The 72089-nt window shown below is 41.6% G+C and overlaps 3 protein-coding genes across 6 annotated transcripts; 2 read left to right on the forward strand and 1 right to left on the reverse strand.

Annotated features, from left to right (window-relative positions):
* Positions 1–3733: 3733 nt before the first annotated feature.
* Positions 3734–6192, forward strand: LOC124485069 (zinc finger protein 862-like). Its single transcript, XM_047046373.1, has 3 exons — positions 3734–4262; positions 4434–4695; positions 4847–6192. The coding sequence occupies exons 1-3, from the start codon at positions 3925–3927 to the stop codon at positions 6041–6043; spliced, it is 1797 nt and encodes a 598-aa protein (XP_046902329.1). The 5' UTR covers positions 3734–3924; the 3' UTR covers positions 6044–6192.
* A 273-nt stretch (positions 6193–6465) lies between these two features.
* On the reverse strand, positions 6466–9846 carry LOC124485075. Of its 3 annotated transcripts, none has more exons than XM_047046384.1 (10): positions 9825–9846; positions 9311–9406; positions 8862–8999; positions 8465–8529; positions 8249–8383; positions 8016–8109; positions 7550–7879; positions 7316–7475; positions 7090–7212; positions 6466–6743 (listed from the first exon to the last, which is right to left on the reverse strand). In XM_047046384.1, the coding sequence occupies exons 5-9, from the start codon at positions 8263–8265 to the stop codon at positions 7121–7123; spliced, it is 693 nt and encodes a 230-aa protein (XP_046902340.1). In that variant the 5' UTR covers positions 8266–8383; positions 8465–8529; positions 8862–8999; positions 9311–9406; positions 9825–9846; the 3' UTR covers positions 6466–6743; positions 7090–7120. The 3 variants fall into 3 exon arrangements, with proteins under 3 accessions (XP_046902340.1, XP_046902338.1, XP_046902341.1); XM_047046382.1 differs by having other exon boundaries at positions 8465–8623; XM_047046385.1 differs by lacking the exons at positions 8465–8529; positions 8862–8999; positions 9311–9406; positions 9825–9846 and having other exon boundaries at positions 8016–8122; positions 8249–8259.
* Positions 9847–17585: 7739 nt separating this feature from the next.
* Positions 17586–52563, forward strand: LOC124485071 (mitochondrial chaperone BCS1). 2 transcript variants are annotated; one of them, XM_047046379.1, is made up of 8 exons: positions 17586–17603; positions 18727–19093; positions 41299–41438; positions 41686–41880; positions 49309–49372; positions 49466–49638; positions 50048–50165; positions 50425–52563. In XM_047046379.1, exons 2-8 carry the CDS (start codon positions 18774–18776, stop codon positions 50675–50677), a joined length of 1263 nt encoding a protein of 420 aa, XP_046902335.1. In that variant the 5' UTR covers positions 17586–17603; positions 18727–18773; the 3' UTR covers positions 50678–52563. The 2 variants fall into 2 exon arrangements, with proteins under 2 accessions (XP_046902335.1, XP_046902334.1); XM_047046378.1 differs by lacking the exon at positions 17586–17603 and adding an exon at positions 18423–18535.
* Positions 52564–72089: the final 19526 nt, after the last annotated feature.

Raw genomic sequence — 72089 nt, forward strand, 5'->3', positions numbered from 1 at the left:
CAAGACGCACTTGTTCCGGGAGTACAACGGCACTTAGGAATGCTTGGCTAGACCTGTTGTTAGTTTCCTCCAGGATCACAATGACTCTTATTGAGTGACTTGTTGCTCTTGTAGGTTTGTTGTAACGAAGTTAAGTCTTGTACTCGCTTTAAATATTTACTATTGATTGTTCTTCCACAGGTACAGTCCTGCACTTTTTGTGGTTCATGTTGTTTTAATTTGTAAACTTGTATAACTGCATGCTCTTATGGGTCTTCCCTTTTGGCACTTGTTTAGTTTTTTCACAATGTATGCTTCATGTTTTGGCTGCTTGCAATGTTTGGGACTACTTCGTTGTTATGATCAGTGACCTATGCTCTTTTGTAAAGCTCTCTCTTGGAAGTCGCTTTGGATAAAAGCGTCTGTTAAATGTATAAATGTAAATGTAATGTAATACATTTTACATTCACAATTTCAGACTTTACAATTCTACGCATATCAGACAAAACTGCAGTAGGGCACAATATATGTTGTCTCATCGTTGTCAGGTGAAAACTGCCTGTCATAAGGTCTATAATATAACAGATCATTCACAAAAATGACAGTGAACACATCATCCACCTCCTCAATGCTGAATTCATTCAGGTGATCATTGAAATACATTGTCATAACTTTGGTGGTCAAAAGAAATGCCTCATCATCCTTTATAATGATATTGATAATCCTATTAAAAATAGGCATTTCATCTTCAACACTAGTGCAGACAAACATTCCAATCTGATTCTCTGTTCCATAATAATTCACCCAGGAAGTAGTGGAGACACTAGAAACATTCAAAGTTTGACAAGACCTCAAGACCTCGCTGCCCTCTATATTGCTAGTTAAGACATGTTTAACAGGACCAAACTGAAATTGTTTAAAATAAAAATTATCCCAATGAAAACCCAACTGATGTTGATGTTTCTTGACCAGTGTTTTGGTTATGTTTTTGATTTTTTTTACAGACTTCTTGAAGAAGTTGTGTTTCCCTTTGAACCTCATACACCACATATGTATTAGTGGACCTATTTTCGTAATACATCTGGGATAGTGAATCATCAGATGATGCTTTGGGTTCAGTCTCTTATCTGTAAACATCAACTTAAAAAGTTTGTGATGGTCAGAAATTAAATGCTTCAAATAATAAGTCATACCATCTGTTATGATTGGTGAGAATACAATGTTGACGATCTGAATCAAAAGTAAAATCAAGTTCCAATAACTGTTGTTCTGGTCAACTAAATCTCCAAAAATCAAGGGAGTATTGCACAGAAGGCACCATGACTAAAATTCAAATGTTGAAAAAAATTTGAACAACTTCTGTGCTGTTCCTTGCAAATATAACAGGTGAACATTTTCACACCTCTATGTTATCAACTCTCGCTCTGATTTCCTTGACCCTTGGACTTTCCTTGGCAGTGCCCACGTCAATGCCATACACCGTTGTTCGGATAAATGTGTAGAAGTTGACCAAGGCCTCATCATAGGATACAGCAAACACAAAGTGCGCCTTAAACAGTTCATCGAAGGCAGCTACAGTTGTCTGCGCCATGCAGGGAATGGCCTTCTGGTCAAGGATGACGTAAAACGTCTGGATCAGCGTCGGAAATACACGAGGGCAAAGGGCAAAAATGCCCCTAAGAAATATCATTTTGCCCCTGATATCACTAGGAGAGGGGCAAAAATTGCCCCCAAAACAAACGTTTTGATTTTTTTTTAATCGATCCAGTATTTGCTTCAAAACCAACTTAAATGCGATTTTGCTCCGGAGGCAGAAGCGCTCATTGCCACAGGCAGCAGCACTCGCTGCTAGCTTTGTGACGCATTTGACGTCAAATGCGTCACAAAGCAAGGGACTCAGCAGAGGAGAGCACAGGCAGATAAGCCGAGTGCACCAGCTGGGCATAAAAAAGTTGGTTTTAACTCCTACGTCGGTCTTAGCTACGTCCGAATTAGTGATTTGAATTTACATCAAGTGCACCAAGCTTGACAGACCACGGTCGTAGCTACGCCTGGTTTTAAGATGCACGTCCTTGTTGAAAATGCGAAAGCGTCGATCGTTGCCAAGCAACCCATTTAAGAGCCTATCCAAAGCGCACTGCCTATCTCCCTTCAAAACAAGCCATGGATTAAAAAAAAGAAAATAAATTTCAGATTGAGAAATTAGAACACTTCTAGAGTTGTTTACTCAAAATAGAAGCGTGCTCACGGGGAAAGTTGTAGAAAGACCTTAAAATAGGGTTTATCATCAAAAAACATTAAGACGCTCTGGATAAGAGCATCTGCTAAAAATGACTAAATGTAAAATATTGTCGTTATGTATGCGTTATTATGCTATGATTACTGCTCTGGCCCACTTGAGATCAAAGTGCGCCATATGTGGCCCCTTACCTAAAATGAGTTTGACACCCCTGCCATAGAATGTTTTGGATTCGCGCCTTGATCTATGTTGCATGCGCGTATATTATCGAACATTCTAAAAAAAGAAAGAAAAAATGGAGCGCTTCTTGATCAGACCTGCGAGTGTGAGGACACCTGAGGTTAATCAAACACAGTCTCCGTTACCATCTCTGGTTCTAAGGACTAAATTAACTCACCCAGCGACCATAGAAAAATGGAAGCTAGATTGGCTTGGGGTGGAGGTAAATGACGAGAAAAAGACACACATTTTTTGTAAAGCCTGTCGATCTTGTGCTCAACGAGTTGCTGCCAAAGTCGTCAATCCAGCACAGGCAAATTCTTCTGCTGATTTCATCAAGGGGAGTGAAAATATCAAGAAATACGTGGCCTTTCGTCACCAGGCGACCAAACAACACGCAATCGCCTTCGGTGAGTGATAACTTCATTCATTTCATCATTGATTTGTCGGGCCCTGTCATAGCCTAGGGCTGTCAGGCCCTGTCACACAGGACTGTGACCAGCCGTGACAGGGCCTGAGGTGACAGGGCCTGACAGTCGGCCAGTTTAACCATAGATATATGAATTTAACTGCCATTAGGCCGTGTTTCACACTTAATTTTTATTTTTAAGCGCTGCCTTCAGAGCCTTTAGAGCGCTTTCACCTCAGTCTACAACTTTCATGTTGGTCTATTTTGGGGGTACCGGTAACTACGGTAGAAGGGGACTACCTTACTACCTCGTCCTGATTGGTCAGCTGTCAGAAAGGCGCTTGACGTCACCCAGCGATTTTCTAAAAAGTTGAGAAAATTGTACTCAAAAAGGCGTCCTTTCCCCATAGGGTTGCATGTAAAAAAAGGCGCTGGCACTTGAAAAAATAAGTCAAGTGTGAACACGGCCTCAGCATGCTAGCTTCCTTGCGTCAAAACTGATAGCTTGTAAGCAAGGCATTTCAGTAACAATTTTGGTTTTCCAAAACTTTTTTTCTTTTCTAGGATATTTAAGTGTGACAGCAACTGACCCTGTAGCTTGTCCTCTTCAAAAAAACATGCAAAAACAAGCTTTAAATTATAAGTAATTAAGTAATCTTTATCAGTGACAGCATCAACTCAGTCAAATGATGTCACATCCGCTGATTCATAACCTTAAAGGCATATTGCACTCTTTGTATGTCGTTTTTATGTAACGTGACAGGGCTGACCGAAAACATGGGGACAGTTGTAAAATGCGATTTATTTGTAGAATTTATTTAGCATTTATTGATTTTAATGAATTAATGTGAATGATAACAACTTAAACTTTTATTAATAGTGAGGTTTGTTAAATAACAATTTTCAGAATAACATCCTCTATTTGGGTAAAGTTGAGACTGCAGTTGACTGAGGATTTTCAAGGTTTAAATGTATAGATGAAGTCTCTTATCATATATAGCATACTATTTTTGTTTTTACAGAAGCATGGAGTAATCAGCTCAATGACAGAGAGCCAATTGTGGAAGCTGTGAATCTGATGCAGAAGACAGCGTTCTGCAAAATGATCAAGTTGTTTGACATTGCTTACCATATTGCTAAACACGAGAAACCATTTGCTTACTATCCATCTCTTGTCAAACTGGAGAAGCGGCATGGAGTTGATTTGGAAGATGCCTACATTAACCCCAAACAAGCAAGGGTTTTTACCCAGTACCTCGCAGAACAAATACATCTTGAGGTTAGCAAGCAAGTACTGTCTTCCAGATATATCAGTGTCCTTGTTGATGGGAGCACAGACAGGTCAACAACTGAGAAGGAGGTCCTTTATGTGAAATACCTGCATAAAGATGGTGTCCCTCGCATGGCATTTGTGGGGTAATTATCTATGATCAATGATCTCTTTTCAATTATCTATTGCTCAAGTTGATTGTTTATCAATTAATCTAAAGATTATTTACACACATATAGTACAATGATTTCTCTGAAGTGGCTAACTTCTGTTTGGTGTGTAAAAAATTACATTGTGTGTTTTTATCATCCTAATAGAACTGAGGACATTGAGAGTGCCACAGCTGACGGCATCCTGCATTGCATCCGGTCACTGTTAATCTCCAAGGGCATCCCTAACTGGACCGATCATCTTGTTGGTTTCGGAGCAGATGGAGCCAGCGTTAATTTTGGATGCAGGCAGGGCATCTACACAAAGCTAAAAATGGACATGCCATGGCTAATAGGCATTCATTGTTTAGCTCATCGTTTGGAGCTAGCCTGTAAGAATGCCTTCCAGGGAACATATTTCAATCAAGAGGTTTGTGTGATATTTTAACTTTTGATATAAAAAAACATATTATAAAAACCATAGTATTTATTAACATTGCTGGACCCTAAATCCAACAGCATAAACTTTGTGGGCCTTTTATTCTCAACGCCTTGTTTGTGTTTTTCTTTTCCTTTTTCAGATTGATGGGTTCCCATCTTTCTATACATCCTTCTATCGAGGGTCAGGGAAAAGAAGACGGGAGCTGGACCGGCTGGCTGAACTGCTCGACGAGTCTGTCCTGACACCCACTAGGGTAGATGGGACCAGATGGGTTGATCACCGCAGAAGAGCCCTTAAAGCACTCGAGACGAACATCCCTGCAGTCATCGCTTATCTAAGTGAGGTGGGAAGTGATCAGCGGCAAGATATAAAAAAAGCAGATGCTGCAAGAGTGAGAGGATGGCTCAAGAAGGTTAAGTCCAATGAATTCCTCCTCCATATAGGTCTTTACATGGATGTTTTGGGTGAGTTGTCCCATCTATCTCTCCAGTTCCAGAAAGACAGCATCTCTCTCCCCACAGCTGTGGAGGCTATTGAGACTTCCAAAGAAGTGCTGAAAGACATGGCGAAAGGTGATGGCCCAAAGCTTAGAGCAGTGAAGGTGGAGTGTAGGTGTGGTAGTTACAGAGGTGTAGCGCTTTCTGACACTTATGCAGATGCTGAAGAAAGATTGAAGAGTTCCAGAGAGCCGCTCATCCATGACATTGTGGCCTGCCTGGATGAAAGGTATCAAACAGACACAATTCTCATGGCCATGTGTAAACTGGACCCTAAGCACTGGCCTGAAGATCTGACTGAGTATGGTAATGAGGAGGTCTTGCTGCTCCTAGAGCATTTCAAGGAAATACTAAAGAAAAACGGGTGTGATGTAGAAAACGTAATGGCAGAGTGGACCCGTCTTAAGAAGGTCATCAACAGGAGTTACAGAGGTCTAAAGTGGGAGGAACTATGGTCACAGATTCTAAGGGTGTGGTCTGAGGAGTTCCCCAACATACTCCACATCATTGAAAACATTCAAGTCATGCCGATGTCCACCTCCAAGGTAGAGAGGGCGTTTTCTCTTCTGAATCGAGTCAAAACTGACTGGCGGATCAATCTCAACACAGCCACAGTGAAAGACCTAATGATGATCTCACTGGAGGGACCAGAAGAAGAAGATGCAGCTGCTGGATGTGTTGAATCTGCTGTGAAAAAATGGTTCCGCAGTGGGAAGAAAGCAAGGTGGCCCCATATAAAACCCTATGGGAAAAGGCAGCAGGTCAGACCAGCAACTTCTCCAATGGCTGACAGTGACACAGATGACGACAATGATGAACTGGTGCTATTTGACAAATAAGCCACTCTTATGTATACGTACATATTTATAATTTTTCTCCACTGTACATATAACCTAATATGTACTTTTTAATTATCTGAAATGACATTTTCCTCTCAGCACTGCTGAGCGTTTTGTTTGTAGATTCAATTTAATTAATCCACGTATAGCCCTTTTATTGTGTTTTGTTGTTGTTCTTTGTTTAGTGTGTCCTATCTGTATTTCCTGTACTAAGTAGGAACAACATGATTAAAGGTAACAAAATAAAAAGTATATAATATAATAAAATAAATATAATAAGTTATAATTATAAAAAATAATTATAACTTAATAGTTGTTAAAAAAATAAGAACAAAACAAATATGATTGTCTGATTTTTTTCTTTGAAAAAATTATCTAAGAAAACACTTTGAATCTGTAGACTACTGCTTAATAGGCTTATTTTTGCCATTTGGTGACAATTGCTCATATACTGTTAGCCTAAATAAGCATATTCATTATCTTGAACAAAGGTTAAATGTTATTTCACAATTTTCAAAAAGTGCCCCCAATTTTTTTTAAATGCCCCTGGATTTCAGTCAGTGGGGGCAAAAATTGCGCCCCCAAAAATGTGTACATTTCCTACCCTGGTCTGGATACTATTCTTCTTTTCTCCAACGCAGAGAAGGAAGGGCTGTGCTGATCCAACCTTTTCAAGGAAGGTCACCATGCTCGTCCCCACCTAAGAGAAAGGGAGGGGAAATTAGAAACTGTGCTTTGTTCACACCGAAGAGAAAAATATTTTCCACCTTCCTTTAGCTGGTCAGGTGTTAAACACCTCTAACTGAGATACACATTGCATGTTGAAGACCACATTACAACCGTAAAACACATTTAGAAAATGCAATGATGAATAAAATAAGATGAAACATCCGATTTTCGACCCATCCCTCACTAAGAGGCGTTTTCTTTCAATAGCTTTGAGGGGGTGAGATACACACAGCTGACCAAAAAAATGACAAATCATAGGTCTATCAAGTGATGTAAGAGGCGAAGCAACATTAATCATCTATGTCTAGAATATATACCTTCATGAACTTGACCACATGGTCAACAGCTTCAGGCACTGATTTTCCCATGTCTTTTTCCTTTTGCAGTTGGAGGCAGGATGTGAACGAGCATGAGGATAGCTGCCAAGTCACTGTCCCATCCTAGTGAATTAGAATGACAAACGCCGACATCCTATGAGTATACACAGTCATAGTTTATAGGCGCATTGAATACTGGTGAACACAAACATTTGTGTACACTTACCATAATCATTTGATTCCTCAGACAGAAGGTCATCCACAGGAGTACCAGTGTGAAGGCCTTTGCAGACAGTGAGAATCCTCGGTTTGTAGAAGGTTGGCCACTTTGCGATAAACTTGCCTGAGATGTCTTCTCCAAAGAGCATTGTGAAGTCTTGGTCAATCTAACACACAAAAAAAAACATGTCAAAACATGATCTAATAATAAGTATAACAATGTAGTCTCTATTTTTCTTACCAAGCCTGGTGTATCCAAGAATCGGGGGAAGTCATCAAGGATGAGTGAAGACTGGTCTGGATCATGTAGCATTTTCTGACGGTGCTTGAATGTCGCCTTCATTTTCTCCTTGACAACTGGGCGGTCCGCTGAATGCTTTATTACGGACATCGCTTCTCTGCATTCATCACCTGACGACTGCTCAGATGTTGATGTCTCGCGCAAGGTCTTAGGGCCATCTTGATAAACAGTCTTGGAGCTCCTTTTGCAGACACTTGAACTTTTGCGCTGAACCGTCTTCAATCTGTAGGCCACGTAACCCTGGCCACTGTGAGGATCATAGTAATGTTCCTGTCAGAAAAGAAGGAGACAAGACACATTGTGAATATTAATATCCATCAAAGCTGTAGCAGGACCTTCAAATAAGTATTGTCTCTATACATGAATACATAGAGTAAATGAGGGGTTCCTGCTATATAATACTCACATAACCAGTTGGTGAAGCCTTATCCTTCAAATAGGGGAAAAGGGTGACTATTCCCAGGGCATAGGTAATGCGGACATTGACTGTTGGGACCCTCCTACATGACAAAGCTTAGATAAGTGAAATGTACTTAAAATACGTTTAACATGGTCAGTGTAAAAGGTTAAGAACAGAGGATGGATATTTTAACAAGTATTTCAGTTACTGAAGTAGACTACAATTTATTGGTCACTTACCCATGACTCTTGATCATATCCGCCACCAAGATGTTAACAAGTTTCTTTCGTGTTTGATCAGAAAGGCCTTTGGTTTTTGTTGTACTCTTTAAATATGTCTTCACCCCCTGGTTTTTGATGAAGCGCTACATCCATCTGCAATAGAGGTCAGATGTAAACCTACAATGCATTTTGAAATCGGTTTGACATTCTACCAACAACCTGAGAACAACTCACATCTTTTGCCACCTTACTGTCAGGTGGTCCTTCTACCAGTTGCCTTCTCCGTGCTTTGGTGCACTCTGTAATTACAGTGGATCCTGAACTCACAGACTCAATAGATGAGAATAACCCCTCATCTGAGCAAAAGGAGGCTTCAAGACACCTCCATCTCAGCTAAGGGGACAAGAGGGGGAGGGGGAGAGATTCAATTGCATAATATTTAACTTCAGTAAAGCCACATCACCAAAGTGGCCGATCTGGCAGATTTGTTCTCAACTTATGCAGTATACCAATAGTGATATATTGTTGTTTCTCTTCCTACTGACAAACTAATTGTAAGTAACTTTGGATAAAAGCTTTGGTTAAATGCCCTACATGTAAATGCAATGAGAGGGGTGTTTCTGTGTCTTACCAGAGCCCCCAGTTAACACCTTGAAAGACACTGCAGCAGATCTCACTAGCTCATCAAAAATGTCATCAGCAACATCAACTCCTGAGGAGTCCTTCAGGTCCACATCAGTTCCATTTGGCAAGATAAACTTAGCTGAAACTGAGAGCCAAAACCTTTACTGTAATTTCCTGACTATTAGCCACAGTTAATAAAGTGATTTAGTAAAAAGTCTGCGGCCCGGTGCAGCCTGTATATGGAAATGCATGTGTAGGTCACTGGACTATTAGGCACCTGGTAGTTAGTAATGTGCTACTTATAGGACTCTGCAATATGACGATATAAACCGGATGATAACATGAAAAACTGACATGAGGTTTATACAATTTGCGGTTTATAGTCGGTAAAATACTCAGATTAGCATGCAATAATAGGTGTGAGGTGAGAAATCAGTGGGCTGCCCCTTTGCTTACCTTCTTGGATGAATTGGAGGTAATCATAGCTGTCATCCTTCATGGGTAAGCATACCCATTTCAGGATTCCCTTGCACTCCACTTGAACCAGCATGTCTGTGTAAAAAAAAAATTTTAAACGCACAAATTTCAGGTCTGGACTACACAGATGTATTATTTTTTTCTAAACGGATATTAACAACATCAGTTAAGAAATAAAACTACTGACAGACACGGAGTAATTGTCAAATTATGTCGCGCCAATCTAGCATACATGTTTTTACTAGCTATCTCAGTAGGGAGGACAATAGAACGCGTCATTTTTGGCCTAGGCTAACCAACTGTCAAATACTGTGGAACGCCGGTAGCAAACGCATTAAATCGAATGCGAAGTTAGCCTGAATGTAGCTAAGAACGCCACTGAGAAAATCTGGCACCGGAATTTTAAGGTCCACGTCCTTTTCTTAGCTCTATAACTAGCGACTACTATCGAGATATTAAAAACAAACATGCCAGTTAACATGTAGACACTTACCTCTTAATGCTATCAAATGTTGGTTGCAATACATATTGAGAAAGTGTATGAAAATAATGTTTATAGTTTTTGCTGCTTTGGCTACCTTTCATAGAAGGTCGGCACCACCGGGAGACATATCTTAAATGAAAGAGTAGGTTGTTTTCTTCAAAATAAGGTATATTTAGTCAATTTTAAAACATATACATTTTGAGAAAAATCAAGTTGAAGACATGTTGCTGAAAATCCCATAGGAATGCATTGAAATCTAAACGTTCTATTGAGAAAAAGGTTGGTTTTTCCCTTGTAACTTTTTCCCGCATGTCGGCACCACCCTGATACTTCCTGGAAAGCAAGGTTACGTATAAAGACGTCATCAGTCAAATTTTAAAGAAAATCGAAAGACATACATTTTGGGTTTTGGCTCCCTGAATGAGAATGTGAGCAACCTGTGACGTCAGACATAGTGTGCCTCTGCAACTCCCGCGCTCAGTGCATGTCAGGCTGCTTCCAATGCTCTCACCGATTGATTGTCATTATCTATTTACTTGCTAGTCGTTATATATATACCCGTATGTGGATGCAAGTATCAATCATGGTTACTGGTTTTAAAATATATATATTTTAGACACTTTACATGTATCTTTTCAGTGTGCAGAACAAAAAACAAACATTGATGATATAAAACCCACTCTCTTGGTGACTTAAAAAAAAAATTATATCGAAATGATTCATGGTAGTGATATGCAAATGTTGTTGTCACGTAGCACCAATAGGAACCAATCATTACCTTTTTTGTCTGTCAGGAAGTGCAAATCTATTTTTTTTTAAAGCGCAAATATTCTTTTTTTCTTTGCAGCAATCCATTTTGCAAGAAAAGAAATTCTATGGCAGATAAAAAGACAAGAACTACTGAAATTGCATTCACAGGTGAGGGGGAGCAACACATGGCCACTTGCAAAAGTTTAGGTATCATTTTAGATCCAAATAGTCTTAGGGTTTGTGGTAAATTACCATTAAAAACATTAACAAATGGGATCATGATCGAGATTATTACGCGTAGTAACAAATTAGCATTTAAAATGCCGGCGCACCTTGTAACGTTTAATATAGTTAATAATAACTTTAAACTCCACGACTGTGACTTCGATGATAACATATGGAAGAGAGTACATACTGTTGTAAATAAGCTGATAAAACGATTTAATAATTTAGTCAGAGTTAGTGATAAAGACTCATGTCTAGGTGAGGTGTTTGAGCTGCCGCCTCCATATGGGCGTGAAGTAGAAACTCCATCCTGCGCGTCTCATGATGCCGGTGAGACAACTCAAAATGACATTTTTGATGTTAGAGAAGCTAATGATTTAGTGATTTACCCTGACTTGTTGGAATTTACACGGTTATCTCAAAATGAGAACAGGTTAGTTCAGGCTGTCCATGCTGACCTTAATATTAGTCAGTTTATAGCAGGTTGTAGGGCATTAGGGCTCATCTCCAAACAGGTTACAGAACCATTCTGGAGAGTTCTTTCCAAGAAAGAACATGTATTAGCAATGAATGATAGGTATAGAACGCTTGTTATAAAGCTTAGAGAGTGGCAGGCAAACAGCAGGCAGTTTATGAAGGGTGAGGTCACTCTGTTTGAGGATGTAGACATCCACAGAGGACCCATCTTAGATAAGTTGTTGGAGTCAACGTCAGAAGAGTTTGATGCTATGACTCAACAAGTTCTAGAACTTGTATTTGCTAGTTTAGTGAAAGTTTGCTGTAGGTTGGTAGCGGACCACTTGGAACATGGACGGTATGATGATGTGTCTGAAGATCAGTATCATGTCCTCAGATCAGTGCCCAAAACAAATGTTTCGTGCGAGAGGGATTTTGGGATATTTGATTATTTGATTAGATCAAAGTTCAGGGCAAGTAAAATAGCATTAGAGGGTATGGTCATGTTTAAGCAGAATAGGTCTTGGGAATGGTTGTCAGGGTTAGATCCAGATAGAAGAGCTGAAGTTCTCGCCTCAGCTCGGAAATCTGTGAAAGGGCAGAGGGCACTGTTCTGTGAAAGAATGCATAGAATTAGAGAGGATAGATTGCATGTGCTTAGAAACCAACAGGATAGGCAGGTAGTTAGAGAGGTTCAAGCAGTGCGCAGGAAACAACAGCTCACTCTTGAACTTGGTAAGTATGGTGGACTATGGACAAGCGAGGTAGAGGTTAATGAACAGGTAAGTAATTTAGGGAGAGATTCAATACTAGCAGTAGTTGCACAGTTAAAGTTCCGTCGTTTTGTGTTGGGGCAGAAAAATGATAGTGGGATTTTAAATATATCAAAATATGGCAAGAGGCTCCCTGTAGAACAGCTCATCAGTAATCTGAAGAGTGTTGTTGTTAATGCCATCGAGCCTGTAGACACTAGTTTAGATGAAGGGTGTGGAGCTGCACCGGCTGATCTTGTTGCTGATAGGAAGGTAGAGTTTTTGAGGGATGCTGCTGAACAGCACCTTAAGGCACAAGATCTGGGGTGGAGGAGGGGAGGGTTGAGTATAGTCAGACTTCCAAGTATTGAAATGCCACAGCAGTTACTTGGTAAGAGAGTTAAACATTTGTATGTAGAGCATGGGTTAGATAGGTGGTTTAATGGGACAGTTATAGATTGTAAAAGAACAAAAGATGACATTTTGTTCAAAATAAAATACGATGGCTATAGAAAAATGTACTGGTTGCCCTTATGGACCGAATACCAGGAAAATAAACTAGTATTAATACCGGTTAGTGCAGAGGATCTTGTAGGGAAAAGAATAGCGCACATGTTTATTAACAGTGAGGACGATAGTGTATGTTGGTGGCCAGGCAGAGTAGTTAGTTTTAATGGGAAAGATGGGTTCTTAATAGATTATGAAGAGGAGGAAGATGATAGAGTAGCCAGCTCAGTGGTAGAATACCCATTACTCACAGATTATTACGAGAATGAGGTTAGGATTTATAAATAGGTTTGTAGTCTTGCAATGGGTATGTAATATTCAGGCTGTATTGGGTAAGTAGTCATTTGTTTGGTTTTAGCATTGGGTTGTCTGATCAAGTGGGCCTGTGCGGCACTGACAGACTTAGCTTTGTAGTGTGTCATTTAGCTATCGGTATGTAATATTCAGGCTTTGTGGTAGCTTGAGGATATTAATGATGGACCATTTGGTGATATGAGACAGGGGGCCCCAGTAGGGGGTGACTCCCTGTTAAGCCAAATGGTCTGCCATAACATCTGATAGCTGCATTGGGTAAGTAGTAGTAGTATTTGTTTGGTTTTAGCATTGGGTTGTCTGATCAAGTGGGCCTGTGCGGCACTGACAGACTTAGCTTTGCAATATTAAAACGGACTATGTCTATAAAAGTAGATACAGGTAGGATTAAAAGTAGTACAGTTTGGTGATATGAGACAGGGGGCCCTGTAATGGGGTGACTCCCTGTTAAGCCAAACTGTCTACATAAAAATAGATACAGGTAGGATTAAAAGTAGTACAGTTTGGTGATATGAGACAGGGGGTCCTGTAATGGGTTGACTCCCTGTTAAGCCAAACTGTAATAGCTAATATAGAAGTAATAGATAAAAGTTGCTCCCCTGAACCTTCACCATGGATGCAGAGGTGCCCAATTGTCCTCTGAGAGCTATCAACCTGTAGGTTTCCAAACTAGATACCTACAAGATGGTAGCTCTAGAGGCCATTTGGGCATCCCTGCATTACAACAGTCACCATTCACACACACACCCCAACCCCCTACACCCCAACCCCCCACACCCCAACATGAAATCATGAAACGCCACTTATAGTAATTGGTTGTCCAAGATGTTAATCATTAATTTGATCCAATCGCGACAATATTTGCATACAGTAAAACCATTCACACCTCGTTTACTGGACCATTCTGACTTCATTTTACAATGACTTCAACTACTTCAATGTACAGGCCGCATGTCCCTCGACCCTTCAGGGTATGCTGGCAGGATCGTGTCACCTCATTTGGCGCAGGTATGTTTTTTTTTTTTTACTTCTATCTCTACATTGTACATGGGTATTTTGTCTTATTGTTTTTACCAAGACAAAATACCCATGTACAATGTAGAAATATTCTATCCTTTTTTTCTGCCTTAAACGAAATCCAGGAGTCTGCAGCACATATAACTATTCATTTTAATGTAGCCTATTCCTAAATACATTTCATGCATTGAAAATATGTTTTTAATTATTCATCACATTAACGCATATATTATAGCAGCACAACCTGAAAACGATAGTACTGTTAAACAATCTATTCTCTTTTGTTCAAGGTCGCACTGTTGCCATCTGGGGGGACAGCATAATGCGCGGGGTGGAGGTGGCAATCCCGGAGGCTTTGGCGTGGGTACACCCGGGAACCACACTCCAGAGGTCAGCTCAGCAACAGCTGCACCACCTCACCACCGTTAGTGGCCCGCTGCAAATATTTATAAATATCGGAACTAACAACGTAGCGCAGGGGGATTCTCCTTATGATATCCTCAGGGGAATGCGGGAACTGATGGACAAAGTTAGGGAGCCGTACCGGTATGAAGTAAGCTTTGCCGTGTGCTCCATTCTCCCCCGGCCGGTGGATGATGCTACCACCAAACACATAGTTAGGGAAACAAATCTTCTCCTGGAGCATCTGTCTTTCGAAAACGAGGGTGTCATTTACCTTAGGACAAATAGATTATTTTTGAGGCACTCGCGTCCTGTTTTGGAATTTTACAGCCCTGACCGGCTTCATTTGAGTAATGAGGGCAAGCGCAGGCTTTTTGATTATTTAAAAAACTTTTTGTTTCATTATGCTAGATAGGGTAGTTAGGGAAGGATTTAGCAGTTTTGATTGTTATATTATTTTATTTATACTTTGATTTCAGAGTGACCTCAATATTTTGTTTTTTTCTTTTTCATTACATTTTCTTTTAGGCCTTAGTATGATGTCCAGTGATTATGTTCCTTGTTGTTGACCAAAGATTAATTGGCACTAAGGCTCTTGACGTTCGTGTGCATTCCATCACTAGAATATGAGAGCTTGTGCCAACATACTGTACCATTTTTACATGTAGGTAAATCAGTCCGTTTGTTGTCTCGACGTTTGTTAAGTTATCATGTTGATTGGTTGACGGTCAAAATTAATAGGCTTAGCTCTCCTCGTTCTTGTGCATCCCGTCACTTGAACAAGGGGGCTTGTGTGTATGTGCATTCTCGGTTTTAACACATTACTAATCGTTTTCTCTTTTTTTACAGGCAATGAATACATTTTGGACCATAAGTTTCATATCCCTATAAATAAAGTATATTATTTATAATACAATTAGTGTATACTTTTTGTCCATCATAAACAAACAAACGTGTTCAAATCAAGGTATTTGAAAATAATGGGCAATGTCACAACAAGCACACACAAACACCCTGTTCAATGTTAAATACACCCTCAAGTGGCCAAAAATTAACATTACTGCAAGTAACGCTAAACGTGACAAACATTTGCATATGTGGTACTGGACACCGCATTAGCTCGCAATGTACAAAGAATTTAAGTCATATTTCCCGCCCTGGCTAGAAGCAGAGCTCTGTGACGTAGAACAATGGCGTTCTTAAAGGGAGCTTGACAGCTTCTCGGTGCCACAAAACTCAAGGTTTAAAGCGGTGGAACGTTTAAAAAAATTACCTAAAATCACGCCTAAAAACTGGATTTGTGAGAAAACTAATAGAGGTAACTGAAATCTGACTTCGGATTAGTTTAAGTTACATTAGGTTACATACTGAATTGAAAGAAAAACAGAGCAAAACTGATAGGAAATTTTTGGTCTGTCCTCCCTAATCTCAGCATGCAGCAACCACTTGTCGCTGGCTATGTTAGCCAGCTTGCTAGTTAGCCTAGCAATACCCGCGCCAAACACACATTTTAACCATCAACTCTTACATAACTAGCACAGCCTACTAACTTCGCTTTTCCAGTTCAGCATACCATATACTGGCGTTTAAACAGTCTGTTCATTATCAGGGAGTAACGGTTCACTATAACTTTACAGTAGACTAAACTTTAAACTTTATAACGCCATTACCTGACGGCTGTAGCTAAGCACCTTGCTCTGGAAATGGAATCCGAGTTGCTATTAGGCTAGGTCTTGTTCATTTAGGTAATTGCTATTTAGTTCAATACAAAAAACTGACGGTTACAACTTAAAAAAGCAGAAGTTAAGAAACATATAATTTATCATAAACATGATAATTGTGTGATTATGTGATTAAGAGAGTCTCGCTTACCTTTTGATAAAATGTACTGTCTTCCTCGCGTGAAAGAAAATGGCGCAGGTGGAAAAATTATTCGACCGTTTTCCAACTGCCGTTTTCCAAGGATACGTTATGTGAGGGTGTGGCTTTGACCTACCCAATGGGCGTTAATTTTAACGTCAGTGAAAAATACACTCTGATTTGACAACGTAAATGAGTCACAGGCAACACAAGCAGTGCTATTTTATAACTGTGTGGTGTTATAACAACACCAACACTCTCCATTCAACACTGTCCCTAACATTTTAACACTCATATATTTGCTGTGTATGGAAGCAAATCAATGCCATAATGTTTTGAATTTTAAAAGGCATCGAATACTTAATATTGTAATTTAAACAACACTGAATTCTCATCTGAATATATTTCAATGTAAAAAAAATTCAGGTTGCTCAAATTCGAGCCTAAAAAATTTGATCTTAAGAATTCAACCATAAAAAACTCGACCTTATCAAATTAGATCCGAAAATTTTCAAGCTAAAAAAAATATGAGCCCAAAAAATTTGAGTTTATCAAATTCGACCCGAAAAATTTCGAGCTTAAAAAATTCTAATTTTTAACATCCGGGATATAGAGGACAGGGAGAGCAATCGAGCCTCAATGCAATCGAAACAACTTCTGACCTATCAGAGCACAGACCTTCAGTCAAGCACTCTGAGGAAGTGGGAAACCTTCAAGCTCAAGAAGAAGAGGAAAAGAACGATGGCTACCCGTGACCAGACCCCCACCCCTCGGCTTGAAGCAACGGCCCCGGTGGATGCAGGTGGTATTGCATTTACAGTTAGGTTCCCGACCCGCTTTTGTTAAACACACCCATTATTCTTTTTTGATCGTGTCATCAACCCAGACTGCTTTTGTGGGACAATGAAGGTCCTTAGTGACTATGTTTCACCCCCACTTACATCTGATGGAAACGTCTTGTAGCCTATATGGTTCTGTGAATATGCCCCTTTCAAAAGCAAATGTTCAATAAATTATATTTTAGACACAGTTCTCAAGCTTTTATTTATTACATTATTACCAAGTCTTGTTAGATCACGTTATATCCATTAATAGGCGATTGGTTTTGTAGGATGAACATATAAAACACAGGCCACATTTCTACACTGATGATAAATTGAAGGCAGTGTGAATTACGCGGCATTAAGCTATGGTAAGTCTGCATTATGGAAGATTTTGGTTACCAAAATAACTATTAAACTTTCATTGCCTGGAACAACGACAGAGCTGTTCATGTTAACAGTTTATTTCATCCGATACAATGCGTTGGAAAAGTAGCTTACTCTAGTTATATTAACTCTATGGCTTGAAGGTTTCCCACTTCCTCAGAGTGCTTGACTGAAGGTATGTGCTCTGATAGGTCAGAAGTTGGTTCGATTGCATTGAGGCTCGACTGCTCTCCCTGTCCTCGATATCCCGGATGTTATGGCTTGAAGGTTTCCCACTTCCTCGGAGTGCTTGACTGAAGGTATGTGCTCTGATAGGTCAGAAGTTGGTTCGATTGCATTGAGGCTCGACTGCTCTCCCTGTCCTCGATATCCCGGATGTTAAAAATCTGATTTTTTTAAGCTCGAAATATTTCGGGTCGAATTTGATAGGCTCGATTTTTTTGGCCTCGAATTTTTTCAGCTCGAAAATTTTCGGATCTAATTTGATAGGGTCGAGTTTTTTATGGTTGAATTCTTGTTGAATTGGCTCGAATTGGCTCGAATTTGAGCACCCTGAATTTTATTTTACATTGAAATATATTCAGATGAGAATTCAACTGTTTACATTTCAATATTAAGTATTCGATGCTTTTTAAAAGTCAAAACATTATGGCACTGATTTGCTTCCATAGAAATGCAATACCACCAACATCTACTGTGATTAAACAGTAAAAATATATACACATTTGTGGCAGTCATTTTTTGTGGCAGGCTGCCACAAACACTTTAATGGGAAACACTGTTTCTTAGGTAATATGGCTAGCAGCATAGACATATATACATGCATGTCTATGGCTAGCAGTAGCAGACGTAAATGTGTTGTTGATACCGCTGTAATTTTCTTGGATGATTTGTCACCGTGGCTCAGACCGAACGTCGCCTTGTTTATTGTTTTTCTTAAATAATTATGTCTACATTTGTACTATATCTGCTCTTATTAATTGATCACAGTATACAACTATTATGTGCAACTTGAAATCGATAAAAGCTATAATGTGACTGTTGCAGTGCATTTCAGAAATTTCAGGTAGGAACTATCTGTTGCTAGAACTATCCGATACGAAACTATTTTCACCGAACAACGGAAGTAGTGGTAGAGGTCGCTATTTGGTTTGTCAATGAACCAAATCGGTGGAAGTAAAATGTTGAGAAAAGTCGAACTGTAGTGTCAAATAGTGACATAACTGTGATGGTAAATGTTTGCGAAAAAATATATGACGTTGAGACTCCATGAACTCTCTATAATAGCATTTTTAGTAGGCTATCACTTTATTTGTATGCATCTCAGAAAGCCAGCCAATTTTTGAAGCTAACTACCAAACAAAAGCATGTGCGCTTCAGTGTCTTGGAAAGGTAGTAAATGAGAATTACTTTTTGTTTTAGGTAAGAAAGAAATCCTGGTTTCATTTGGAAGAACATAAATCTGCATCATGCCTCTGTCAGATTTCTTGGATGCCCTTAAGGACAACCCTTACTTTGGGGCTGGCTTCGGACTCGTTGGGGTAGGCACTGTCTTGGCTGCAGCCAGAAAAGGTGCCCAGGTGGGAATGATCTTCTTTCGCAGGAACTACATGATCACTCTTGAGGTACCCAGTCGAGACAAAAGCTACCATTGGCTATTGAGCTGGATCACCAAACATGCCCAGCACACTCAACACCTCAGTGTAGAGACATCCTACATGCAGCATGAAAGTGGAAGGATCAACACCCAGTTTGACTTTCACCCCAGTCCTGGAAACCATATAATCTGGTAAGCCCCATTGCTCTCTAATGGATAAGTATGTAGATAAGTTTTTCTCATGGGCACTGATACTGAACAATTTTAGAAGTGAATGGAAAACCACGTTTATATATAGAAGGAGAAGGAATATTGAAGTCACTCAGTGTTTTTATTACATGTTAGCTTGTTAAAGTTTTCTTAAAATTGTAAACAGGCTTTGACTGCATCCCTGTTATGGTTACTCAGTGTTTACCACACAGACTGATTTGTGGCGGTGCGCCGCAGACTCAACACCGGCCTCCACATATTTCGTTTCATTATAAACAATTTTTTTTACGCTATCTAAAACGCGTATTCGTTCAGTTGCATTTCCTTTCCCTGCTCTCCCTCCGTCTCTCTGTCCTCTCACTTGTCGATGTTGTGACTGTGTGACACACAGTCACAACATCACAACGTCAGCACACGTTATCAACGACGCTATGCGATATCAGCGAGCCTTCAGCATTAGTACCGTAGTTAAGTCTAGGAAAGTTTAGGTTGCTTTCTGCTAGGTACCTACGAACATGTCCTAATCTGCTAGACAAGTGGGTTCCCCATCGTTCTTTTGGTGAGTAGTCTCACGAGCCCTACTTACCCGTCGTCATGGAGCCGACCAGCTAAATAGTTATTCTAAAACTGGTTGTTCCCATCCTTGATTGTGATTGGCTATATCGCATTCCATGCCGTTATAAAATCCAGCATAACCTCACAGGTTGTCCATTCTTTAACATTCCATATTACTGCGCATCAAATATTTCAAATTGAAAAAGACGGCAAAGATGTCCATCTGGCAGTTGCCTGGCAACGATTTATGTAGGAACTATACTTTGTAGTAGGGAAAAATGACGGTTTATTATTAAACTATTTTGTTTCTAATTGTTTTTATTGATGAAACCATATAACATATTTGTAGTAACAGTTTTAGAAAAGCAATAAGCCCCAAAAGGCCGTGGTTTACGCTGATTTTAGAACAGGTAAGGGGGTTTTCGGCACTCCGCTTCGCGTTGTGCATAACAACTCCCTTTTTCAATTTCAAATTGAAAAAGACGGCAAAGATGTCCATCTGGCAGTTGCCTGGCAACGATTTATGTTGGAACTATACTTTGTAGTAGGGAAAAATGACGGTTTATTATTAAACTATTTTGTTTCTAATTGTTTTTATTGATGAAACCATATAACATATTTGTAGTAACAGTTTTAGAAAAGCAATAAGCCCCAAAAGGCCGTGGTTTACGCTGATTTTAGAACAGGTAAGGGGGTTTTCAGCACTCCGCTTCGCGTTGTGCCTAACAACTCCCCTTACTTGTTCTAAAATCAGCGTAAACCACGGCCTTTTGGGGCTTATTGCTTAATTTAGCACTAGTGTTGCTACCTATGGAATACCGAGTTAGTCAAAATAAAATAAATAAATACATAAATACATACATAATTAAATATGTCTATGAAAAAAATTCTGAAATTTAGAAAGATGGCAGTAAATATAGCATTATATAATTATATAGCTGAATCCATTAAGCAACATCAATAAATAAATACATTTATTTATTTCAAAATGACGTTTTTGTAAAGACAACATTTATTTATTTCATGGGACTTTTATTTCCTAGTGCCACATTTATTTATTTTTTGAGACTTTTACACACCACATTTATTTCCACTTATATTTCCACACCACATTTATTTACACACCACATTTATTTCTGTGCTGTATTTATTTCCGATCTCACATGCAAACGAGAGAGGCGTGGTTATCTTCAGACCAACGCAGCTCCACACAAGATCGAATGCAGATAGGGACACCTAGATTCGGTAGATTATGGAAGACATTAGTCGTGTCAGAGATCGCATGCTGGCCTTATAGATCAAATTGATCAGCATGGCTTGTCAACAATGACAGCTGTCATGAAGTGGGATTCGATCGCACTGGAGCAAAAATACATGATTGTTGGTCCGTTGACGCTATTCAGGCTCATGGATGAAAGGAGCTTGTAATCACAAATTAATTTAATTTTTAAATGTATTTATTTATTGATGTCGGTAAATGGATTCAGCTATATAATTATATAATGCTTTATTTACTGCCATCTTTTTTTAATTTGTGAATTCTTTTCATAGACATATTTATTTATGTATGTATTTATCTATTTATTTACCTATTTATTTAATTTTGACTAACTCGGCGTTCCATAGCTACCTGCAAATATGCCAAAATTGTTAACAATATTTTCAGGCTTCAACCAGTGCTTCTCAAGCATAAAGACAGGGTCAGGAAGAGAAAGAGAGATATTCATCACGCATTGAAGAAAGAGTAGGAGAGGAGGACAGCATCCAACATAGCTAATACATATATATTTAATTGGAGAAAAAAACACTGTACTTATTTCAGACACTTTGTACAGGCTCATACTTATGGAGGACTAAAAGTGCCACAATGAATTTAATAAATGCACCATTAAATACATAAATACACCATTAAATAATTTCCTAAATGTGTCATTAATTAATTAAATGTGTCATTAATTAATTAAAATATGAATTAAATACACATTTGTTCTTAAATGTGTCATGAATTAATTAAATTCCAATTCATTTAATGTAAAATACATATATAATTATTTCCCTATTTAAGTATTTCATGGTACATTTCCCAATGCTACATTTCACAACGAATTGTGTTGCAGTGCTTCATTAATTGTGTTTAATTTAGCACTAGCGTTGCTACCTATGGAATTCCGAGTTAGTCAAAATAAAATAAATAGAGATAAATACATACATAATTAAATATGTCTATGAAAAACTGAACTTAAAAAAGATGGCAGTAAATATAGCATTATATAATTATATAGCTGAATCCATTAAGCAAATTTAATTTGTAAAAACTCGCCCATCAAAGTCAGAGGGTGGGGCTAGCGCGAATCTAGTCTGATCCATTGCGTTGGTCTGAAGTAGAGTTCCTGGATAGAGACAATGGAGGATCTTCATGAACTTTCTAGGGAGTTGGTGAGAGACATTTTAGACTTAGCTGACTATGTGGAACCAGGACCTGCTGACCCAGAGCATGTAGCGAGTAAAGCAGAGGAACTTCTTGAAATTTTGAGTTATTTCCGCACTTTCCGACCAAGATAGTGACCACAGAATGACTGCAAATTTAGACTCTGGTACCAGGGTGTATCAGCATCTTGCTCCATCAAATTTGCTGCTTCTCTCACTAGCTCCGGGCAAGTTTTAGACATTTGGTCCTGCACCTCGCACGCTGTCTCAACAAGGGGGCTAGCAGGACCGAGTCTTCCCCTCAATTATTAGCCGTAGCATTGCAAAGTGCGGAAATAACTTAAATACGTTCCTCTGCTTTACTCGCTACATGCTCTAGGGCAGCGGAAAATTGCCCGGGTGCTGTTATGCCCCCTGATACATCCTTTAAAATGTTCCCGGGAAAAAACGCTAGGTTTTCTCCTTTTATGGTATGCTCATTAATATTTAGAAGAGCTGCGCGCTGATTGGTTGGTTTTCAGCGAGTGAAGCTGCGGAGCAGAAACGCAACACAGCCAACAGCACTCACTGAAACACAGAAGGTGGAGACGGAGACTTGAAATAAAAACATGTAAATACATTTATTGTGTCTACACAACACTGTTTTCAACAGATCGACTAGATATCATCTGAAATGATAACGTTAGTTGTTTCCACTTTTTTTGTCAAAGCAAACTGGATCGACTTAGGTGGGTAGAACTTTACAGCTTAGCATCAACCAAACTATATAATGATTCAACTCTGCTTCAGTTACTGTAGCTAGATATCTTGCTGAAAAATAACCTGACAAAGATCTGGACAAAAATGCATCGGGAATTGTAGATTTACATGTAACACAGGTTATTTATTCGAATGAAACACAGTCAGGAACATGAAATAACGTGTTAGCCCCATTGCTAATAAACGAAATCATCACACATTCTACCTATGCTCTTGCGTTAGCAAGCTTAACTAGTTTACATGCCTACAGGTGTTTTCGCTATCTAGCTGTTCATGCATTCCTTGCAAATCAGCGTTAATAAAAAGCAGATGAGCTAGAGTCTTGCTAACATTGACTCGACGGGCATGGCTGATGTATACCGTAGCTCTAGCGTAGAAGATCCTTGTGCAGTTCGACCCTCAATTACACATTTCCTCAAACCATTTCACCAAGGACGGTTTTGAAAACCTCGGACAATGTAAAGCAGGATTTGCTATGAAGCTGTTGCTGAAAAGAGGTGCGTTCCGACCTTCTGTTCATCACAACCCCAACAGATATTAGCAATGCTAACGTATCCTGTATCTTGCACCTGCCTTTCTCCAGTTCTTTCAAATAGATAATCTAGACAGGCGTTAGCAATAGGCTAGACTGCTATTTGTTTTCTGGCTATTTTTTTGGAAGCTTCCCTTCTAATGCTGACTACAGCTAGAGTCATTTGCTAAGTAAGGTACGCTATGTTGATGTGTTTTGAAACTTATTTAGCATTCTACCTATACAGGAGACGTTAGCATTGCTAATAGGCTACTGTCAGCGACAAAATCATACTTACAGCTTGCGTCTGTGATGAGCATACGGTCGGAACAGCACCTCTTTTCAGCAACAGCGGCTTAGCAAATCCTTCTTTAAATTGTCCAGTTTATTCAAAACTGTCTTTGGTGAAATGGTCCGAGCAAAGTAATAATTTAGTGTCGTACTTTATAGGGATCTTCCCATAAATAAACATCAGCCATGCCTGTCTAGTGTCTGGTTCCTTGTGAAGATTATAAAAAGTGTCTGCATTCCCAGTACAGCCTGGAACACTGGATTTACGATGGTTAGACATGAAACAGAGGCCACAACAAATGTCCTTGCCTATTTAAATCATCATCTGTCTGTTCTTATCGTTAGCACATCTCGCGATGACTTTGTTAATGTCAATATCGATGTCCGTCTTGATGCACAGCAGCGCTAAATTGGAAAGCCGCTCCCATGCTTGATCGCAAGAAACTATTAATTTCAGACGGCTGAAAGTCCTCTCTGCCTTAGCATTGCTTATCGGAATTGTCAAGTAAATACGATAAAGAATGGCAAGGTTGGGGAAAGCATGGTCCATGTTGTTGTCAATGAGAAATGGTAGGATGCTGTGTATGTTTAGTTCATGTTTTTCCATGCTCAGCTCACGTTAGCCTACATAATAGCCTACGAAATGTAACAAATTTGTCAACCACATCATCGTCCTCAGACCATAGACTTATATATTAACCCGTTAATTAGTAGCGTCACATATATGTGATTCTGAACATTCCAACCGACTATTTTCCGATAGACAAAAACTATATGACAAACGCTATAGTATGGCTTCAAAATTTACAATTAGCAGGCTAACAAGTAACACTAGCAGGTAGTAGCATTGCTACGAGTATTATGCTAGGTAACGGAAGCTAACTAATGTTAGCTAGCTTTCGTTACTGAGCACTATGAAAAGTGCTCAGTGGCGCAGTGAGGCAAACGAGAGCGCGAAACTGGGCTGCGCCATCTTTCCACTTCCGACTCTTCCGGTTTAGCGTTAAACAGTGGCTCTCTTTTTTCCTACTCGTGCACGCTTGCAACTAGCTGTACACGTCATACTTTGCGACAACCAGTCGTGACTTGTGAGCACTGGCTGTTTATCAATCCACGTTTTTTTCCGTTCTTGCGAACTCGTTTGACGTCATCTTTTATTGCCCAAGTACGGTTCCAATCCAAAGAACACAAGTCACCAAGAACGCCAAAAATACCCGGAAATGTTCCTGATCCGCCCCTTTTATCGAGGATGCATCGGATGGTGACTTGACCAGCGAGAACGCGTCTGATTTCCCAGAAGTCATTGCAAGATGTCAAGGGAGGCGGACAAACCTCACAACTGTAATTTTTTACTTTTGCATATTTCAGCTAAACAGTACGTGTAAATCAGCATCTGAATTAAAATGTGACGAGAAATAAGCAGTTCAGTCGCTGAAAATGTTCTTATTTTATTGATGAAACAGCTAATTTGTAAATTTGCCCCGACCTTTTGATAACCTAGCTAGCATCTCAGTGCAGTGCAGACACTAGGTACTGTAAGTTAGCAAGGGCTACAGAAAACGTAAAATTACAGGTAGACGGACCATTTTTAGCTTTGTTATCTAGTCTTTGTAGTTAGTCAGTGTTATCATAATGCCGCGAGTCCAGGAAAACCATAACCATCTCAATTCATTCTCCGTCCTTGCGTCCTTGCAAGACAATTCTTGCAAGGTGGCTTGCAAGAAGGTTCTTCAAAAGAATGTACTTGCGTTCTCAGCGTTCTTCGGATTGATAAACAGCCATAGACTTATATGGTCGCCAGCGTGTGAGCTAATGCTGGAGACACACTACAGGATAATCGGGCCGATTTCGTCCCTTCCGACAATCCTAGGTAACGTCCCAATTATCTTGATGGTTCTCCAGATTATTTTATCAGATGTTCCCTTGGTGTGTCAAGAGTGACCGAATCTGCTCGGAAGGACGTCGGAGGCGCCCCCGATCATGAATCCTAAATATTTAACATGTTGAATATTTGCGATCAGAAATCCTGATGTGTGGGGGGAACCCCGAGGACAAACGCAGAGTTTATCACGTGAAATGAAACCATATCCAATCAGAAAGCAAGCTGAGAGAAGACAGAAGCATAACAAACTGAGTCACGGCGCAGTACAAAGTTAAATGGAATTGATTTGTGGCAACAGCAAACCCTTTTCTTTTTTTTCTGTGAATTTTCTGTGAAAATTATTGCAAAGACTGTCATCGCAATTTCTTCCTGCATATCGTCCGCTAAATCTAAGATTTTTTGTCATCATGTGTGTGGTCTCTCAGAGTTTGAAGATCTTATAAGATCAAAAAAATTGTTTAGTGTGTTCCCAGCATAAAGCATTGCAGTGGCAGAATGGGGTACAAGTCCGATAAGAATCAGAGACATGATGCAAACTTTACGGAAATGTATGCTGTCACTGTATAGTATTCCTTTCACTTGGTTTTTAGAAATAGGCTATGGGGCTAAATATAGGGCTATTCTAGATGGAACTCTTCACATATGTGGCTTTTTTTCTTTGTGATATGAGTATGATTTCCAACGCATTGTATCGGATGAAATAAAATGTTAACATGAACAGCTCCGTCGTCGTTCTCGCCAGGCAAAGAAAGCTTAAAGGGGCGATTGATTGCAAAACCGATTTTACCTTGTCATAGTTGAATAACGACAGTTCGGTAGGTAAAATGATCATACAGTGAATATCAAAGTCCATTGACACCTCTTTCCATTGCAAATCGCAAAAATATTTTTTTTTGCTGTAAAATGCTAGCTTTTCAACAAAGCCACCGGTGTGTCGTAGGACAGGGTACCGCCCTTTTTGGCTCTGGTCTGTATCTTTGTCACGCCCCAAAATGTACATCCAGACCAGCCCGAGGTAGCGTCTATCTCCGATACTAGTTTAGCTGCGCGCTGCTTTGTGTAGGCTACTTATAAGGAATTACAAAGAAGAACGTTTTGAATTATAACAAGGATATTGAAAATGAACCACGGTTCAAATAAATAAACTGTGTTATGAATTATACAATTGTGTTATAAATCTACAATTCACGATTTATGTTTGTCCAGATCTTTGTCATGTTAATTCTCAGCAAGATATCTAGAGCTAGCTAACTGAAGCCGAGTAGAATCACGATATGGTTTGGTTGCTAAACTGTAGCCTAACGTTCTACCCACCAATCCAGTTTGCTTCAACAACAGAAGTGGAAACAAGTAATGTTATCATTTCAAATGAAATGTAGTCAATCTGTGGAAAACAGTGTTGTGTACACACAATAGATTTATTTGCGCGTTATATTTCAAGTCTACAGCTTCGGTGTTTCAGTGAGTGCTGCTGTTGGCCATGTTGCGTTTTTGCTCCCCACTTTCACTGGTTGAAAACCAACCAATCAGCGCGCAGCTTATCTAAATATTAATGAGCATACCATAAAAGGAGAAAAGCCAGTGTTTTTTCCCGGGAACATTTCAGAAGATCTATCGGGGCATAGAACAGCACCCGGGCCATTTTCAACCCAACCAATGTTACATACTCTATTCGGAGACCTTAAGGAACAGTGTGAAATACCCAGAAAACCCAGTCAATCGCCCCTTTAAGGCAATTGAATTAAGTACAAAATGACTGAAAGGGGTGTATTCTGCACCTTCGATGTTTCAGTGAGTGCTGCTGTTGGCCGTGTTGCGTTTTTGCTCCCCAGCTTCACTCGTTGAAAACCAACCAATCAGCGCGCAGCTTATCTAAATATTAATGAGCATACCCAGTGTTTCCCCCATGTTGATTTTACCGCGGCCCGCCACGGTTAAATTTCTGCCACCACGGTATCAGAATTAGAGCTGTACAACATTTGAGGCCGTCTATCAGCCGTGATTGTTAGAGCGTGATTGTTAGAGCGCATGTCGGAGAATAGCACTTCACAGCGCAGTTGAGATTGCGCGTGTGCGTCCTTGAGAACTGAAAGTCGTATAATTTATGTTGTCAGTTCATTTAAGCCTGTTATTGTATTAGTCTATAGTTCTTGCAAATTTAAATTAAGTTAACTGGTGATTTTCGTTGTTTGTATTCTTCCCCTGCTAGCAAAATTGCACGTCTGTTGATTCGATAGCGCTTGCTGCCCTTGCTCACGTTTGTATTTTAGATGCATTATTATGCTTAAGTACATATGAACATGTAAAACACTGGCCACATTTCTACACTGATGATAAATTGAAGGCAGTGTGAATTTCATGGCATTTCATTTGAATATAAAGTTGACAGTAAGCAATGGTAAGTCTGCATTATGGAAGATTTCGGTTACCAAAATAACTAAGCTTTCTTTGCCTGGCGAGAACAACGACGGAGCTGTTCATGTTAACAGTTTATTTCATCCGATACAATTCGTTGGAAATCATACTCGTATCACAAAGAAAAAAAGCAACATATGTGATGAGTTCCATCTAGAATAGCCCTATAGCCTATTTCTAAAAAACGAGTGGAACGAATACTATACAGTGACAGAATACATTTCCGTTAAGTTTGCATCATGTCTCTGATTCTTATCGGACTTTCTGCCCATAGATTCTGCCACTGAAATGCCTTAGCTCACGCTCGTAACCTATGCTCGCGACTGGTTGTCGCAAAGTATGACGTGTACAGCTAGTTGCAAGCGTGCACGAGGTCTCGGAGCTAGGGAAAAAAAGAGCCACTGTGTAAAGCTAGACCGGAAGACACGGAAGTGTAAATATGGCCGCGTCCAGTCTCGCGCTCTCGCTTGCCTCACTGCGCCACTGAGCAATTTTTATAGAAATGAATGGGGACGCCATCTTGGAACACAAAAGTAGCTTACTCTAGTTATATTAACTCTTTGCTCGGAGCTAGGGAAAAAAGAGCCGCTGTTTAAAGCTAGACCGGAAGACACTGAAGTGGAAATATGGCCGCGTCCAGTCTCGCGCTCTCGCTTGCCTCACTGCGCCACTGAGCACTTTTCATAGAAATGAATGGGGACGCCATCTTGGAAGACAAAAGTAGCTTACTCTAGTTATATTAACTCTATGGTTAGTATCCGCGAGCACATTTGCAGGCAACTTTTATTGACGTAGGCAAATAAATGGGGTGCTAGTTTACCCATTTTGGATTGGTTTCAAACTTAGCAAAAATCTGGAAAAAAATTTATATGAAAAAGCTAGTAGTATGAGCCAGGTTCGAGAATGGAACAAAAATTATTGGGGGAGATAGTTTTGTAAATGTTGACTGGAATAAAAACGACCGGAAGACACAGGAACCTAACCGTAAATGCAATACCACCTACATCCACCGGGGCCGTTGCTTCAAGGTGAGGGGTGGGGGTCTGGGGGGGGGGGGGGGGGGGTGAGATGGCTGAGCGGTGAAAGAGTCGGGCTAGTAATCAGAAGGTTACCGGATCGACTCCCCACCGTGCCAAATGACGTTGTGTCCTTGGGCAAGGCACTTCACCCTACTTGCCTCGGGGGGAATGTCCCTGTACTTACTGTAAGTTGCTCTGGATAAGAGCGTCTGCTAAATGACTAAATGTAAATGAAAAACTCGACCGGGGCGCAAAATGTGCTAGGACCGCCACTGCGAATACACGTACCTAATGTCTGATCACGAGATGTTCCCTGCACCACGCAGCTTAGTTTCTAGATGTAGACGGTTACAGAGGACAGACGCCCCGTTCACACCAGCCCGAGTAAATTTAGAAACGCATACATATGTACTCTGAAAACGGAGCTTTTCGAATACGATCCTCTAGCCAGAGACATTTGAAAATGCCGGGTTCGCGTAGTAGTGTGGACGGAGTCCGGAGCTTTTCAGATACGATGACGTTCAGTTGCCATGGCATTGGGGGTAGCTTTCGCTCTGTAGCTATAATGTCTGTTTAGTTAGTGTACTTCAGTTACAAGTATTATCACTTAATAGGCTCGATACGCGTTACTCCTACGCAGAAGGCGAGCGTTGTACTCAGTGTGCCTGAACGACAAGGCAGAGAAGACGGTTTAAACCAAACATAGAGTGGCGATTCTGGGTGAGACCTGGCTGAAAAGCTAGCTGGTGGGAACATTTTAAAACACCAAATAGTATTGCCAGAGGAGTATGTAAACAAGGCACCGTGGCGGGAGGGAGGGGCAGGAGTGGCGTGACCATGACAACGATTGTCATGTACCCGTGTTAGTGTGGACGGCAAACATTTGGAAAACAATATGAAAACAATAGCGAGGACGGAGATCGTTTTCTATTCGAATACGCGTAGTAAAACTTTCCAAAAACCTGTAAACTAGTATTTGCTGCATAGTTCTGAAATGTTCTCATTTGGTTACATTCTGTAATGGAATATTATTGATTGTATATTTTGAGTTTTATTCACATCCATACAGCAGGGACAATGCATTGTGACAATAACATTTGATTAGGTTAAAATCAACAAATAACTGTGATAATTAATCGTGATCTCAATATTGATCAAAATAATCGTGATTATCATTTTGGCCATAATCGTGCAGCCCTACCTCTATGTATCCGTGAGGCCCCACGGCAGTAAGCATATTTTCCTTCCCGGTGAGCTTGCTCGATCTGCGGCCACAACTTCTTCCTCACCTCCCTGTCCTCCAGCGGTAGCATCTCAGCGAAGCGGATGCCTCTCTCCTTGCATACCGGGGAATTCTTGCTTTGGCGCCATATCTCCTTGACCAGCTTCCGAGCACACAGAATGATCACATGTCGATTCTTGTTGCCCTCCTTCCGGCCAACCCGGTGGACAATGTCGACGGCGTCCTCTAGCTGATGCTTTTCCATGTCGGGAGCGATCTTGGCGAAGAGGTATATGATGTCTGTTCTGATGTTTTCATCGTTCTTCTCCTTTAGGCCTTTGAGTTTCAGGCACCATCTCATCTATCTTTCTTGCTCCCTGATCCTCTCCACCAGCTCCTTGTTCTCTTTTTATAGGAGTTTGCTATGCGACTCTTTGTCTTCTTCCACATTAAATTGAACCGCTTTGGCTAAGCTTGCAATCATACAGCTACTCTGCTTAGCTTGCTCTTTGAGTTGTGCTAATTGCTTATCAGAGTTATTTTCCATGCTTTGAATAACATCCAGTATGGTCAGGTTGGAGACCTCCGCCTCTTTATTTTCACTTTTACTTTTCTTACCAACTGGAATTTTGCTCGGTGTTGTGGGGACGGATCCGTAATCTTTTCTTTTGTTACCCATGCTAACATCCATCGCGTAGTCGTGGTCGACGGCGCCGTCGTGTATAACAGCGGTTTCTGCATCTTTCGACATTCGCTCATTTGAACTCAACGTTTCTCGGTCTATCACACTATTGACATCGTCAATTAAAGTTTGAGTGTCAATTATCAAGTGCAAATTCAAAGGTTTGGGACACGGTCGCTGCAGCCTTAGATATGGGTTGCTGCTCAACACGCCATCTTGCCCGGCACGGTGGTTACAAAGTTGTCTGCTAGCTTGTTGTGCTACCTAACCATTTAAACGACATCACCCTCTACAGTCATTGGTTCATACAAAGACATGCAACTGTCACATGGCTCTTCTTTCATTGGCTCCCTTGCATAGATCTTGCGCCCGTGTATATGTATTAAGGCCGATTTATACTACTCTGACTCTGTTACGGACAGACAGACGCACGGAATTGGACGGATTCGTTGAATTTATAGTACTCCGAAGGCTGTGGGTGCTGAAAAAAATTCACCGCCAGAAGAGTAGGTGGCGCTACACTGCGATGCTAGGTAGGTTATCGAAAAGTCGGTGCAAATTTACAAATTAGCCGTTTCATCAATAAAATAAGCACATTTTCAGCAACTACACTGCCCATTTCTTGTCACATTTTTACTCAGATGCTGATTTACATGTACTGTTTAACTGAAATATGAATTGTAAAAACTTACAGCAATGGCGGTCAAAGGATTCTGTTTGTCTTGTTGGTCACGGCAACCCCTCCCCTGATGGAAGTGGTTCTTAATACGGACCAATCACAGCCAAGGGGTATCCCTTGAAAATGACGGACTAGCGTACGGATAGTCAGGAAAATCAGGAGGTGCACGTAGAGCTCTCCGAGGGGCTGTCCGAGGGGCTCTCCGAGGGCGTTCCACATTGGAGAGGTCGTTCCCTGTGTCCGTCTCTGTGAAAACGGAGTAGTATAATTCGGCCTTGAGTGCGTGTCTGCGTCTTGAAGTGGCCCTGCTTAGGCTAATAAATGACATTCTCAAACATGATATGGATCTTCCTGTTTACCTAAGCCTGGTCGTTGCTAGTTCATTTGGGGGTGGCCACTCTGCACACAAGGCTAAACACAGTATCATTTTATACAGAATAAAAGGTTGCATTCTTAACTTTTCTGACAAGGTATTTGTAGAAAACTCAGACCAGAGGACAAATCAGAGTGAAGGGACTGTGACGGGAAGAAAGCATGCCAAGCTGCGGCAAATTAATTTTGTACTATTTTTCATTGTTATGTCGAAATGCCTGTAGAGCTGTTTTGGCAGCCCCTTTGTCACTGGTCACCCAGACACTCGTCTGGGACAGTCGTTGATTTGCATGAATGCTAAAATGACAATCACACCTTAATGACACACCTCTGGAGAGATGATCTCAACAGTTGAAGAGGAAGGTGGACAGAGGAAGACTCTCATTATCATTAAAAGTTGTGTTCTTGTAAATATCGTTTTAAACAGTTTTTATGTTGTGTTTGATATGCTTTTGTTTCTTATTTTATGTATTACATTCTAGTAATAATTTGAATACTGTAACATGTACAGGGTTTACAGAATTTGTGCCTGCAGCAGACCAACATGTGTTTAACATATTCCCTTGTCTTGCAAGGGCACCACTTGGTCTACTGCAGCCTTGATTAATGATCCAATTTGAATTTGTATGCATTAGACTTTTCAGTCATATGACCTCTGTCCCCATTTTAGTCAGGTTTGGGTGTATATAGGAAGAAGTTTTACCAATAACTTTGAGTTCTGTTTATGATACAGCTCCGGTGCGTTAGGCGCCTAGTCTTCATTGTGAATACCTTTGTTAAACATTGCTCTGAAGGTATGTTTTGTATTTGATTAGCCAAGATGGCGCCGGTGCGGGCGGCCGTGGTTGCGAGGAGCGCTCTGTTTTGTCTCGTTTTGTCTGTTAATTCAGTGTACTGCCAAGATTTCCGGGGTTCTGTAACAAGAAAAGTACTTCTGAACATAAGGACCACAAACACTGTGGACTTATTTCCCACTTTTCTGCTTCCAGCAGCAGATTTAGTGGGAATTCTGTCCAGTGCCACGCTAGGCTTTGCTCATGCAGTGAAACGCCATAGAAGGGGAAAGCGAGCGGGAGCGCTAGTTCGGCTACGCAGACGTGGAATCCGAACAGTGCTTCCAAGTTTTTTCCTCTCCAACGTACGTTCACTGTGCAATAAAATGGACAAACTTCAGCTACTGATGGTGAAAAACAGAGACTTTCTTTCATCTTCAGTTTTGTGCTTCACGGAGACATGGCTGTGTTTGATCCCGGACACCGCCTTACATCTAGCAGGATTTCAACTCGTGAGAGCTGATCGGGACACTGCACTCTTTGGCAAAACCAAAGGCGGTGGTATTTGTTTCTACATCAACAGTGGCTGGTGTGTAGATGTGACAGTGATTCTGCAACATTGTTCTCCGGATCTGGAATAATTTCTTATAATCTGTAAACCTTTTTACTCGCCACGAGAATTCGCGTCGCTCATTTTGGTCGGAGTTTACATGGCGCCGGGTCCACAGGTTAAAGATGCCAAACGCACGCTCGCCGACCAGATTCTGAGTGTGGAGCGAGCAAACCCGGAATCCCTTGTTATTGTACTCGGCGACTTTAACAAAGGTAATCTCAGCCCTGAACTCCCTAAATACAGACAATTCATCAAATGCCCAACCAGAGAAGAGAACACTCTGGATACACTACAGTCAGTAGAGACTACCACGCCGTCCCTCGTGCAGCACTGGGCCACTCTGACCATACCATGGTCCATCTGATTCCTGCATACAGGCAGAAATTAAAGCTCTGCAGACCTGTTGTGAGGACATCAAAACAGTGGACCAGTGAGGCTATGGAGGATCGTGCTTGGAATGTACTGACTGGGATATGTTCACGACTGCTACCAATTGTCTGGATGAACTCACTGAGGCTGTGACATCATACATTAGCTTCTGTGAGGACTTATGTATACCAACACGCACCAGGGTGAGCTTCAACAACGACAAGCCCTGGTTCTCACCAGAGCTGAGAAGGTTGAGGTCAGAGATGGAGAAAGCTATTAGGAGTGGGGATAGATACAGATTCAAGGAGTCGAAGAACAGGTTTAGCAAGGCGGTGAGAGTGGCTAAACGACTGTACTCTGAGAAACTGAAGCGTCAGTTCTCTGCTAACGACTCTGCTTCTGTCTGGAGAGGGCTAAAGGTGCCAGTATGGTACTCAGACTCCGTTACGGATGGGCGGGCTGCTGGATAGGACGGATTAATGAGCATTTCTGTTGCCTTTATGGTTCTCCGAAGGCTGGGGGTGCTGAAAACAATTCACCGCCAGAACAGTAGGTGGAGAAGCGTTTTTTTGTCTTAAACACGTTGCTTTGTTGCGTCTTTGTAAGTTAGAAATCGTCGTTGTTTATCTCCCACCTCTCATCACACGTGTGACCCTCTTACCAGCTGTCACTAGTCAGACGATGAGTGCAGCAGGGGCAGTCACATAATATTATATTAAAGAGTGTGTCTAATGCAATATAACCACCTGAAGGAGCAAACTTATCTCTATCATGGTAGGTATTATTTGTGGGGAAAATAGTAGCACTCTATAACAAAATGATATGCTTTTCTTATATACCCCGCCACGTCATTTTATGTGGCCCGCGGAAGCTTAATGGGCTATTGAAATAAGTCTACGCTGCTTTACAGCGTGCATTGACCATAAACGACATCTCTCACCATGCCTTTCGATTGTGTTACGGCAAAGTGACGACATCCCGCCTCTAGAAAGCAGTGTATGCACATCAGTGTTAAACGCAAAGTTTAACTGGGTGAAGGCGAGCATGGTTTGAATGACAGCACTCCAATGCAGCCGGTTCTGCGAACGTACCCCATGTGCATTTTAAGCCAAGGTCCTCGGGCATTCAACCCAAGTTGGTATCGCTCTCGAACTTGGTTAGAGTACTCAGCCAAGCTAGCATGTTTCTGCTTCCCTTGTCGACAATTTGGAGCCAGAAAGGATGAAGACATCACCTTCATTAGACCAATTGGAAAACGGCAATGTTTATTTTACATAAAGCTCAAAAAGCTATTCTGTGTTCAAATGAAGGGCAAAAAAAGTTTTGCTCTTGCGCTATGCGCTTGCATTTTGTCACCAAACGCTGAGAAAAATTTGCAAATTTATCCTCCAAGAAAAACAGCAGATTGTCCAAGAATTAAAAGGCAGACATCAATTGCAGCATAATAGGCCCTATGTTCACAAAAGCTACAACAAAAACACCATGTTTTTACATCGTTACTGACGTTACATCGTAGTTACAACTGGTCCTTTGACGGCAACCATAATGCTGATGTGGCCCTCGGTGAAAATGAGTTTGACACCCCTGCGATATAGACAAGGCTCTGGTTTTGTGAATTCATTTCTCCACCACCAAGTGTATAATCCAATGTGAAAAATGATAAACAAAAAGACTCATATAATTGGAAACAAAAAGATCCATACAAACTATGTACTGTCAAAACTACAACGTACTACTCTAGGTCACTAAACTGTGGCAGTCAGTGCACAGACAACAAACTCACGTTTCTGAATTCGCTAGAGTAGAGCATAAACTAGCTCACAATAAACTTTCTTTCCAAGAATTTCTCATCACAGATGTCTTTCAAAAAGACGACCTTAGAGAAAACGCCTTTCTGTCGAAGTCGGAAATGATGTCGTTTGGAAATGATGTTGTAGCGGACCAATCACGGCCAAGGGGTATCCGTCGCGTACAGCACGGCATGACGGATCGACAGGAATTTCAACGGTGCACAGGAGAGGTCTCCGTCGGCCCCGCAGACGACGGAGAGGGCGTTTCAACTATGCGTAGGCCCTTCCCATGTGTCCGTAATCGTGAAGTACGGAGTAGCATATAACGGCCTTAAGGCAAATCACCAACTACAAGCCCAGAGCCCCCCACTCCACAAAAGACTCCCGCCTGGCCAACAACCTGAATAAGTTCTACTGCAGATTTGGAGGACAATTGGACAGTCCTGAACTACCCCTTCCCATCCATGAGGCCTCCCCCCTCCCCCCCCCCCAACTGTGATGACTCTCTCCATTAAGGAGGGTGAAGTTAAAAGACTTTTCAAGAGGCAGAACCTCCGCAAAGCAGCTGGGCCAGACTCTGTCTCTCCTGCCACCCTCAAGCACTGCGCTGACCAGCTGTCTCCTGTGTTTACAAACATCTTTAACACCTCCCTGGAGACATGCCATGTGCCAGCCTGTCTCAAGTCCTCCACCATTATCCCTGTGCCCAAAAAGCCAAGGCCAACAGGACTTAATGACTACAGACCCGTCGCCCTGACCTCTGTGGTAATGAAGTCTTTTGAGCGCCTTTGTGCTGGCACACCTCAAATCCATCACAGACCCCTTCCTGGACCCACTGCAGTTTGCCAAGAGAGCCAACAGGTCGGTGGATGATGCCGTTAACATGGCCCTCCACTTCACCCTACAGCATCTGGACTCCCCAGCATCCTACGCCAGGATCCTGTTTGTGGACTTCAGCTCTGCCTTCAACACCATCATCCCCGCCCTGCTCCAGGACAAGCTCTCCCAGCTGAACGTGCCCGACTCAACCTGCATGTGGATCACAGACTTCCTGTCTGACAGGAAGCAGTGCGTGAAGCTGGGAACACAAGTCTCAGGGCTGCGTCCTTTCTCCTCTGCTCTTCTCCCTGTACACCAACAGCTGCACCTCGAGTCATCCGTCTGTCAAACTCTTGAAGTTTGCGGATGACACCACCCTCATTGGACTCATCTCTGACGGGGACGAGTCTGACTACAGGTGGGACGCTGACAACCTGGTGACCTGGTGTAGCCAGAACAACTTAGAGCTCAATGCTCTTAAGACAGTGGAGATGGTTGTGGACTTCAGGAAGAACACAGCCCCACTCACCCCCATCACCCTGAGTGACTCCCCAGTCAACAATGTGGAGTCCTTCCGCTTCCTGGGCACCATCCTCTCCCAGGACCTCAAGTGGGAACTGAACATCAGCTCCCTCACCAAAAAAGCACAACAAAGGATGTACTTCCTACGGCAGCTGAAGAAATTCAACCTGCCAAAGACAATGATGGTGCACTTCTACACAGCCATCATTGAGTCTGTAGTGTGGTTTGCACGGTTAAGATTAGCAATACTTAGTTTATAATAAAGTATAGTAGTTCTTGGGGGCACCACCTCTGATTCGTGAAAGGGACAGAGGAAACCTTGTTTAATAATATTGAATAATAGCACTCGTAATAATCAGTCTAATCTTAAGTAGGGAATTCTATGAAAGTAGAGCAGATCATATAACGTGAGAGATGCGCGAGTATTATACACAATGATTTATTTAAGAGAATGTAATTATAGTGAACACATACCAGATAGGTTATGGGTTAGTTGGGCTAAAGCAGTACAGTAGGCCTAAATTCTAATGAGAGCGCACTACACAATGGCTGCGTAGAGCGCGTGTGGAGGGGAGAGAGAGAGTGAGGAAGAGGTACAGAGGAAGAGGCTTCTATAGTAACAATGGACGATCAATAGCAACCGACCTAACGATGGTCAAGTTAAATCATTTGTAAAATACAATCAAACATCGACAATTCAATCACAACATGCCAATATGTCACAAGTAAGAAATATTGCAAATAGCAGTTACTTTTGTCGGTTTGAAGAACGGAGTCAATGGTTCGTTATATCCAACGAATAGGAAACGGAATCTCTCGTCAAAGTTCCAGGCGCAAAGTGAATATGCAAGTTATGAGGTAAAGGTTAGAGAGTGACGCGTTCACCCCAAGTTAATCCTACCAACAAGCGGGGGTGATTGTACGTTTGGCGATTTTATACTCCAAAGAACAGGGGGTCATCCGTGTGAAGGTGACCTCTCTCATTGGTCAGTTACTTCCACCTGGGCGTCGTCTTGAGATCTGCCCAGAGGTGTGAAGTGGCTGATAGTTTAAATTCCATTATCTCAAATGTCCATGAAATGCTTAAACTTCAGAATAGAGCAATACAACGTTCATAACTGGTTTTGTTAGTATGATACAATTATTTTGATATCAAGATTGACTGATTTAACTATATCTGAAGGGGAGTAATCAAACATCAATTAAACACGTTCTAGGTAAATGAGAAAACACACATTATAACACATCGACTACTGTCATTGAATTAGTGTCCATGAGCCATGTAGTCCTTGAGAAATATGTTTGTAAATCCACGAAAGAAAGTTCTTCCTTGTACTCCATTGTCTGATACTGTGTGACCATGTGGTCTCTGTTCCTGACCCCATGCTGGGTCAGGGCTTTGAAGCATCTTCTGGGAGATAAGGACAAAGGGGGAAGTACCCTTCCCCCTTTTTGGGGGTAGGAGAAAGGTGTAGATCGTACCAAGCTTTGTCTGTTGACTCTCTGCTACAAGTCCATCCTCACTTCTTTTATCACCATCTGGTACGCTGCTGCCACTGCCTCGGACAAGCGCAGACTGCAGCGTATCATTCGCACTGCTGAGAAGGTGATCGGCTGCAACCTGCCTTCCCTCGAGGATCTGCACACCTCGAGGTCCCTGAGACGAGCGAGGAAGATTGTGGCCGACCCCTCCCACCCTAGACACTCCCTGTTCCAGCTACTCCCCTCCAGCAGAAGGCTGCGGTCCATCAAGACCAAAACCTCACGCCACAAGAACAGTTTCTTCCCATCCGCTGTTGGCCACTTTAACAAGGCCAAGGACTCATACTGACTTTAAATCACAATCTGCACAATGACACCCTGCACATTGCAATTTGCGCTATTGTATTTTGTGGTATTTTTAGGTTAAATTGTAAATTATGGCTACTTATTTTTTGTCCCCCTTAGTATTAGCTAGACCCCCCATAGTATTAGCTAGACTTTGCTCCTTTTGTATAGCTAGTCCACATATTTAAGTTTCAATATTCCTATATGTTTAATGTATGCACCTCCCTGCCAAAGTAAATTCCTTGTTTGTGCAAACACTCATGGCGAATAAAATCCCTTCTGATTCTGATGATATTTCATTATCATTGTATTCATTATCTTACTATTTAGATAATAAACTATTATTGTGCATTTGAAGTTACTTGTTCTCCTTGAAACGTATCTATCATGCTACGGCAGTGAAAACTTTGATCTAGTCTGGTTGATGCCGCTAACTGATTATAAACATAGACTTTTGAAGTAGGTTTTAACTTAAGGCCTTTGAGTCACTTACAGTGGATCTCCACGCTCCGAAGGAATTTAGCGGAACCTCTGAGTGATCGATTACATATCCTACTAGGTCGGTGGTTAAATCCATATTATAGTAGAGATAAACGACTGATTAGTGAACACGCATACTTTAGGTCGATGCTCTGATCAAGCAGACGATTTTAACCTACGTCAGAGTTTCATGTCATTAACTGTTTAGGGCGCAAGGTTACAGATAACGCACTTGTGCACATTTCTAAAATTGGAGTCAGATATTAACGAGTCAATTATCTCCCTGAGATTCTAACCAAAAGTGAATTGTGGTTCCCAAGCCAGGGACAAACACGAAGCGTCCCTGGCCTTTCAATTCACTACCTACATGCCCATTCTAATTTGTACATGCACGCACACACGCAATAAATTAAGCCTATTTTATGCTATGCTACAGAACATATACAGTGCCCTCCAAAAGTATTGGAACAGTGAGGCCAATTCCTTTATTTTTGCTGTAGACTGAAAACATTTGGGCTTGACATCAAACGATGAATGTGAAACCAGAGATCAACGTTTCAGCTTTGATTTACAGGTATTTACATCAGGATCTGATGCACAAATTAGAAAATATCACCTTTTTGTTCGAACCCACCCATTTGTCACGTGAGCAAAAGTATTGGAACATGTGACTGACAGGTGTGTTTTGTTGCCCAGGTGTGTCCTATTACATACATTATTCAATCAATAAATACCACTGAATGTCTACACTCAGGTTCAGATTGGGTAAGATAGGTTTTGTCTATGCAGACTGTATTCAGAGGTGAAAACAACATGAAAACCAGAGCGCTGTCTTTGGGTGAAAAACAAGCAATTGTGAGTCTTAGAGAAGATGGAAAATCAATCAGAGCCATTGCAGAAACATTGGCCATAGCCAGTACAACCATTTGGAATGTCCTGAAGAAGAAGAAAACTACTGGTGTACTAAGTAACAGACGTCGAACAGGTAGACCAAGGAAAACATCAGCAGTTGATGACAGAAACATTGTGAGAGCTGTAAAGAAAGACCCTAAAACAACTGTTAGTGAGATCAGCAACAACCTCCAGATGGCAGGAGTGAAGGTATCACTATCTACTGTTCGCAGAAGACTTCATGAACAAAAGTACAAGGGCTACACCAGAAGATGCAAACCACTCATTAGCAAGAAGAATAGGAAGGCCAGGCTGGAATTTGCCAAAAAGTACAGAGATGAACCTCAAAAATTCTGGGACAAAGTTTTATGGACTGATGAGACAAAGATTAACTTTTACCAAAGTGATGGAAAGGCTAAAGTTTGGAGAAAGAAAGGAACTGCTCATGATCCCAAACACACAAGCTCATCTGTGAAACACGGTGGAGGTAATGTCATGGCTTGGGCTTGCATGGCTTCTTCTGGGACGGGCTCATTAATCTTCATTGAGGATGTAACACATGATGGCAGCAGCAAAATGAACTCGGAAGTCTACAGAAACATTTTGTCTGCCAATTTAAGGAAAGATGCAACCAAACTGATTGGCAGAGCCTTCATCATGCAGCAAGATAACGACCCAAAACACACTGCCAAAACAACAAAGGAGTTCATCAGGGGCAAGAAATGGAAGGTATTAGACTGGCCAAGTCAATCTCCAGACTTAAACCCTATAGAGCATGCATTTTACCTGCTTAAGAGGAGACTGAAGGGAGGAACCCCACAAAACAAACAACAACTGAAAGAGGCTGCAGTGAAAGCCTGGGAAAGCATCAAAAAGGAAGAATGCAAAAGTTTGGTGACGTCAATGGGTCACAGACTTGCTGCAGTTATTGAAAGCAAAGGATTTGCAACTAAATATTAAGTCTTATTCACTTAAATATGTTTTAAGTATATCTGTTCCAATACTTTTGCTCACATGACAAATGGGTGGATTCAAACAAAATGTGATATTTTCTTAGTTGTGCATCAGATCCTGATGTAAATACCTGGAAATAAAAGCTGAAACGTTGATCTCTGGTCTCACGTTCATTATTTGATGTCAAGCCCAAATGTTTTCAGTCTACAGCAAAAATAAAGGAATTCGCCTCACTGTTCCAATACTTTTGGAGGGCACTGTACATTACTTATATCAACAAAATACTTTTCTAAAGTAACTTATAGAAATCCATTTGTCCACTGTCTGTGCTGCAGGTATGGGCAGAAGTGGATCCGTGTGGAGAGGACCAGGGAGAAACAGATGGTAGACCTCCACACCGGCACACCATGGGAATCTGTTACATTTACTGCCTTGGGCAGAGACAGACAGATATTCTTCAACATTCTGCAAGACGGTACCTTACTGGACAAAATACATCTATAATATGATTGCTATAATTCAAAATAGCCACTGTAATGGTAAATATTTAGCCTAATTCCCCCCTAATAAGACAAAAGCACAAAAGAGGTGCCTACATTTTTCTTCCATGTAGAAGTGTGTGGTAAAACACAAACATGTTGAAACATTGCAGAAGAAGCATGTACACCAAGTTTCCAGGAAGAGTGGTATTTGGTTGTTAATGTTTTTGTCATGTAATGCAGCAAGGGAACTGGCCCTTAAGCAGGAAGAGGGTCGGACAGTAATGTACACTGCACTGGGTGCTGAGTGGCGGCCCTTCGGGTTTCCACGGCGACGGCGACCTCTTAGCTCGGTGATCTTGGAGGCAAGGGTTGCTGAGAAAATCGTTGATGATGTAAAGGAATTTATTGGAAATCCCAAGTGGTATACAGACAGAGGTAGTGTATCAATCTTCAAGCATACAATTTCATTTTGAGTTTTTCTTTTCGTGGGGAATTTTGGGGGGATGTGAGAAGTGTCAGGACTCTTGAAGCATGGAAGACATGATTTGGAATGCCATAATGTGAAAAGTACAGTTTTGCAAGCTTGTAAAATAAATTTGCAAGCTTGTAATAAAAATGTTCTAGCTTGTAACTTGAAGTGAACATATTTTTTACGTTTGTAAGCTTTATTATTTTACTGGTATATTTCAGATTCACTTATGAGTATTCAAAACGTGTTTCTATGTCGTTACAGAGGTCCACTGTGAAAGTTTTGAAACTCTGTACTTGGAGGCAGATTTCAAACATTGTAAATTCAGAGAGGTCTTTTACACCACTGGTCTTCAACCCTGGTCCTCAGGGACGACTGCTCTGCATGTTTTAGATGTTTCCCTTCTCCGACACACCTGATTCAAATGAATGGGTTGTTATCCAGCTCAGCAGAAGACTGATAAAAACCATTCATTTGAATCACGTGTGTTGGAGCAGGGAAACTTCTAAAACATGCAGGCCCGGGGGTCCCTGAGGACCAGGGTTGAGAGCCACTGCTCTACAATGTCTGCAACCAGCATTGGTGGTCAGATTTTCCTATCAATCATGCTGCGCAGAGGATTGTGGGTCAGCATAGCCAGAAGCATTCAACTTGCATACTGCAAAATGCGACTGGATGCAGTGGGACATCCCTGTATTCGGCGAGAGCACAACCTTTGTTCTCTCACATACAGTGCCCTCCAAAAGTATTGGAACAGTGAGGCCAATTCCTTTATTTTTGCTGTAGACTGAAAACATTTGGGCTTGACATCAAACGATGAATGTGAAACCAGAGATCAACGTTTCAGCTTTTATTTCCAGGTATTTACATCAGGATCTGATGCACAAATTAGAAAATATCACCTTTTTGTTCGAACCCACCCATTTGTCACGTGAGCAAAAGTATTGGAACATGTGACTGACAGGTGTGTTTTGTTGCCCAGGTGTGTCCTATTACATACATTATTCAATCAATAAATACCACTGAATGTCTACACTCAGGTTCAGATTGGGTAAGATAGGTTTTGTCTATGCAGACTGTATTCAGAGGTGAAAACAACATGAAAACCAGAGCGCTGTCTTTGGGTGAAAAACAAGCAATTGTGAGTCTTAGAGAAGATGGAAAATCAATCAGAGCCATTGCAGAAACATTGGCCATAGCCAGTACAACCATTTGGAATGTCCTGAAGAAGAAGAAAACTACTGGTGTACTAAGTAACAGACGTCGAACAGGTAGACCAAGGAAAACATCAGCAGTTGATGACAGAAACATTGTGAGAGCTGTAAAGAAAGACCCTAAAACAACTGTTAGTGAGATCACCAACAACCTCCAGATGGCAGGAGTGAAGGTATCACTATCTACTGTTCGCAGAAGACTTCATGAACAAAAGTACAAGGGCTACACCAGAAGATGCAAACCACTCATTAGCAAGAAGAATAGGAAGGCCAGGCTGGAAATTGCCAAAAAGTACAGAGATGAACCTCAAAAATTCTGGGACAAAGTTTTATGGACTGATGAGACAAAGATTAACTTTTACCAAAGTGATGGAAAGGCTAAAGTTTGGAGAAAGAAAGGAACTGCTCATGATCCCAAACACACAAGCTCATCTGTGAAACACGGTGGAGGTAATGTCATGGCTTGGGCTTGCATGGCTTCTTCTGGGACGGGCTCATTAATCTTCATTGAGGATGTAACACATGATGGCAGCAGCAAAATGACCTCGGAAGTCTACAGAAACATTTTGTCTGCCAATTTAAGGAAAGATGCAACCAAACTGATTGGCAGAGCCTTCATCATGCAGCAAGATAACGACCCAAAACACACTGCCAAAACAACAAAGGAGTTCATCAGGGGCAAGAAATGGAAGGTATTAGACTGGCCAAGTCAATCTCCAGACTTAAACCCTATAGAGCATGCATTTTACCTGCTTAAGAGGAGACTGAAGGGAGGAACCCCACAAAACAAACAACAACTGAAAGAGGCTGCAGTGAAAGCCTGGGAAAGCATCAAAAAGGAAGAATGCAAAAGTTTGGTGACGTCAATGGGTCACAGACTTGCTGCAGTTATTGAAAGCAAAGGATTTGCAACTAAATATTAAGTCTTATTCACTTAAATATGTTTTAAGTATATCTGTTCCAATACTTTTGCTCACATGACAAATGGGTGGATTCAAACAAAATGTGATATTTTCTTAGTTGTGCATCAGATCCTGATGTAAATACCTGGAAATAAAAGCTGAAACGTTGATCTCTGGTCTCACGTTCATTATTTGATGTCAAGCCCAAATGTTTTCAGTCTACAGCAAAAATAAAGGAATTCGCCTCACTGTTCCAATACTTTTGGAGGGCACTGTATATCTTATATGGCCAATACGCGAAGCGGCGAAGCCACCTTATATGTTTCTACATATTATTATTATTATACATCTTCTTCTGCCACGGGAGTCTATTGCAGCCACTAGAACCGTGTTGTCAGAAGTTTTGAAATTTGGTACACTCTTTGGGGCCAGTCCGCTCATCAAATTCATCAAGTTTCATGTCTCCATTTCAAACCCTCTAGCACCACCAATGGGTCAAAGTTGAAGGTGTGTTTACACACGTTACTTTTGAACCACATGCCTCATTTTCGAAAATGAGGTATCGTTGTATTCCCTAGATCAAGACGAGTCCAACACACTCTATGACATCATACCCAGCTATTTAGATTTTCAGCCATTTTGAATTTGAAGGAAAAACTCGCGACTCAGCATAAATGTGCTGTTGCACAGCGAGTATCGTATCGTGCTTTGGTGTACTAGCAGCACCATACATGTAGGCAAATCAAGACTTGCAGTATGTACAGTAAGTAATGTCACTTCAGAGAATGTATTTAACATCAAGCTTATGTGGTGCGTCGCTGGCTTCAGTGCTACAGCCTAAACTTTATGTAAAAGAAACATTCTCATTCCGGCGCTTTAAAACAATCCCCTTACTCAGTGAAGTTTGGCTAGCCACCGCAACTAGTTTGCTCATAGCAAACTTCTTTTGAATTAGCCATTTCTCCCTAAATAGATGTAAAGCTTATTTACGTTTTTGGGGGCATATTTTCAGTTAGCAGATGGTAATGTTTGAATCGTGAATCCATCTGAAATACTGCCGGTGACAACGTTGTAACAGTAGCTTGTTTCAAAGGGGGTTAACGAATTACGCAATATTAATAGGCTAAATGCTTGAAAAATGTCACAGAAGAGAAAAACTTAAGGGGACGGACCCACAACCGACGCAAACAAGCACGCCCCACAATTTCCCCAGAAATTGTACCCTCTCTAGTTATTATCAGTATTTATTTCCCCATCCTTAAAAAAAAACTTGAATTTATGCACTCCATAGACAAAGTCGGTGATAAAATATTTGTCTTGGTCCACATTGCGTTGCTTGTATCCGCTTTGACGGAAAGTTGGCATAATTAGGCATTATTTAAAGATCTCATGACATGCAGTTTTTGGATGCTTTTAGGCCTTATTGGTCCCCTTAGACTGTATCTGAAGTCTCTTTCCCAAAATTCTGCCTTGGTGCAGAATTCCAGCCACTACGAGTAGCCCCACAATGAGCTTTCCTCAGGATGTGGCGTTTCTGTGTCTGTAGCTTTAAATGCTATGAGGAAGAAAGAGTTGCCATGCTTCGGTCGTTTGCGAGCCATGATGTCTCTAGACATGATGTCTCGGTCGCGCTCGCACGGTCGTACCTCATTTCTTCATTGGTGGGCCAAAATCTGTGCAGGCAAAGCAGAGAAAGGGGAGGTAACCTTCCCTATTGTGACGTCACAATAATGGGATTTTCAAAACCGAGTGTTTGAGCTCTCATTTTCTCAAAGGTGTAGAAGAATACCCAAGGCTTGGTTTAGACCTATCGAAATTTATAGCCACTGGGGGACCAAAGGCAGGCTAGGGGAACTCATATAAATGTTAAATAACCTCCTAAAGTGAAGTTTTCATGTCATGTGACTTAAAAAAAAATTGGGAGAAAAGTTAAGCTAACAGTGGCTAACTAGCTAGCCACGGTCACAAAGGCACAAACCCACGAGCGACTACGTATAGTCGAACATTATTAGCTTGTTAACTTCTGGGAGGTAGCTAGCTAACTAAAATGGCAAGACAGCTGCAGAAACGCTACAGGCAAAAGCCACGGGGATAACATGTAGCTAGCTATGTTTCCAGGCTGTAACACCCATGCTGATCATAAGTCCTGTGGAGCAGGGGTGTCAAACTTATTTTCACCAATCAGGGTGTCAAACGCATTTTCACCATGCAGCCTGCTTTGAATGGGGGTGGAGTGAACCTTTTCTTATTATTGGGTGCCAACCAGCTTAGCTGCGAAGCCACCTATTAGGTTTCTACCTTTTCTTATTATTAATGGTGGCCAAGCTGCAAAGCCTGGGTTTCTACCCAGGGCCGGATGCAGCCTGCTTTGACTGGGGGTGCAGTGAACATTTCTGTGGAGTATTATGATTACGGAAAGGGGTCATATAATTTTTTTATACAGTGTGTCAGTATGTTTCCAAGATGGTTTCAATTCAAATCTAGCTTTAGTTGGACAAGGCTGAAATGGCAAAACGAAAGCATGTCATATCCCAGTACGATACGTGGCGCTGTTTTCATTACAATTAGTGGTGATACAGCCCTTTCCGCTTAACCTCTACCACTACCAACAACAAAAACATTTCGAGAAAGACGGCGAACGGAGAGCAACGTGAAGCTACGTCCCTCTACATTTCGTGCATGATGACAATAGGAGTACTGCAAATGCAAACGGCGCTATTGGGTCGCATTGTTTTTTTTGTTTCTGCCGGGCCGGCTCCTGGCAGCGACAACTTATCGTCTCTTTAGACTTCCAAGTCACGACCTGGGAGGAAGGAAGGGAGGGGGGATAGCGGCGGAATCTCAAGCATGCACAAAGACGCAGAGTCCAGTTCATAGCCCAATTCACTGTTTACGGGGTCAGATGGCTGAGCGGTGAGAGAGACGGGCTTGTAATCAGAAGGTTACTGGATCGATTCCCCGCCGTGCCAAATGAAGTTGTGTCCTTGGGCAAGGCACTTCACCCAACTTGCCTCGGGGGGAATGTCCCTGTACTTACTGTAAGTCGCTCTGGATAAGAGCGTCTGCTAAATGACTAAATGTAAATGTAAATGTAAATGTTTACAAGCATGCGATGTCCGAATTATCAACCGACCCGCAGCCCCTAGCGTTCCGACGGTGAATTGCAAAACCATACTGAAAACTGCAGAGCAGAACTTAGAAAGACTCAAGACTCCATCAAAGGGCCTGCATGGTCAAAGAGTTGGATACTCAGAGTACTATAACGGAACCCTATGAGTGAGGTATAAATCCAAATGGGCTTAATTGCTCCTTTAAGGCCTCCTGTGGAGGGGGGTTCGAGGGTGGAGGGGTATCTGTAAGGTCGGATATTTAATCCAACCTAATAATTATCTGTTGCAAGATGCAATATTAAGGCTAAGAGTGACACTTTCTCTCCAGAAATTGAAGATAAAATGAAGTGATACCTCAGTTATTACATTATTGGCTCTGTTATTACATTTTCAACGTTTTTTTTCCAATGCAAGGCCAATAACGTAATAACCAGCCAATAACGTAATAAGTTATTACGTTATTGGCAAAACGTTATTACATTATTGGCTTAACAACTTTATTACATTATTGGCAATTTATTACGTTATTGGTTTTATTACATTTAAATTATTACGTTATTGGCCGTTATTACATTATCGTTTGCTACACACCCTAACTGTTGACTTGTTTGGCTTACTCAACACTATAACACTTTTTTCCTGAATTCAAAATGGCATCCACATCGATTCGGCTGATATCACAAGTTAACATGTGTCAGACATGGGATCTCCCAATATATCACAAGACAAAGGTATCACTTAACTAGAAGCGCCAAGCCATTTTGGGGTCAAATTGACCCATGAGTCTAGAGATAGGGATGTTGTTACTGACGTAGTGATCGCTAGATGGCGCTTGTTGCACGGAGCAAAGACACAGTTTTAAAATGAACGTGTCTTCAGCAATCTGTCATTTATGTCCATGTTGTTAGTTGGTGATTATTTCATTTGAGCGTTTGTTGTCATTCAGCAAAATGTAACTTATTGGCTCGAGAATGTCAAAGACGTTGCGGGTTAGGTTAGACTGCAGTTGGTCTAGTAGCCCGACATATCAAGCCCAATATAGCCCCATATAGCCCAATTAGAAACTAGCATAGAGTTTTTGGACCATTTTGTGTTGATGTAAACACACGCCACTGTCCAATTTATTGTTCAGGGAGCAAACATTTGAGAGCAGGATAAATGGGACAGCAAGCAGAGATTGTACCTTTTAGCTAAGAAGTTAGAAAACTAATAGGCTACACTTCTCAAATTTTTTGCAATACTTGGACCGTGCCCTGTCAATAAATAAAGAACAATAACTGTTTTGCCAGGATAACTGGATCTATTAGACCCTTGAATGTTTGAGACAATTTCAATAGCTCATTCTATAGACCTACGGATCGCAAACTGTAGTTTGAGTATCCACTAATTCGTCTTACATACATAGATTGTCAATTTTCATTCATGATTTTATCGGCTAATGATTCGTTAGACACATGTTTGAATACATGCAAAAATGCTTTTATTAGTTACATTTATCTGCTTTACAAAATATAGCTTATTTGCAATCGTAAATTATTGTTTCCGCTCTAAAATAATGAGACATAAGAATTGCGCTTATACCATTGTCTACACACGTGAAACAAATGCATTTTGTATAATTAAATTGTTATTTTGCAATTTTTAGGCTAAGATACTGCCAGTGACACGTTGTTAGAATCAGATTGTTTCAAAGGGGGTTCTGTATTAATGAAATGCTAAATGAGTAAATGCTTAAAATTATCACTAGGAGGAAAAAACTAGAGGGGAAGTTTAAGTTATAATACAGGTTACGACAATTTTTACACTGGGTTGCCCAATTCCTTTGTTTTGATGCAACTGTTTCAACTCTGAGGCTTCCACCATAGCCTATAACCATTCCCTCATGCTGAAATGGTCAGGGAAACTCTGCAGTGGATTGGAAGCTTCTGAGGATGGACCAACTACATATTAATGCCTATTGATTTATAATGGGATGTTATAAAAGCTCATGTAGGTGTAATGTGTAGGTGTTGCAATAGGTTTGCCTATATAGTGTATGTTAACATTTCAAGTTACAAGCTTGCAATTATTTTTGCTAAATTCTGACATTTTCCTCAGGTCATAATTTCTTAAATTCTATGAATACGTGACAAATCTTTGGGGATTAAGAGAATTGGTTCTGTATACAGGAATCCCCTACAGAAGAGGTTATTTGCTTTATGGACCCCCAGGCTGTGGCAAAAGCAGCTTCATGTGAGTTTTGTTTGTTTACTCTTAACACTGTAATCAACCTGACATTTGTTGATATCATATTAAGGTGGCTCGATCTGTGTGCATGTATTCCAGCACGGCGCTTGCAGGAGAGCTGGGCTACAGCATCAGCTTGATGAGCCTAAGCGATCGCAGTCTGTCGGATGATCGCCTTAACCACCTGCTAAGCGTGGCGCCACAGCAAAGCATCATACTCTTGGAAGACGTGGATGCTGCCTTTGTCAGCCGAGAGCTTATACCAACTGAAAGTATGTCATATTGGTAGGGAGTGAGAGGGAATCAGGTGGCTAACAATAGAGGAACAAGGAAGAGGACATGGTGGGTAGTGGGAAGAATGAGAAGGGAAGGGATAATAAATAGAAGAGGACTTTTCATTCAAGATACGCTGACCACATTTTACAAAAAAATATTAGTGCTGTCAGTTAAATGCGTTTTTTTATTGCGATTAATCACGAGTTAACTATAACATCAATGCAATTAATCGCAATTAAATATTTTTATCGTTTGATAGCACCACAAAATATGTATGAGGAAGAATGTGTGAAAAGGGTAAACATATTTTAAAAAGACAGCATTTTATATTTCTTTTGTATTCATTAACGCTTTAACTGACCGCCAAGTCTTTTTTAAACTCACCATTGCACCTCTTTCACTCAGACCCGATGGCCTACCAAGGCATGGGTAGGCTTACCTTCAGTGGACTCCTTAATGCACTGGATGGAGTTGCATCGTCAGAGGCTAGAATAGTCTTCATGACCACAAATTTCATTGACAGGTACAGTATGTTGAAAACACAGGAAGCCAGGTTGATTCAGTGCACTGTATATAAAAATATATTGACATTTAATTGACTTGCCAATTTAATTGAAATACTGAATATGCCCATTTAAAACTTGGTCAGAATTAATAATTAAAATAATAAAGACACATTGAAATGCAAAGTGTTTGTAGTAATATGGGCTACTACTCACTTTGGGCCCAAATGTTTTTGTTGTCTCTTTCTACTATACCTCTCCCTACCTCCTCTGTGTTAGACTGGACCCAGCTTTGATCAGGCCTGGTCGTGTGGATCTGAAGCAGTATGTTGGCCACTGTTCCCACTGGCAGCTGAAGCAGATGTTCCGCCGTTTTTTCCCTGCCGAGTCTGCATCAGTGGCTGACCGGTTTGCAGAGTGTGCCCTGGCGATTCGGTCTGATATCAGTGCTGCCCAGGTGCAAGGACATTTCATGTTATACAAACTGGATCCTACAGGCTCAATTGACAATGTAAATGAATTAAAATCATAAGACAAAGTTGAATCTTTTTAGAGTCTGAAAGTCAGCCACACAAAGCCTTACAGAAAACCAGAACAATAGTGGAATATTCTGTTGTACAGGCATCAAATATAAATAATTTTCTCAGTTGTGTTTTGCATACATGGATTTATTAGGATATTGCTCCTGGGTAGTCTAAGGCTGTTTAGGGTCAAAGTTATTAAAGTGACTGCACATTTTAGCATCCCAGGGATATATTTGTCATGTAAATTTGTGTACGAGATTGTGTAACAATGTTACATCCAGTAACCTCATGTGCCTAGCGTCAGTGGCCTGTGCTTGTTTCGTACCATTATGAGGCCAGTAGGCTTGAAGATTTACTGGGTTTGGCACATACTCAGAAGAACATAGTTGACATGAAAATGAATAGCCTGGACAACCAGAGTTAACTTTTTTGTCTGTGTATTATGTGCATTCTGGCGTTTTTGAACAGCGAAGGCCTGAGTCCTGGCCTGGCATTGCCACACCAATTTGGAAATGTGAATCAGTCTGGAACCTCTCAGAAAAAATTGTTTTTTCCAAGGGGCACTATCAACGGGCACTCTCCAAAATGCGTCTGTATGAAATTGGATAGACACAACAAATCAGAGCAACAAAACATGTTGATTGTGTAAATAAAATGCCTCAATGGCACTCTTGGTCATCACATTAAACCTGACACATATCAGATAAACAGTTGTGATTGGCCGCACTAGATTCCAGGTTGGAGGGAAATCTATTTGATGGGATGTTGGTCAGACCCAGCTGCTGGAGCACATAAAACATGAGCTGGTTGATTAATCTGGTTCCCAAGTAAACAAAAAATGTGTTTTGGACAGACCTGTTTAAGCTTGAAACATTCATACACATTAGCGAAATGTCAACCTGGATTGACCTCATTACTCAGTATAGTTTCTGAACGGTCAGAATGATGTCCCACTCAAATCCAAAAAATGACCTGCAGGGATATCCCTAATTTTAACCTCAGTTAAGAGTTGTTTTCTTGTTGGTCAGTTAATCTTGTAAAGCCGAGGAGAATTGGCACAGATTGTGTTAGTTGACAATATCTGACTCCAGCAAAACATTCTATGACATATCTCCAACGTATGTGAGAACTGTTTAAATGCTTGATCAGTACACCGATCTCATTGTGTTCATTAAACAGCTGTTCAATCAACACTAAGACTATAAATTTAACCATGATCAAAGTTTACAAAATGGACCCCCAGTGAGGCTATGGTTACATGCCGGGAGCGTGGAAAGCCCTACTGAAATAATGACTCATACCTGCAGAGAAATCAATTGCAAAGGGTGTCGTAGTGAAATAAAACGAGGCGCCTAATGCACCAGATTGTATCGTGCACAAAACTCCTTAATCTATGCCTAGCGCATGGGAGTAAAGTCTCAATGAAATTACAGTGACCGTCTTAAATACAGAACCTACAGATCATCTTACTAAATTGGTGGACACTAGACCGAAGAAGTCACAACCATACACTGTCAAACAGTAATCACACAATGAGAAACATCACAAAAATGTGGCCCGTAAAATACAAAACAAGATGTTACTAATCATGGCATTAAAAGCTGTTTAAAAACAATACTTACAGAAAGACAAGTTCAAGTTCTTCATTGTCAGATGCACAGAACAACATAGTCAGACTGGGCAATGAAATTCTTAGGACAAGACGACGCAAAGCAACCTGGCATAACAACATATAAGTACTCTGAACATAAATTACACGTACCATAAGCAAAAATATAATAAACCGCCTAAATATACAAAATAATATCCCCAGATTCGTCAGAAATTCACAATCATATTACTGGCGATTTTCAAGTCGGATCTCATATTTGCTGCGGCAAATATGAAAGTAGGCCTATAAGCTACGTGCGCACTACATTAGGCTACCATTTGCGACAAAATAAATGGAGACAATAAAACATTTGCAGGCTTGCATGAAGTGGGATTCGATCCCACGAGAGCAAAAAATACGTAGCACACCGAAGCCAATTGCTTTACACTGCTAGCTACACCAGCTCACAAAAGTTAGTCAAATTGTTACGTATTTATTAACTACGTTGGCCTTCGGGTAACATCTTGATTTGGCTTCTTCTGAACCAACTGGTTCCCATAGACACTACCCGATTGTAGGCTACTAATTGTGTATTAGGGGTTGTTTCGAGGCAATGGCTATATTTACCACGACATCACAGCTTCTTCTGACACCACATATTAAAAATTCATACTAAGAACGTCCCTGCTAACCCAGACTATACGATCAAAATAGCCTACGCGTAACCCTTTGAAACACAACATGTGTCTATTAGTTTCCTTTGCGATTTTGTGTATGGCTGTGTTTCTTCACTGTATCTTTTGAAATAAATTAATTTCATAGTTGTATATGTAGCGAGCACTACATTACAGCCATTCGCCACAACAAAATAAATGGAAGCTAAGAAAATAAAAGATTCAGGTGGGATTCGATCTCAAGAGCAAAAACTCTTACATCATTGACGTTCTTTGCGTTACACCGCGCGCCAAAGCTGGGGAATATTCGTTTACCTGAGGGGGGGGGGGGGGGGGGGGGGGGGGGGGGGGGGGAGAAAGCAAAGGAGGGAGGAAAAAGGGGGAAGAGGAAAAAAGGCAAAAAGCTGAGAAAAAGAGAAGGAAGGGATTTTTATGGCCCAGACCTACATCACCAATGTTTTTTTAATGTTGAGGTATATCAGGAATCACAATTAAAACCTTATATGTCTATTTCTATAGACATATATGGGATAAAAGTTAATCCCAAGGTTCTGGTTTGACTAAATTGTTGCCAGAAATTCAAGTGGTTATTTTTTTTATTCTTGGAAATTAAATAATCACTGTTTGGTTAATAACAAAACAATGATGATAATAATAACTGTTAAGTGAATATTTAAAATTAAGTTGATGTATTTAGCAGAAACATTTATCCACAAAACACACAAACGAAGCAAAGGAAAATACATTTCTGTTGTGATCAAACTTAGCCCAGCGTCCATGCCTCTGGCAGGGGGGTAGAGAGGCACTAGCCCAGTGTCCATGCCTCTGGGAGGGGGGTAGAGGGGCACTGTCCCAGTGTTCATGCCTCTGGGAGGGGGGTAGAGGGGCACTGTCCCAGTGTTCATGCCTCTGGGAGGGGGGTAGAGGGGCACTAGCCCAGCGTCCGTGCCTCTGGGAGGGGGGGTAGAGGGGCTTCCTGTGTCAGGAAGGTTAACAGAAAGATGTGTAAATGTGTAATATTAACACATTATGTGCTGTTCTTGGCTACACCTGCAAGATCATTGTGATACAGTTTTTATCCATTGCTTTGGTTCAATTCTTGAAACAGAAATTACATTTTCAAAGCTCCACGTGCATTTAGCAAAATAGCCTATATGGTTCAGCACAAATACATAGATCACCTTCAAAAGGTCATATCTCACCCAAAACAGTTAACTCATGCTTCAAAACCAAATCATTTTCTCGTATGAATAATCAGTGCCCTGAAACGAAAAGTTCCTTCTCGATTGCTTTGGCTCATCTCTCGAGAAAAAAGAGGACATTCTCAAACCTTTAAATACATTTTCCAAAATAACCTAGATGGTTCAGCAAAACACCATGGAACACCTACAAAGGGTCATCTCTATCCTAAAACAGACAAATCATCAGTCAAAACTAAATCCTTTTCTCATACAAATAGTCAGTGCCCCCAAAATGAAAAGTCCCTTTGGCATTGTGTAAACACTGCAGGTTAAAATGTTCAGAAGTTTTGTCAGTATGGCAGTGGACCTTAGAAATATCCCTCATGTGCACTGTGCTACAGTTACTGTAGTAGATGTTTACTTTCCAGAATACAATGTGTCTCAATCTACATTTACATTTACATTTAGCAGATGCTTTCATCCAAAGCAACTTCCAAGAGAGCTTTACAAGAGTGCATAGGTCACTGATCATAACAACCCGATAGCCCCAAACATTGCGGGTAGCCAAAACATGAAGCATACATTATGAAAACCCCAAATAAGTGCCAAAGGGAAGAACCATAAGAGCATGTAGCTAAACATGTTACAACTAAACAACATGAACCTCAAAAGTGCAAGAGTGTACCTGTAGAAAAGCAAGCAACAATACTGTAATGTATGCTTCATGTTTTGGCTACACAATGTTTTTGGGGCTATCTCGTTGTTTAGGATCATTGACCTATGCACTTTTGTAAAGCTCTGTCTTGGAAGTCGCATTGGATAAAAGCGTCTGCTAAATGAATACATGTCAAATGTAAATGTGTATGAAACAGAAAAAAGATTACAGTAATTCAAGAGTAGCCTACAAGGTTTCACATCACATATTGCACTTACACTGCCATGGAAATTGTTACTGTAATTGCCATACATCATGGTTACTGTAACAAGAAATGTGTACACCACAATATACTGTCATACAATAAGCACATCAAAACTAACATTATGAATAACCTACACCAGTAGTATGAGTAACCACAGTAAGTAAAGTAACTTAATACATCCGGTGCGCCTAAGAGATGGCCGCGCCGACGAGAGCTCCGCAAAAAACCTAGCTTTTTGTTTGTAATTTTAGTGTTCGTTACTTGTTTTGTCAATGTTATATTGTTGTTTATTCAGTACGACCGGCAGACACTTTTGGACATTAAGTTGTCAATTGGCAAGGATTATTTTACGAATTTTCGGACTGCAGCTGGCCCTTTGTTGTTCCGCCGCTCTGTTTACCTGCAAGACGGAGGAAGAAGAAACGAGGCCGGCGTGCTGGAGTTCTTGTTTTAACTCGGAAACGGTGCTTCAAACTTGCCTTTCCAACAATCTTACTAGCTAACGTTCAGTCCATCGACAACAAAATAGATGAACTTAACGCTTGTGTCAAATTCCAACGGGACATCAGGAACGGCTGTGTACTGGCGTTCGTAGAGACCTGGCTGTCTCCGGAGATCTCCGACGCAGCGGTTACACCGTTGGGATTCACCATATACCGCCAGGACAGAACAGCTGATTCAGGGAAGTGCAGGGGCGGAGGGGTCTGTGTTATGGTTAACTCTCTCTGGGCTACGGATGTAGCGGTATTAGCATCTCACTGCTCTCCGGTCCTTGACCTGCTAACTGTAAAAATCAGACCCTTCTATCTACCTCGGGAATTCACGGCGGTCGTCATGAGTGCAGTCTACATCCCCCCCAGGTAGACAAGGCCGCTGCTTTGGATGAACTGTATGGGATTATCAATGGTCTGGAAAATGTGCACCCAGAGGCAGCCTTCATTGTTGTTGGTGATTTCAACAGAGCTAATATGAAGAAAGTCCTGCCCAAGTACTATCAGCATATTGACTTCTTCACACGTGGAGACCAGGGGGGTGTTCCATCAACGTCGATTAAGGGAAAGCGAGACTTATTTCGCCAAGTCTCACTAACTTTAGCGAGAGTTCCGTTCCATGAAGGTGGATTATTCTAGTTCTAGCTTAGTGATGTGTCGTTCGTGAACGATTCGTTCATTTTGAACGAATCCTTATAAGGACTCGGGAGTAACGAGTCCTCTCAACGAGTGATTCGTTCATTTCCCGACTCGGTCTTTCTACGAGTCTTTGGATCATTTTTCACGTGACCTGCATAGGCTCTGTAGCTAGAGGAAACGAACGATCCGTTCCTTTCCCGACTCGGTCTTTCTACGAGTCTTTGGATCATTTTTCACGTGACCTGTACAGGCTGTAGCAAGAGGAAACGAACGATTCGTTCCTTTCCCGACTCGGTCTTTCTACGAGTCTTTGGATCATTTTTCACGTGACCTGCATAGGCTCTGTAGCTAGAGGAAACGAATGATTAGTTCCTTCCCCGACTCGGTCTTTCTACGAGTCTTTGGATCCTTTTTTCACGTGACCCGCATTGTATTTTTTAGTAGAGGAAACAGTTTCCTTATTCCCTTTCGCGTGGCCGCTGTTTTAGTAAGACGTGAATGAATGATATTCGCTCAAGTCATCATACTGACTGGTTTTGTTATTTTCACTTTACATTTACACTTACAGTTTAGTGCAGTGTAATTGTTTGACGTGATAATTAAATGCTAGTGTGATAATACATGACCAAATCATACAAACTCATGATACATTATTTTAATGCAGGAATTTATTTTGAAATAGTATTTGCTGGTGCACATGTCATGCACTAACCTACAGTGGACGTATAGGGGCTATACGTCCTTTGCAGTGGACGTATAGCCCCCAACCCCCCCCCCCCCCCCCCCCCCCTGAAATGAACAAATGACTCGAAAAAAGATTCGTTCATTTTACTGAACGAGATTCAAAGAACCGAATCAGTAAAAAGAACCGAACTTCCCATCACTATTCTAGCTACGTAATCAAGGTTCGGAACTAGCCTGATCTGTGTCAGGCTAGAAGTCAAGCTAAACTAAAATGTGTTGCAAATGATTTCAAACAGGCGGAAACAGAATCTCAAAAGACAGTTCCGTCGAGTAAATTCCTGCGCGCAAAGCACTTTAGTCCTAGCCTGGCTTCCAGCACAACTTCTCCCCGCCCAAAAACATTTTTTGTGGGGAAGTTGGGTCTGGAGGGTCTCGTATTGGGGACCAACTACAGAAAACCAGAATCTGGGCGAACCAATGAAATTGCCAGAGCGGGCTTTATACGATGATGGACAGATGATCAACAGTAACGTAATCACCCACGACACAACAGAGCGCTTAAGTTGAATTCGTTTTGAACAAACATGGCTACCGCTGGAGATCTGGGATGTTATGATTCTGCCATCGAGTCTGTTTTAGAAGACATCGACAGCGCATTAATTTTGAAAGAGGAACAGAGAGACGCAATCAAGGCATTTGTCGATGGAAAGTATGTTTTTGCCGTCCTTCCTACGGGACTCGGTAAAAGTTTAATTTATCAGCTGGCCCCGATGGTCGCGAAGAAGATGGGACACAATGAAAACCCAGTGGCCATTGTGGTTTCTCCTTTTCTTTTGTGGAGTTGTAATCCTAAACGGAGAACTTGTTCGTATAAGCATTGCCCTTTATTGTTTTGCTCAAAAAGGTTGACCGTGTGAACAAGTACTCCCCCTACCCTTAAATTAATTTTACAACACAGGCAAAAATCGTTTGTATTCATTCTTCAAGCATACTTCAAGTCTGCTTGCAGTTTAGTCGGTAAAGATTTAGCTGCCTCTCAGTTTAGTTCTGTTGACAACAACTATGCGGCGCTTAACATACGTCACATACTCTGTTGCTCTGATTGGTTGTAGATCTATCCAATTGAGCGAAGAGGCATTTGTTTTCCAGGCTCGTTTGAAACAGGCCCCGTAGTCAAAGCCCAACGGAGAGTTCTCAGACTCATATTCTGACTAGAATTATGAGTATGACAACGTCAGGCTACTTTAGTCCGTGTTCGGAAACGTAAATTCAGACTTGTGCAGACATGAATGATTCACGTGTTTAGGCCTACTTCATCTCCAAAAAATATATTAATTTAAATTAACAAGTTAAGAAAAAATGTCACTTTAGCTGTTTTCAAAAGCCATTGGTTAATTGACATAAAATAAGGCCTTAGAAACTAAGCAGAGCCTCAAGACAAGTTACAACCAATTATGGCGTATCCGTTCTTTGACAAGCCTGTGGTGGATGAAGGTGCTCAGATTATACAAAGAGCGTTTATCCCACCAGCCCCAGGGTCTTCAGAGACAGAAGTAATGCTTCCCTGACCAGTATCTGTGGAAGAAGTATAGGTTCAGCAGGCCCAGCATAGTTCATCTAGATAGATTTAATTGTCATTCTTGAAAATAAAAAAAACATGAATAATATATATATATATAAAATAACACATTAGCAACTCTTAAGGATGGCAATGTACACATAAGAGCAGCCTACCATCCTTTGTAGAAAGTAAATAGACAGGAGAGTAGACTATAATAGTAGAAAGGAGGGTAGTAGACTGTAGTTTATGTAGTTATGCCTAGACTATGTAGTCTGCTGGAATCACACACAAGGAAGCATATTACCCACTGTAGCCAAGCCTTGACACTGTTCAGTCTGTCTGCATCTGTCTATGACTTTGCATGTGGGACGTTCTTGAACTATGCCAGGAAATATGAAGGGTATACTTTGCTCCAAGCAGTACCTGAATATTATCATCAGTTTTTCAGGTAATCTTGAAACACAAAGAATCAAGGAGACTCTTTATTCAATCGTATTAAGTATTTTCATTGTTTAAAGTAGCCTATACGTTGACAAGCCTCCATATTACCTCTCCTCTGGCTTCCCCAATATTATAGGTGCAACATACTGTCCCCATGGGTGTATCCAGGCCCAGTGGAAGACTCAGGGGGTGACTGCCTGGTGCCCCCATGGTTGAAAGTGTTTCTAAAATGCCTTAGAGTGGCAAAAATTAGACCAAGTGCCCTACTGTCTGCCATTCACATTGTGAAATATGCTTGAGTGCCCAGGATGCCCCACGCAATAAATGACAGTGCCATCTATAAGTGTAAAAACATGTCTTAATGAGTTCCTTTAGTATAGAAAATGTGATACAGTACCCTATAAGGTGCCCTTATAATGGCCTAAATTGGACTGTTCACATGCCCTTCCAATGGAAAAGGGTGCTGTTATGAAGTGCCCTTTATGCTGCCCCTATATGACAGTGTCCCAAATGTTGCCCTTTCCCAAAAAGACAATTAGATCCTGTGCCCAACAGTCTCCCCTAATGTTCCCAGTAGGGCACGCTTTCCCAAAGTGAGTCTGTTACTGTCCAAGCCCCCTCTGGATCTGTGGAGGCAGACTATGTTAATTGGAAATACTCATTATATAATAATGATAGTCATGCTAAGCAATTTTAAATGACTGTTCTTCCAAACAAAGTGTGCAGTTTGGGTCACCTTCTGATCTAAAAAGTCAATGCTGGATCTGTGCAATACTAGTCATTTCAGTGAATCCCTATTTTAGTCATGGTTATCTTTCCCTTTTATCTTAAATCTCATCATTTAGCCTATCAGTTAATAAATGCGTGTGGCAAAGTTATTTTGAAGCAATTTAAAACATAATTAGCCCACATCAAGTGCAATTAACCATGGCTCTCTTCAGTGTTTTGAATTTTATCCTACAATTTTCAATTGCTGCCACGTTCTCTTTTGGGTTAATATTATTTTCAATCTCCTGTTGAGAATATTGGCCATAGGCTAGCCTACTGTCAGAACGGTTTCAGACAGCTCACCAAATTACGCTAATTATCAGTAGGCCTAAATGCATATATAGGCTATATACAGTGCCCTCCAAAAGTATTGGAACAGTGAGGCGAATTCCTTTATTTTTGCTGTAGACTGAAAACATTTGGGCTTGACATCAAATAATGAACGTGAGACCAGAGATCAACGTTTCAGCTTTTATTTCCAGGTATTTACATCAGGATCTGATGCACAACTAAGAAAATATCACATTTTGTTTGAATCCACCCATTTGTCATGTGATCAAAAGTATTGGAACAGATATACTTAAAACATATTTAAGTGAATAAGACTTAATATTTAGTTGCAAATCCTTTGCTTTCAATAACTGCAGCAAGTCTGTGACCCATTGACGTCACCAAACTTTTGCATTCTTCCTTTTTGATGCTTTCCCAGGCTTTCACTGCAGCCTCTTTCAGTTGTTGTTTGTTTTGTGGGGTTCCTCCCTTCAGTCTCCTCTTAAGCAGGTAAAATGCATGCTCTATAGGGTTTAAGTCCGGAGATTGACTTGGCCAGTCTAATACCTTCCATTTCTTGCCCCTGATGAACTCCTTTGTTGTTTTGGCAGTGTGTTTTGGGTCGTTATCTTGCTGCATGATGAAGGCTCTGCCAATCAGTTTGGTTGCATCTTTCCTTAAATTGGCAGACAAAATGTTTCTGTAGACTTCCGAGTTCATTTTGCTGCTGCCATCATGTGTTACATCCTCAATGAAGATTAATGAGCCCGTCCCAGAAGAAGCCATGCAAGCCCAAGCCATGACATTACCTCCACCGTGTTTCACAGATGAGCTTGTGTGTTTGGGATCATGAGCAGTTCCTTTCTTTCTCCAAACTTTAGCCTTTCCATCACTTTGGTAAAAGTTAATCTTTGTCTCATCGGTCCATAAAACTTTGTCCCAGAATTTTTGAGGTTCATCTCTGTACTTTTTGGCAAATTCCAGCCTGGCCTTCCTATTCTTCTTGCTAATGAGTGGTTTGCATCTTCTGGTGTAGCCCTTGTACTTTTGTTCATGAAGTCTTCTGCGAACAGTAGATAGTGATACCTTCACTCCTGCCATCTGGAGGTTGTTGCTGATCTCACTAACAGTTGTTTTAGGGTCTTTCTTTACAGCTCTCACAATGTTTCTGTCATCAACTGCTGATGTTTTCCTTGGTCTACCTGTTCGACGTCTGTTACTTAGTACACCAGTAGTTTTCTTCTTCTTCAGGACATTCCAAATGGTTGTACTGGCTATGGCCAATGTTTCTGCAATGGCTCTGATTGATTTTCCATCTTCTCTAAGACTCACAATTGCTTGTTTTTCACCCAAAGACAGCGCTCTGGTTTTCATGTTGTTTTCACCTCTGAATACAGTCTGCATAGACAAAACCTATCTTACCCAATCTGAACCTGAGTGTAGACATTCAGTGGTATTTATTGATTGAATAATGTATGTAATAGGACACACCTGGGCAACAAAACACACCTGTCAGTCACATGTTCCAATACTTTTGCTCACGTGACAAATGGGTGGGTTCGAACAAAAAGGTGATATTTTCTAATTTGTGCATCAGATCCTGATGTAAATACCTGGAAATAAAAGCTGAAACGTTGATCTCTGGTTTCACATTCATCGTTTGATGTCAAGCCCAAATGTTTTCAGTCTACAGCAAAAATAAAGGAATTGGCCTCACTGTTCCAATACTTTTGGAGGGCACTGTATATGTTAAGTCGATTTGGTAGGTCTACAATTTACGCATGTTAACGGTCGTAATGGTTTGACAAGTTGTCTCCCTTGCCATGTTAATTGCGGCAACATTGCTCTTTTTGGGGACAACTCCCCAAAAACTGAAAAAAACAATTTACGCTGCTGAAACAAAACCTCTAACATCTAGCTTGAATTAGCGTTGCTTGTTAGTGGAACGGAATGTTAGTGGAACGGCTTGAGACTTAAGTCTAAGTTGACGTTTACCCAAGTGAGACTTATTCGTGTTAGCGCGACTTGCGTTAGCGACGTTGATGGAACACCCCCCAGATCCTTGACTATTGTTATACAGAATTCAAGGGCAGTTACAAACCCCTCCCCCGCCCTGCTTTTGGGAAGGTTGTTCACACCTCCATTCTTCTCCTCCTATGAACAAAAGCTTAAACAGGTCAGACCGGTTGAGAGGTCAGTTCACCTATGGAGTGACGAGTGTGTGGCGACCCTCCAGGACTGCTTTGACACCACTGACTAGCTGATGTTCAAGGAGGCAGCAGATGGGGACATTAACGAATACTCAGACACTGTTTCCAGCTACATCCAGCACTGCATTGATGACGTCGTCCCCAAGAAGGTTGTCCGGTCTTTCCCAAATCAGAAGCCCTGGGTTGATGCCGCGGTCCGGGCCAAGCTGAGAGCCCGCACTGTCGCCTTTAACTCTGGGGACCCTGATGAGAACAGGAAGGCCAGATACGACCTTCTGAAGGCCATCAAAGCAGCGAAAAGGGCTTACAGGACCAAGGTGGAGTCCAGCTACCATGGCTCTGACCCCAGGCGCATGTGAAGTGGACTTAAAGCCATTACAGACTACAAAGGGAGAGGCTACAATGAGACCCAGTCCTCTGTCCTACTGCCAGACGAGCTGAACTCCTTCTACGCTCGCTTTGAGAGGGACAGTGACCCCCCTGCAGTGGAGCTACCTGAAGGCCAAGCCAGTGGTGTGCCTACACTAACTGTAGCCGAGGTGAGGCTGTGCTTTAAGAAGATCAACCCTCGCAAGGCACCTGGCCCAGACGGCATATCAGGTAGGGCCCTCAGGGGCTGCGCCGACCAGTTGGCAGGGGTCTTCAGTGACATCTTCAACCTCTCCCTTAACCTGTCTGTACTCCCCACCTGCTTCAAGAGGACCACCATTATCCCTGTGCCCAAGAACACCAAGGTCACGTGTCTGAACGACTATCGCCCAATAGCACTGACCTCTGTCATCATGAAGTGCTTCGAGTGGCTAGTCAAATCATTCATCTGCTCCTCGCTGCCCCCCACACTGGACCCTATGCAGTTTGCATACCGGTCCAACAGGTCTACAGACAATGCCATCGCTCTGACTATGCACACCGCTCTCTCCCACCTGGACAAGGGGAATACATATGTGAGGATGCTGTTCATTGACTACAGCTCTGCATTCAACACCATCATCCCCTCCAGACTGGTCTCCAAGCTTGTGGACCTGGGACTAAGCACCTCCCTCTGCAAGTGGATCTTCCACTTCCTGACGGGGAGGTCACAGGTGGTGAGAATCGGTGACCGCACCTCATCCGTACTGATCACCAACACAGGGACCCCCCAGGGCTGTGTGCTCAGCCCTCTCCTGTTCTCCTTGTTCACCCACGACTGTGCGGCAACGCACAGCTCCAACCTCCTTGTTAAGTTTGCTGACGACACAACCATCGTGGGCCTCATCTCTGACAGTAACGAGTCAGCCTACAGAGAGGAGGTTGACACCCTGACATCATGGTGTCAGGACAATAACCTCTCTCTTAACATCAGCAAGACCAAGGAGATGATTGTGGATTATAGGAGGCGGCAGGAGGAGGAGCATGCACCCCTACTCATCAATGGATCGGAAGTGGAGAAGGTCAGCTGCTTCAAGTTCCTCGGGGTGAACATCAGCAATGACCTCACCTGGTCTGTTCGCACGGACAAGGTGGTCAAAGCGGCCCGTAAACGCCTCTCTTCCTGAGGAGACTGAAGAAGTTTGGTATGGACTCAGTCATCCTCACTAACTTTTACAGATGCACTATAGAGAGCATTCTGACTGGTTGTATTACAGTGTGGTATGGGAGCTGCACAGACCGGGACCGCAAGGCCCTACGAAGTGTGGTCCGTTCTGCTGAGTTCGTCATCGGCAGGAAGCTCCCAGCCCTACAGGACACCTACCACACACGTTACCTGTGGAAAGCCGGCAGGATTCTAAGAGACTGTTCCCACCCATCCTTCAGTCTCTTTACCCCGTTGCCTTCTGGCAGGCGTTACCGCAGCATCCGGTCGCGCACACGCAGACTGGACAACAGTTTCTACCCAACGGTCATCAGGCTTCTGAATGGACACTGATATGGACATTGATTTACTGCACACTAGTCACTTATACACTGTCACTTTCAGCTACTGGTTGCACTATCAATAACATTGCACTACTGTACCTCACTGTACCTCGCGACCAGGCTCCTGTATGGTCATTGACATAGTCCCTGATCTGCAAATTTGCACTATTGCACTGTGCTCCACTTAGGTTAGAATAGGTTATATGGTTGAAACAGGTTTTTTGTGCATTTAGGATTAGTATAGTGTACTATTTATTGTTATCTGTAATTTAGGAAGTTTTTGTATTAGGGTTAGTATAGTTGATTATTTATTGCTATCTGTATATTTAGGAAGTTTCACTTATTTAAGCTCGGCATAGATGTAAATTATGTTCCGTGTACTTATATGTTATGTTATGCCAGGTGCTTTCGTTGTCTTGTCTTAAGAATTTCAGTGCCCAGTCTAACCTTGTGTTTTTCTGTGTACCTGACAAATAAAAGACTTGAACTTGAAGTTTCAGGCAAGTGACCCTTTCCTAGTCAGAGTTGCAGAGGATGCTTTTCATGGCAAGAAAGAAACACATACAGGAAGAAAGTAAAGCAAAGCTGGAGTTTCACTAGTTGTTGTCCTCACTCTCCTGCTCATCCTCTCGCTCCTGTCTGTCTGGCCACAGATTTAATTGACATCACATCTAATGTTCTCCCTTACGATACAACAGGGAAAGAATCGTTGTGCATGCTGCAACAATCCCCTACACTGATCTGCTGTGACATAATCACAAGCAGCATCCATTGTCTGGAGTAGGGAGCTTTGGTTTTGAGCCCGATGCTCATAAACCCTCCACCTCCGTGCAGAAAAAACTCACGATGAAAAAGCCCTGATGGAAGCTTACATTGTCCCACACAATGACAAATGTAAGAAAATGAGGCCCTACCCAACCCTTATTATGTAGAGGGATAAGATCGGAGTGCCGGCAGTCCAAGAACACCAGGAACATCTGGGTATTGTATGGGCTAAGACTGGGACTGTGGGTGTCTAGCCTACACTATTCTCTGAAATGTATACAATGTATACAAAGCTCTATATATTTGATGGAAGCATTTACTGTATACTCCTGGATAGCTCCTGTCAGCTAACTAAATTTACGTTGTGATTGGATGTGTCCCATTGTTTTGTAAAGTTCTAGTTGCACCTCCCAGAGGTGACGAGTCTCGGTGTAATCCTGGACTCAGATTTGAATTTCAACTCTCACATAAATAAAGTGACCAAAACAGCTTTCTTTCACCTGAGGAATATAGCAAAGGTACGACCATTCATGAACCAAAATGATGCAGAGAAGTTAATTCATGCTTTTATATCCAGCCGGCTGGACTACTGTAACGCACTTTTCGCTGGTCTTCCCAAAAAACCCACTGAAAGACTACAGCTCATTCAAAATTCTGCAGCTAGATTATTAACCAAAACTAAAAGGAGAAAACACATTAGTCCTGTCCTAGCTACTTTACACTGGCTCCCTGTTACCTTCAGAATTGACTTTAAGGTCCTTTTCCTCATATACAAAGCTCTACACGGAAAAGGACCTAGCTACATTGCTAAGTCCCTTATAAACTACACACCAGCTAGAACACTGCGATCATCAAATGCAGGCCTATTAGAGGTCACCAGAAGCAGTCATAAGAAGATTGGTGATTCCGCCTTTGCTAATTATGCCCCAAAACTATGGAACAAATTACCCATAAATATTAGGGAAGCAAACACGCTAGACATTTTTAAAAGATAGCTTAAAACCTACCTTTTTACCGAAGCATTTAAGTAATTTTATCTCAGAAGGGTTTCACTACTTATATTAGTTATATTATTGTTGCTATTTTAATTATAATTTGTATCACTTGTATTATTGTTTTTATTGATTTTATGTAAAGCACCTTGAGCTACAATTCTTGTATGAAATGTGCTATAGAAATAAAGTCTTACTTACTTACCTGACAATGACAGTAAGCAGATGATCCAAGAGATCCATATTACAGTATATACCATAATGTTTTTCATGGTATTATGTGCCTGAAAGATTTTGACAGTGGAGTGAACTGTTGTGCAGGTGATGATGTACACAAGGAAATTATGCCAATATTTTCGCAGAGAACAACCACTTGACTGAGAAGCAACAGTCAGTTTAGACCAGCAAGATATTTTCATTTGGTAATTGACCTTATTGAAGGCAATTTTACCTAACCATTTCAAAGATGTGCTAAATCATTTGAAATGTGTGCTAACTGTAGGCAATTGCACTTGTCATTTACAAGGATGTGCAATTTGATTAAAGGAATGAAAAATTCCAATCTGTTGTGAACAAGTGCCCAGCGGTTTGGAGGTTTGCACATGATGTTTTGAGAATGTCATTTCTGTTTCGTGAAATGAGCCAAACCAATGGAGAAAAACTGTAAAAACATGCTTTAAACCCTACATGAAATTAGCGACAATAAAATACACAATGTATTACTGTTAGGTGCCGGTGGACCTTTTTCCCAATTCTGCTTATCTTGATGTTTTGATTTATTGTTTCTAGTTGTACTTTAGTAAATCGTTTATATTTTTGTTTTCTTTTGAGGCTCGCGGGAGCCTATAAAGGTCACAGACGAGGGCGGTCTAGGATCTCACTCGTTTCCGCTCTGATGCCATTCGGTTCCAGCGCTGGTGTGAGCAGCAGGCTGGTCATGCCCAGTTAGCCTTAGCTTTCCTTTGTTTGGCCTGGTGAGACCAGCTGTTTAGTTTTTGGTTCATTCCTTTGTTTAGTTTAGTTGTGGGCTATTTTGTGTGTAGTGTGGTAGAGGTGCTGGCTCCGGCTCCTATGGCCCTGTGTAGGGTTGGCCAGCTCTCGCACCTTCTTTTTGTTCATTCAGACTGAGGACCAGGGACTCTCAGACTGAGGACTGTCAAAGAAAATTCTTGCTGGACTGTGTAGATTTGAATATAGTCAAAGATGGCGGTTTCAATACAATTTATTTAGACTATACAATTACATATGATTAAACAAAGCTTTGCTGATCAGACATTAACGAAGGAGGTGCCATCCACACAGATCGTTCGTAAGAGTGATAGAGAACTATCACACATGCACTGCCTTATATAAACTTTAGATCAAATGGCATTCTATAAGGTCAATCAATCAATGTAGCAAACTCTGTGATTGGCTAACTCAACTTAGTGACAGCTTGAAACAATACATCTCCAGTGTGTCCCAAAGTTCTTTGATGTAGCATTTCTCTCCAGGGCAGTAGATAATAAAGCCTCAGGAGTTGACCAGTCAAATGGTCAACTGTCCTTTGTGTGACTATCTTCAAACAATACTTTTAATTAACACAAACAATGAAACAGGACACAGTCCTTCTAGCCAAAGTTCAGAGCAACTATCTCATTGACCCCTTACAGTGAGGACAGAAGGCCATATAAAATGCTTCACCCATCCCCCAGGGCAAGCTGCCCACAGAGCCATCAGCACCTCACATTCCTTTGAACTCAACTTAATTATCTTCCCTTCCTGTCTCTTACCAATGAACATAGAAGATTATAGATTTCATACACATACATCTATGCATATGACCAACATTTCTACAACAGGACCAATGACACTGAGGACCAGGGACACAAAGTAACAGGGACACTCAGACTGAGGGCCACTGTCATCACTGTTTTATCATACATAGTGATGGAGACTGGGGCAATGCTGCGGCCAGGTCGGTCAGTGATGGAGACTGGGGTGATGTGTCAGTGATGGAGACTGATGTAAGGCTGGGTGTCAACCTGCCCCCACCTCTCATATGCTAAAGTCTGGAGTTCCTGGACGGTCTCAACTTGATGGCTCCCACACCCCATTCAAGTCTTGGTCTGATTGGTTGGTCTTGTGTATAAAATGAATTGTAATTCATTGTTCTGTGGATTCTTCATCTCCTGAGACCTCAGTTCTCCCTTGTCCTACTGTCTTACTCCTTGCTCACCTCTTGCTTTGTCTCTGATTAACAATGATCATGGTAGAGTAGGTAAGATTTAAAGCTTTCATATTGTAACATGTTTGCGTTGTAATTGATTTCATTAATTTGCAATGTTTATAAATGCTTATTTCATTTAACCGTACTTTGCCCATTCTTGTTCTGATTTAACCCATAGTCAAAACCTGGAATTTTATTGGTATTGGCATTATTTGGTTCATGCTTATACACTGTTCAGTTTCCCATCTTGCTTTAAACCATAGGGGAATTTGTTTTGGTTGTCTGGCCAATATTTAACCTGTCGTAAATAATTTTGCCAGTTCCCGTGTATAGCGAAAATAAATCAGAGTCTCGAAGTGAAGAAAATCATAAGTCCGAACAATTAAAAAATAAACTAAGTCCAAAGGTTGAAAATTATTCTAAGTCCAAACCAGTCAAAAATCAGGCTAAGTCCAAACAGATGCACTAAAACTCAGAGTATTGATGCAAAGGTTTATTCCAACACAGGGTAAAAAAAAGGTATCCAAGTGAGTAAGCTCCCAAGAGCAGACTGGCAAGTTCTCTCCAAACGTCCTCTTATATACTGTATTTTCTGCCTATTATTTGTGTCAGTTTTTGCTATTGGTACAACACTGTTGGTCACAGATACATTATGCATCCTCACATTATTGGTACCTTTCTGTTGATGACCATTTCTACGCTTTGTCACCCAATTGGCCCCTATACCAGGGTTTCTGAATACAGAAGTTGTGTCACGTTGGCATCTCTGTCCTTACATAAATCTGACCATGTCCAGGCTCGTGTTGGGTGCACACACATCTTAGGCTGTCTTCTAGTTGGTATGGGATGCTTGTGCTTTATAAACATAGGAAACCCCTAGACACAAACCTAGGCCTGACCTGGGTGACAGTTTCAGACTTGGTTTGGAGGAGTTTTCCTGCAGCTCGGCCATATGTGTACGTTCTAATTTACGGCTAGGCCTCTGCATTCCTTTGAGTGGTACTTCCCTATCCTCCTTTGCTAAAACCAACGTTTCACACTTCTATTGTTTTTACTCAGTCAGAGCTTAGCATCACATTTCCCATAATACAACTTAGAGTATAATATAAGGAATAACTGAGACATTCACTTTTCAATTAGATAGTTCCATAAATGTAACCCATCTCCATCATTTTTAGCAGGGTGACGTAATTTTCTTCATCAAACCCCCTACACTGAGGTGATGCTGTGGCCAGGTCTGTCAGTGATGGAGACTGAGGTGATGCTGCGGCCAGGTCGGTCAGTGATGGAGACTGGGGCGATGCTGCAGCCAAGGTAGACTCATGAAAAGGAGTGGAGAATTGTTAAGAAGACTTGTGAGCCATACTCCTCCTCAACCATGATTGCCCTTTGTTTAACGCACTTCTCTGATATCAGTTTCATCCTTGAGTTTCTGATGTTTGTCCGACATGCTCCATAAAGGCGAGAGTCACAGGGACTCGAGATGTAGGGTTCCAGGTAGTCATACACCCCACAAAGGAACATTTGTGCGCCATCGTCTTTCTCTGGGGTTATTGACATCACCTCACAGCATGCTCTGTCATTTAGCATGTAAGCGTTGTTGGGATGTTTGATGCTTACTTTGTCTTCTTTTTCAGTAAGATCCCTCCTAAGACTTCCATTCTCATTAAGTCTTTTTACAATTTGGACCAGAGGACTTTTTCCAGAGCGGACCAGTTTCTTCGTAAAGATAATTTTCGAAAGGAAATGCACTGCAGTTGTCAAGGCAGCCAAATTCCTTAGCATCAGCAGCAAGGTGCAGCATGGAATGGTTTATGCTTCCCTTGTAATCCCAAGTTCCTTATCAAGACTCTGTCTCCAGGCAACAATCGGGAGAACCGGACGTTCCAATCATATCTTTGCTTATTGCCTTAATTCTGCTTGACAGCAACAGATTCTGCGAGTTCATACGCAGCCTTCAACTCCTTTTTCATATCAATGACATACTTCACATAAGTCTTGTATTGCGTGCCATCACTGGACGCCCCAAAATATAGATCCACAGGCATTCTCGCCTCACGTCCAAACATAAGGTAATAAGGCGAAAACCCAGTGGCTTCATTTGAACTGCAGTTGTAGGCATGGACAAGGTGTCCAATGTGTTGACTCCACTTCCTTTTCTGGTTTGGCTCCAGGCTCCCAAGCATATTTAATAAGGTCCTATTAAATCTCTCAGGCTGGGGATCCCCCTGAGGATGATAGGGTGTAGTTTTTGATTTCTCAACCCCAAGCACACTCAGTACCTCATGAATGAGACGACTCTCAAAGTCTCTTCCTTGGTCACTGTGCATCCTCTTTGGCAACCCATACTGGACCAAGTATTTTTCCATTAACACTTTAGCCACCGTAGAAGCTTTCTGATCCCTGGTTGGAAAAGCTTGGGCGTACCGTGTATAGTGATCGGTAATGACCAGGACATTCTCTGTATTTCTTGAATCTGGTTCAATGGACAAGAAATCCATACGTACAAGGTCCAATGGTCCATCACTTTGCAAATGCATCAGCGGAGCAACTTTCTTGGGTAGAGTCTTCCTCTTTATGCACCAACTTGCAGTACTCTTCAACATTCGATTTCATCTTTGGCCAGTAGAATCGATCTTTGAGTAAGCCATAGGTCTTGTCAAAACCCAAATGACCTGAGTCATCATGCAGGGATTCCATTACCATCTTCCTGTGCTTCTCTGGCAAAACGAGTTGAGAGTGACAAGATTTTCCAGGCGGACTTGTGATTCGATACATGACTCCTTGTCTCATACTTAACTGATCCCACTCTCTGAATATCAGAGGACAGGTTTTATGCTTTGTCTTATCGACTTACATTTAGCAGACGCTCTTATCCAGAGCGACTTACAATAAGTACAGGGACATTCTCCCCGAGGCAAGTAGGGTGAAGTGCCTTGCCCAAGAACACAACGTCATGTGCACCGGCCGGGAATCGGACTGGCAACCTTCAGATTACTAGCCCGATGTTCTACCCGCTCAGCCACCTGACTCCCGACTTGGGTCACATCCCCATGACTGAGAGCTGGCCAGACCTCTCCAATAGCAGAATCTTCTCGTTGATCATTTAACAGCTCAGCCAAACTCAAAATGGGCATCCCCTTGGTACTCAGTGTAGACAAATTACAATAAGCTTGCGGGATAGCATGCATTGAGGGCCCAAAATTGTCAATTGCCCTACCAAGACATGGATTTCTCTGGTAAGTCACCACAGATATCTGACACATGGCTCTCACACCTGCTGTGGAGATGTCTTTCCACTCCTGTTCTTGATCCGATGTGGGGTGCGGTCGACGAGAAAGAGCATCTGCATTAATGTTTTGGACCCCTGATCTATACTTGAGACTGAAGTTGTGGGTGGACAATGCCGCAAGCCAGCGATGACCGGTTGCATCTAGCTTTGCGGACGTTAACACGTAGTACTATACAAGTAGTCATGCAATTTATCCAGTACAGCCCATTTCAACGCCAAAAACTCAAATTTATGGGCAGGGTAAAGTCGCTCAGATGGAGTAAGGCTTCGACGAATGAAAGCAACTGGTCTTAGCCCATCACCCTGATCTTGATTAAACACGCCACCCAGCCCCTCTCCGCTAGCATCTACATGTAGCACATAAGGCAGCTGTTGGTTTGCAAAAGCCAGCACAGGAGCTTGAGTGAGCCTCCTCTTCAGCTCCTTGAATGCCTCTTCACATTCTTTATCCCACCTACATCCGAAAGCTTCTGACGGATTCAAGTAGGTATTACCCTGTTTCCTCTTTCCTTCCTTGGCCCCTGGTGGGTAGCCGGACAACAGTTTGTTCAACGGGTAGGCCACTTTGGAGTAGTCGGTCAAGCACCTTTAACAGTCTTTCCTCATGCTCTTCAAGAGTCGCTCTGAACACAATGAGGTCATTGAGATGGACTAATACTTCCAGCAAATTCATATCCTCAACCGTTCGTTTCATGATTCTCTGAAAAGTCGCCAGAGCCCCTGACACTCCTTGTGGCATCCTTTCAAACTGGTAGAAACCAACTGGGCAAATGAAAGCTGTCTTGTCTTTATCTGCTTCATTCATGGGCACCTGATAAAATCTACTCCTGAGATTA

Source organism: Hypomesus transpacificus, chromosome 23, assembly GCF_021917145.1.
Source record: "Hypomesus transpacificus isolate Combined female chromosome 23, fHypTra1, whole genome shotgun sequence".
NCBI classification, from domain to species: Eukaryota; Metazoa; Chordata; class Actinopteri; order Osmeriformes; family Osmeridae; genus Hypomesus; species Hypomesus transpacificus.

Excerpts from the sequence above, each read along its gene's own strand:
- LOC124485071 (XM_047046379.1), top strand. The coding sequence starts at position 18,774 with ATGCCTCTGTCAGATTTCTTGGATGCCCTTAAGGACAACCCTTACTTT. Across the intron at positions 49,373-49,465 it reads TGTGGCAAAAGCAGCTTCAT|CACGGCGCTTGCAGGAGAGC; the intron begins GTGAGTTTTGTT and ends CATGTATTCCAG. Across the intron at positions 49,639-50,047 it reads AGAGCTTATACCAACTGAAA|ACCCGATGGCCTACCAAGGC; the intron begins GTATGTCATATT and ends TCTTTCACTCAG.
- LOC124485075 (XM_047046384.1), bottom strand. Across the intron at positions 7,880-8,015 it reads AGGCTTCACCAACTGGTTAT|GAACATTACTATGATCCTCA; the intron begins GTGAGTATTATA and ends CTTTTCTGACAG. Across the intron at positions 7,213-7,315 it reads TGAGGAATCAAATGATTATG|GATGGGACAGTGACTTGGCA; the intron begins GTAAGTGTACAC and ends CTAATTCACTAG.
- LOC124485069 (XM_047046373.1), top strand. The coding sequence starts at position 3,925 with ATGCAGAAGACAGCGTTCTGCAAAATGATCAAGTTGTTTGACATTGCT. Across the intron at positions 4,263-4,433 it reads CCTCGCATGGCATTTGTGGG|AACTGAGGACATTGAGAGTG; the intron begins GTAATTATCTAT and ends TCATCCTAATAG. Across the intron at positions 4,696-4,846 it reads GAACATATTTCAATCAAGAG|ATTGATGGGTTCCCATCTTT; the intron begins GTTTGTGTGATA and ends TTCCTTTTTCAG.